At 41.4% G+C, this 72089-nt stretch overlaps 1 long non-coding RNA gene across 1 annotated transcript; it reads right to left on the bottom strand.

Moving 5' to 3' along the window:
- Positions 1-27675: 27675 nt before the first annotated feature.
- LOC137158554 (uncharacterized) lies at positions 27676-69306 on the bottom strand. Its single transcript, XR_010921446.1, has 3 exons — positions 69255-69306; positions 68684-68772; positions 27676-28373 (listed from the first exon to the last, which is right to left on the bottom strand). It is a non-coding gene; the product is annotated as an uncharacterized lncRNA (long non-coding RNA).
- Positions 69307-72089: the final 2783 nt, after the last annotated feature.

The raw sequence follows: 72089 nt of genomic DNA, 5'->3' as shown, positions 1-72089 counted from the left end.
CACAGGACATAGGCACAATCACAGTCCCTGTGTTCACTGAGCACAAGAATGGCTGTTTACCATAATGTTGGGGTGACAACTTGATACATCTAAGGCCTCATTTTTAGAGGTGCTGAACACCTGCAGCTCGCATTGACTTCAATTAGCATTGTGGACTCATCTGAAAATGGAAAATTTAGGCCTAAATAGTTTCCCTTAGCCCATGGAGTAAGTGTGAGGAAAAAGTGGGCCACAACCCAGATCTGACTGCCAGTCCAGTGCCCTGATCTCTCTGTTGGAATCTTCTAATAATTCTCTTCCCTGTTTGGTGTTCGCACCTCTCATTTGGAGATGGTTTTAAAAGCCCATTATTCTGTTTAGATTTTGGTTTTTAATCTTTTGATGCTCCATTCTTTTTCTCATCCTTAGATGAAACACACACACATGCTGAGCCAAATGCATGCATTCTAGCCAAGCCCACATCACACGCAGTGGGATGAATAAGGATTAGAGGATTTGACCCACTGTTTTAGCATTCTTACATTTACACCTCCCTGTAGAAAACCTTTAAAAATTTCTTTTACCTCTCTGCCTGGAATACATGGATCAGTAATTTATACCGCTGCTAAACCTGAGGAGGAGGTGTGCTCACTTTGCTCAATTAATATTGACTTTCTGATATTGGCTTGCAAGTGTAAACAATATTAAAATGCTTATCAATGACAAAAATAGAATCAATCAATAAAAGGTCACTGAGGCTATCAGTATGTTTTGCTCATGACTTCCAGGAATACAAATACTTCCCATGAAAATCGAAGTTCAGCTTTTGCAGCTGTGTGGCTGCAGTGTTCTGTGAAATGTTTGAATCAGGCTTAGTTTTCATTCTCAGGAGTACATTTGGGCAACATGCTCTGTAGCTTCTGCTAACACTATTGGGAATTACGTAGGCAAATGCTTGTATGAGTCACTGAAAGGCAAACTGACCTTTGGACAATCTCTCGTTCTTTCTCTCATGCAACCGGGAGTAAAGATAGGCAAACCTCAGGTAGTCCAGAACCCATTCAGATAGAGATCTGAAATTCTAAGTCAGCACAGGCATGTCTCAAAAAATCCTAAGAAAAGAGTCCAGGACTGGTCCTGTATAAGCAATTGCATTACCACTGCACTTATCATCCAGACTTACAACATAGACTCAGTATGTATTGGGCCTGAGTAATTAGGCTCATGAGATTTTCCCTCTTCACCTCATCATCTCATTCTGGGCTGCTATTTTACTCCATTGTTCTCTGAAGCTTTACTGCTCATTAAGCATAAGGTGCACTAATACAATAGCTGAAAAGAGGACACACACTCTGCCACAGCTGCAAGGTAGCTCTGTGGGGAATCACTGTGGCCAACAATGCATATCTTCCTCGTCCCTGTCCTCTGGATACCATGAAAAAACACAGCTTCCACCATGCTCTTAGCCCCAGCTAATCAGAGTTTCCTGCTTCTTTAGGAACATCAGAAACCCAAATCTCCAGTGCAGTCACTATTTTCTAATGATGACAGATACAGATTCTAATGGCCGTCCTTTTAAAAAAACTTGTTGTTGTGTATTTAGTATTAGTAGCACATTGCTGTAGACAATAGTGATTGCATTAATCAGATTCTGACCATACTTACCCAGAGGATGAAAAAAATACATTTGGGCCTCACTGAACAATCACCACAAGCACAGGTAAAAGAAAACAAATCATAACAAGACATACAAATATGACGAGGGTGGGAATATGGTACACTGATCATTCCAGTTAGCATGATGTAATCAAGCAAAATATAATTCATTTCCCAGAAGGCAGTATACACAGTACATTATACAACTCCCAAAAGTACCTTTTTGTGCTAAGATTCAAATCTATACGAGTAAATTGTATTTCCTCCTTGCTGTCAGCCATTTATGAAAATATATTAAACTTAATATAAGCGGCTAAACCTTGAAAGTGGCTAAAGCATGAACTTTCACAAAAATAGATATTGCAAAATCTGTATCTGAATATACAATGGAAGAATCCAATTCTTTTCATCCTGCCTTTCATTTTTCTGTTGATGAACACTTGGGAATTCACATAAGAAGCTATAAGAAACTAAGCTGTTGGAAATGATGCTTATATTGTGACCTTTAAATATAGCATGTGCCAATAAAATAATTCAGCTGTTCGCTGTAAAAAAAATTGAGTTCCCCTGGGTGCACTAGCAGTGCTTTCCCCGCAAAGATTAATTTATTTGCAATAACACAACCCTTGTTCAAAACCAGGCATGTATGTATTGTCATCCAGCAAGAAAAAGTAGCCTCATTCTTTCTCCAATATGACCTTAATGCCCATAGTGATCAATAGTCCTTGTGAAGAAACAGGAAAGTGCCTTATTGAGCTGATTGAAGACATACATTATTGGATGAAAGGAAACCAATATTTTATCAGAAGTACAAGATTTGCTCTGATTAACTTAGTCGGTGGGGCAATTTCTGCTTTGGTGTATAAGTAGATAATTATATTTCCTATCAGCTGTTCGGTGACTGACATCCTCTATGGCCTGGAAGAAGGGTTCCTGATTTGGGCGTAAAGGAAAAAAGTACAAAATTGGAACCCCAGTTATAACAACAAGCCTTTTGAAAAAATATAAATACAAAATTTGAACCTACAATCAACAGGCAGTTTCAGACCAGCTGCCACCTGCCTTTAGAGCTTCAGACAAACCTTATAATAATAATAGGCCGCCCATGAGTGTATCAAATGTATCTTCTGTAACTCTTCGTTTTTCATTAAGAGCTTGATCCTGAGCATCTCCAACTCCAATTGAAGTCAGTGGGCCAGATCCTATTACATTATTAATTATTTTATAATGGAAGCACCCTGATGCCCAAAGAGCTTGGAATCTAAGAAAATTTAGAGTTAATGGGAACTGAGGCTGCTGAGTACTTGGAAGGAGGTGCACAACACCTCACAGGATTGGGCCTTCACTACCAAACCATGATAGTTCAACACATGGGCTCGTTGTTTGGCTAATAGCATCGTCGTCATCATCAAGGTAAATCCCAAAGGGACGTAGCCTCCATGCACAACCAGTGCCACCTGCCAATCTCAAACTAGGTCCTTAAATCAGTCTGGCTGGATGGTCAATCTATGTCTGGCGTTAGAAATCTTATAGCACCACCAAAGCTTTTGACAACCATGTGATCGCTGATCACGTGGCAGCATTTCTTGGTAAATACGCTTTATAATTCATTCGTCTTTCATCCCAATAATACATCTGTACCAGAAAGCCACCAAAACTGAAGCAGTACTGATGGAAGTGGGTGCTGGATTTAATTATGAATAGTCTCATTTCTGATCTTCTCCTGCCACTTAATGCGCAGAAGCTGACGAAGATGATGAGAACCAAAAATGTCAATCTGGTGCTCTTCAGCTTTCCTCAGCACCCATATTTCATGGCATGCAATAAAGTTGGTATAATTATGGTTCTATAGATCCACAGTTTTGTAGTAAGCTTGATGTCATGACATGTCTTCACAAAGGCTGTTGAAAGGCACAGAACATGGTGGTGGCTGCTATCTGAATGTTCACATCTTTTAAGCACCCTCCAGCACTCTCTGTGATCATTCCCAAGTATCTGATAGTTGCCTCCTGCTGAGTATCCCATCTGAACAGGTTAATACTGAGCTGGTTCTAATTTAGAGTTGGAGGCTATTTGACGATAATGGTCAGGGATTTAGTTTTATCTGGATTAATGACTGGAACAACACACACAGCTTCTTGCCTAACCACATGGGCCATTGTCTGCAGCAATTCACCAAACTGATCCAACAAGAAATGTCATAAGCGAGTTCAAGATCTGGAAGCAGAACAATACTCAGCTCACTACCACTGACATCTGCACTCTCATGCTCATCCATTAACCAATCAATACTGTGTGGCGCAGGCGGCTAGTTTAGCCCTCTCATGGGTACGGTGCCCTCTTCGGACACGACCACGGCGCACCGGGGCAGGGAGCGGGGGGGCCAGTCCCGCCCTCTGCCCCGGGCCCCGACCCAGGGACCCTGTGTGGAGTAGTCTTCAAACATCCGTGACTTACTCCTTCCCTGGGTCGCCTCTCCTTGGCCCCACTGCTCGCCGTCTGCTTCCCGGAACTGGGTGGGGAGGGGTTCTCCCTCAGGCCTGTGTCTTGGGTCCCCGGCCGCAGCCAGACAGGTACCCCCCCGATCGTCTCTGGTACCTTTGGGGCCGTACTATGTGGCAGTGGTTGCTCCAAGTCCTGTAACCGCTCCGCTCCTCTCTGCTCCCTCTCCTAACTCCCTTCCAGCTGCCCCTGTCTGCCTGACAGGGAGGCTTTTAACTACTGGGGGCAAGCTCCTTGATTGGCCTCAGCTGGCTTAATTGGCCTAATTGCCCCAGAGTAGCCCCAGCTGGATCACCCAGGGAATAGGGATTTGCTCATTCTGGGGCTAATATAGACCCCCTCTACTACCCTCCTGTAGCCATCAGATCTAACCCTGTCACAACTGATACTGAATAATAATGGCGACAAGCTGCAATTTTGTTGATTTCCCATAGTAATCAGAAATCAGATTAAAACAACGAGAATTCTGTGGCACTTTAAAGACTAACAAATTTAATATTTGCAGACATTGCTTTCAGGAGACTTAAGCTCTCTTCTTCAGATGCAGTAATACAGAAAATAGGTAACACAGAGGCATCTTATAGATATCCAGGTGCATTGAGAACAATGGGGGAGGTGAAGTCCGGTACTTAAGACCTAATGATGACCATTGAGTAGGAGGTGAGAATGGGTGAGCAAAGTAATTTACCTTCGGTAGTGAGATAGCCACTCCAAGTCTCTGTTTAAACCCAGTTTGAATGTGTCAAGTTTGCAGATCATTTCTAACTCAGCAGTTTCTCTTTGAAGTCTGTTTTTGGAGTTTTTTTTGAGAAGTACAGCAACTTTCAGGTCAGAGATAGAATGCTCTGGGGAATCTTCGTGACACCACTGACTTCCTGAGAAAACTACAACACATCAGTGATCTCTGGATGTGGTACCAAAATTTCTTCCAAGTTGTGAGAAGTAGAATTCTAAAGCAAGAAGGTTAAATCAGAACAGAAAGTCCTACTGTAACATCTCTGGACTCTGATTAGGGTGACCAGATAGCAAGTGGAAAAAATCAGGAGGCACCTATATAAGAAAAAGCCCCAATTATCAGAACTGTCCCTATCAAATCAGGACATCTGATCACCCTAACTCTGGTACTTGTCAGGAGTGCAGCTGGTCCATATGACATTTCCATAAAATACCAATAGAAACTTTTACCACAAAAGAAACAGGTTCCATATACTTTACAAGTTTTCCAAGCACCCATTTCACTCCACAACTGTAGTTGCAGAGTTCACTATAAGTCTCCTACTTGAAAAAAATGACAATTCTCATGACGATCAATTTATATAGCTTGGGATGTGGCTACACGTGAGGCAACATCAGGACATAGCAGGTCCCAACAGGTATGCAATGTATGCAATGATTGCTTCAGGAAATGAGTTGCAAACGATTCCTGGATAGCAGCATGGGGTGTGTTCCTGTAGACAAGCAAGACATTGTTCAATTTCTGTTGATGACTCAAAATAGATGTGTTAGCTCATAAGGAATGCTTAAGTGTCTGTACAAAGCATTCCACTTATTTGTTTGCAGCCAGATGGTAAGGAGTTGAGCGTATGTGCTGAAATTCTATTTGAAACTAGGAACCTCTGAAATTCTTCGTAACAGAATTGAGATCCACTGTCATTCACCAACTGTAATGGTAGACCAAATTGGCTAAACAAGGTATGAAACAAGGTATGAAGATATCCAACGGTTTTGGTGTCTATAGTAGAAGTTATTCTAAAATCTTCTGGTCATTCTGAATGAGCGTTGACTATGATCAAAAACGTATAACCTTCTAAATGTCCAGAAGTGTCCACATGAATATATGTCCAAGAAGTCTGAGGCCACAACCAAGGGTGTAGATGAACTGGACTGAATTTGTTGATATGTAGCACAGCACTTCACCTTTCTCTCAATGTCTTTGTCTTTCCTCAGCCACCAGACTTGACTCCAAGCTATAGTTTTCATCTGTACAATGTCTGTACAATGTCAAAATGTACAATGTCAAAATGACCTGCGAAGAGCTTCCAAAACAGGAGATTGATGTGATTTCAGAATGATCACTCACATTCCCCATAAGATGCAGCCATGATTCACAGATAATTCACATTTATGGGACGTGAATTGTGTAAACTGGAGATTCTTTTGATCCAATGCTACTTTGTAGTACCATTCCCTTTATAAGAGAAAGCACATCATCCTTAAAGATTTCTTTGTTGATGCCTGTACTAGTAATAGATAAGCTATCCTTCAAACTGAGATAGAACACTTTGTCCGAAGATTCAAGGTACACCACCAATGATTCATGATATACATCAAACTCACCAACATTGTCCACAAAAGTTGCCATTTCTCTGCTTTCCTGCTGGAATTCATGCTTTCGGATGTCTTCTCTTCCACAGGAAATCTTTTTTTAAGCTCTGCACTATCTGCACCTGCTTTCCCTCTGCGGGCTGTGTCTACCATGCAGGATGCAGACTACTTCTTTTGGCTGCATTTGGGCTCGCTCAGCTGGCTAAAGACTCTCAGTGCAGGCTAAAGTGGTTTCTTTCTCTGCCTCTTTGCACATGGTCAGCCAAGATGGCTGATTGCTTCCTCCTCATGCTTTGTTTTGAACAGCTCCAGCTGTAATTGCAGAATGCTTCTCCTTTGTTCTATCTTTATTTGCCTACTTCCCCTCTCTTACTAGCTGGATCATGCTGTATCTGATGCAAAATGCAGCAGCAGTTTGCACCTTCTGTTTCTAAGTGAAATTTTTTCCTTTTTTATCATCATCATCTGCTTACAGTTTCTTCTCCTTGTTCAGACAACGGGAGCATGGGACACTTGTGGCATACCAGGTCCATGTTGCCAATATATATATATATATATATATATATATATATATATTTGGGCCCAGCAGAGGAGATAGACAAAGACAGAGAGGAAGTGGATAGAAACATCATAGCTAACTGCTGTGGTAACTTTTGTTGTTCTGGCAGCAAAACTGAACTGACACAAAAATGAGACTTCTCATTGAGGTGGAAGAGGGCTCAAACATTTAAAGGGACAGGACATCACAAATAGCATAACACCTCTATAGTTGCTACACTCAGCCTTATTGCGTTTTTTGGACAGAAGCAAAATAACACTGTTCTTCCCATCACTGGGGATGATATTAGTGCACCACATTGTTCTGAAGATCCTGTGCAGTCATAGCACGACAATAATCTTACCAGTCTTCAGCAACTCAGTGGTAATGATACAAGCCCCTGGTGCCTTTCCAGACTTCAACTTACAGACTGCAATTTGGATCTCTTTGCTGATGAAGAATGGTGGCTCCACTGGAACTTCCTGCCCCATTTCATGTGAAAGAGGGACAGTAGTGGCAGATGACTGAGGAGCATGTTGAAATGATCTTCCCGTTGATACAGCTGATCTTGCAGAACCTGGCTGATGCTGCCATCTTGATTCTTTACTGGACACGGTGGTGCCATCTTCCCCTGCAGACACTGCAAAGTTGAAGAGAGGCTTCAGAGGTGGTCCCTGGTGACAGCCTGCTCTAAACTGGCTGCCTGAGTTGACCGTCAGGATTCCTTCTTTCTTACACAATGACTTGGCAATGTTCCAAAGTTGAACCCATTCGGCCTTTGCTTTTGCTCTCAACAATCATGCTTTTAAAGACTTAAACTGTAGCCTCGCTTTTTTTTTTCTTAACTCCAAATACAGTGAGCGTCTCTTCCCTGGTCCATCACTGACCTTTGCAGGGCTGAGGTCCCGGCCCCAAGCCGGCGGGAGTCAGCACTGATGAATTAAAACAAGGTCATTCAATAGAGTGGTAGTTTGATGGAGCGGTAGAGTGAGAGTATAGACCTTAGTGCGTCAACAGCTTTGAGCATTCAAAACAAAAACCCATTTGATACGTTGGTTCTAATAAGAGCTTTTATTTGTACTGGACTAATTTTGTCCCATTAACTAGTTGACGTTGAAAATGATGGTGCATTTTTGCCAGCAGAAGCCCATGGTCAGTGTCAAGTTCAGCACCTCTGAGAACTTGTTACATTGATAACTGTTGACTGTCAATGATTGTTAACAAGAACACAGTTGCTAACAGACCTAGTGAAACCAACTGAGCAGTGCTAGGTCTCATTATGAATCTGTGGGTGACAGAAGAGCATATCATCAATCACCATTGTCACTGGCAGCTGTAAATTCCAGCAGTTGCTACCGATTCCTGTTCTTCTCCCCAATACCAAACTTCCTGAGTGTACTTGCCAGGGTACCTTTCCTATCTTCACATTATAGTTTCACAGGATCATGACGACATCTATTCTCAGGGTTTTATTATGGACTATCTGCAGTTGCTTGTAAAATAATAATAATAATGCAGCTAATAATGCTGGCCCTGTTGGTGAGACCATACACTGCAATGATACTCCCACGGCTGGTATAGAATTGGATGTTGATAAGTCACTCATTGATCACCTGCCAACCCTGCAATGCCTTTGGGCCTTTGGTGAAGGTAGAATGGCCATCCCTTACTGGAGCAACCTATGAGGGCAGCCTGAAAACAAAAATATATTCTCCTCAACTTTCTTTTTACCTCTTCCTGACCACCACGTTTCTGAAAAGTTGCAAATATTGATGTTTAGCCTTTTCAACTGCTTGACTAGGAGGATGGCTTTAGCTTTTTCAACAATGTTTAGAAGTTCCAGGCACCAGTTTTGCGTTTGCCACTATCACACAGAATATCAGCACAGTCCTTTCACAAGGTTTCAGTGGTCAATTTTGCCTCAGAGGCAGAGACAAACTCTTGGCCATTTCGGCTTCAAGGACAATTGACCAGATTGTCACAGGTGGTATTCAGTAGACCAATAGGCTTCAGCAGAAACACCCTCATGATGTGAACATATTGACCCCAGGGGCTGTTTGGCTAATATGAAGACAACCAACAAACACTAACAATTCCAGTGCCAAAGAAGTGCTTCTTAAACTATAGATCACCTGTTCATTTGTGCATCAAAGTAAAGTTTTGCAGGTTCAGTGGGTGGACATAAGTAGTTTTTGTTTGTTTGTTTTGTTTTCCCTGTATGGGGACAACAAAGGCGAAAACACACCTCATAAAAACATGGAAGATGGAAAGGACCAAGGTCTTGAAAGTTTACTGATACTCACTGCCAGACCCTGCAGTCTTAGGAAACTGGTTGCATGGGATACACCCATTTAATCATAACAGATGGTTGTAACCACTGCTCCAGAGTAAAGCAATAAAATTCCAACGGGACACATTCTGTACTCAATTAAAGTAAATGGAGTTACTTGGGATTTATACTGCTGTCACTGAGAGCAGAACTCTGGCCCAACGTCCTTGTCAATATACCTCAGGAATATTTCTTCCTAAAGCCAAACTCATCCATCAATTTAATTCTGTGCATATCAACAAGAATCATAGGAGTTAAGTATTTAGTCACATTTTTACCCAGAAATATCATTAGTCTCTTTGATTGTCACTTTGTCTGAGATTGTAAGCGCTTTCAAACAAGGAACATTTCTTACTCTAAAATGATGTACACAACCCAGGACTGGATCATGTCTTAAGTTATTAGTAAGTATGGGTGATTAATAGTAGCAGGTTCAGATTTAAAATTTAAGTAGTATCAGTGGATGAGATTTATCTTTCCACGGTGCTCCACGAAGAACAACCCTTCTCTTTAGGTATAACATAGGTATCTTATCACAATGCATGTTTGTTTTTTAAAAGCACTTCAGATCCAACTATCAACTTTTGACTTACCTGACAGATATGTTTACTGTGCCAACTCTGGCATAAAAGTATTTATCAAAGCAAACACTTTACTGTCAACTCAGAGTGACTTTTTGACCAATATTTGTTGCAGCATAAGAGGCAATTTCAGTCAACCAAAACCAAATTTAGATATGCTCAGCTGTTTCATACATGAACAATTGGTATATATTTTGTCATTATGTCATATCCCTAACATACTACACAGTGGGAATAATTCTACCATCAGCTACTTTCATGCAGCCCCACTGAATGAATTCAGCCCAGAATGTACAGGGATGGGAAATCTGGGTTTCTAGTTGAGTTATCTTGTTAATAGTTTTTGATTATTCAGAATGGCAATTCACGTGCTGTTACTTTTGGCAAAATAAGTCACTGTGTCCAGGTGCCCCTTTGCTTGGCCCTACTGTACATCAGTATGTGTAACATTAACTATACCATGTCCATCTGCTCTGTATGCTCAATAATACATTCAAATCCATCTTTTTCCATCTGCTGCACTGCTCTGTGTTATCCATAAGATATTGCATCAAAATTATGAATCATTCTTTCTGGGCTATCTGTATCCTTCTGTAGCAGATGGTCATAGAGTATAGTCCATGGTGCTCATCATGGATACAGAAGGCCATTAACCCTTTAATGAATTAATACACCTAGTTGACACTTTTGCAAGAACACTGGCCTTTCAGACAAAAAGGATGAAATCAAAGGCCGAGCTTTGCTGGCATAAGGTAAACAGAGGATATAGGTGATTTATTGAATTTCCTCTTGTTATGTATGGAAATCAGTTTTTGAGGTTTAATCCAAATCTTGCAGGAGCATGATTGACTGCATCTGAGCAATTGCTATGCAGAGCTCCTTTGAAGAATAACATTCACACATAGGTAAAGCTCTCAATGAATATGACGCTTTGGCCTTACACCAGTAAAAAAATATTTTTTTTAATTAGAAAAGAAGCTTACATGAGCTACAGTTGAAAAATGAGTTGCCCACGTGGAATAAAATGTTTTCTTTGTTTCAAGTTTTGGAAAAACCCAAGTGGACTGGTTACTGGGTCTAAAAAGGGTTGAATTGTCTCTCTGCTAAGATGTGAAGGTGTATGGTCATCTTCCTCCCGAGAGGGAAGATTCAGACTTTCCCAATACAGCCCAGTTATCCTCTCCAATTATCCTAACCACAAACACTGATTTAATATAGCAGAGATGTATTAAGTCTGTTCTGCTAGTACACAAAAGAGGTAGACCCCTCCCAAAAAAAGAAACAAGAACACTCATCTGACCACTACCAGAGAGCATCTTGTCAGATCACTTTCAGCCGAAAGCACTGTCTACAATCCAAATGAGAATGCCTCTAATGCACAGAGAGAAAAATTAACTGGCAGTAACAACCAAGTTCTTCTCCTTTTCCCATCAACACTTCCATCAAATAAGTCACAGAAGGTTAAAATCCACAAGTGTTTCCACTGACTAAAAAACAGCTTATGATCTATGATACCCTAAGCCCCTATTATATATGTACAGATGTCTGCCAATCCTATGTATGGAGGAAGGAATCAATTTTTTAATTGACAACAAACCCCCAGCAACTTCCTAGAACTAGATCATGCCAACAAACACATTTGTGGCTCTTAGGATAATATTATCATTGTACACAATGCCCGAGATCATGAAATATAAACCATTTAAAACAACAGAGATATTAGTGCAAACAGCAAGTCAGTCATATGTGTATGTACACAGTCCTGGAGCCTTGACATTTCATCTACAGTACAGGAAGAAGGGGGGGTTTTTTTATGAAAAGGAAGGAAATCAGGTTAGTTCAATGGTAGGGCAGGTAATACCATACAGAATTGGTGGGTAACTAATAATCCATGACTGTACACTATGGCTGACTCTTATTGCCCCGAATTTAGCTCTTTTTAATGTTGACTCATTAGAACAAATATCGAGCTAGATCCCTATTCGGTCCCAAACAGGAGTTAAACCTGACTCAGGAGCAATGCCGCCAGACTGCTTTCCTTGTAGAATTTCCAAGACACAAAATATATAAATCATGCAGTTTGATGATGCTGGATCAGCAATCTGGGGCCATGTTATCAAGAGCTGATTGGCTGCATGGGAGGGAATGAAACTAATATAAGATGTGCCTACTACATGCAACCCTGGACAGAGAGATTACAGAGAAAACAAAGAGAGCTGATCTCTGAGATTTGCAAGATGTCCTTACCAAAGAGGTTCAGCTAAATTCAGGAAAATTTCAGAAAAGAAGTCAAGGTTTTGAACCTTTTGATGTGCCATTATCTCTAGTCATTAAATTTCTCTTTCTCTCTGTCCTGCACTTTGCAAAATTGTGAAATAACTTCCTTTTATACCTTTTCCTTTTATATAGTATGCTTTAATCTGAGAAGTTTGTACTATTAGATATCTACGGTAGATCATGTTGTTATATTTAATACAATAATATAATGCTGTAGAGGTATAGCAATAGCAATATAAAGGTATTGGTTAAAATCTGAGAAACTGCATAGAGAATTAAAGCTATCTAGGGCATTCTTTAGCAAATCTCTTCAATTTGACGAAATATCACTGTCCAGGTAACCAGACCCCAAAGAATATTGGGATTAGTTTGGATAATACTGTGTATTTAAATTTCTGTATGATGAACTACTAAACAAGTACAGACCTGTCAAGGAGTGTGGAGAGACTGTACAACAGGACTGTATTTTGATTTCAAAATGGAGTTTTCTCAGACAGTTAAATGTGCAGACAAAGAAACTGGGAGTTGGGAAAGAAGGCAGAGCTGGGTAAAGTTGGCCAAAAGACCACACTGCAGAGAAGTGTCGGACTGTTTAGAGCAATGCATTTAGCTGCCTTTCTGATCACAGGCTCACAGCAGTGCTGCAAAATATGCAATCTTGACTGGCTAAGACACACTTTTATTAGACGGAAGGAAGAAGATGGGAAAGAGAAGAAATAAGGTAGGGAAGGAAAAGAACATATTGTGGGAGGGGAGACCAAGTCTCACATCCTTGGTGGTGGTGGCATCATCTGGGTCCTTCTCTCTGGCCTGGTCTGCTTAGGACATCCTCAGGATTAGGATGAAGGAAGACGGGTGTTCCAGGAAATGTAGAGGATAGCAGCCATGGTGGTGAAGTTCACTCCTTCTCCTGTCTTTTGGTCAGCCAGCATCACAGTATCCCTCTGCCCATCCATTTCTGCAAATTTTCACCAAAAACTCTATTCTTTTTAAGAACCCCAAAAGGGAGTGTTGGGGGAAATAGCCCCTGCCCTCATTATTTTGTCCACCGATTAGGCCTAATTTCCAGCACCCCAATTTTGGTTGATTGATTTCCAGTCCCACACGCCTCCTGTTTACCAGGCACCACCATAATGCAGTTCTTGAATTATATCAGGAGGCTTTTTTGTTTTGACTAACCCAGTCTGTCTGATTCTCTTTTCTCACCAACACTTATTGTTATAGGTTATTGCGACACTTTATAAACTTGCTCTCAGTTGAGCTCACAGTTAAGGTAAATTTGTAGGCCCATATATCACTAAAGAGCATGGATCACTTTATGACTGGCCCACATCAACTGTGCCAAGAGGAGGAGCCAGGCTGCACCACACACCAGAAAACGTATAAAACATCCTGTTTGTTCAGCATGTCACTTCCTGAAGTCAAATGAATAAAGTGAATGAAAGACATTGAAAGCAGGACTGTTTGTTAACACTTAAAGTCTTACAACTGACACACATCTTATTAACTGTTTCTTTGAAGTCATATTTAGGAAGATGCCAGTGAAATCCAGAAAGGGTAAGAATATAGCTGGTGTAACATTGAAGGAACTACCTGTATGGTCCACTTTCTGTCTGTCTCAAGAAACTAGCCATTGTAAGAGTGAAGCTGATCTATAGAACCCACCTTTATGCCAGTTCCAATTGATAAGTATCCAAAATCCTTTATACATGTATTTTGTTTCCCAAAGTGCAGACTTTGTTCTTTTAAGCTATATGCTTTCAGACAGTACTTACCAAAGTTAAATAATGCAAATGACTAAAACGTAGGATGCAGTGTTATAGCTATGTTGGTTCTAGGATATACAAGGTGGGTGAGGTAATATCTTTTAGTGAACCAACTTCTGCTGGTGAAAGGGAAGTTTTTGAGCTTCTGACCTGAAGAAGAGCTCTGTGTAGATTGAAAGCTTGTCTCTCTCACCAAGAGAAGTTGGTCTAGTAAAAGGTACCACCTCACCCACCTTGTAGGAGGCATACTTCTGTTTCACTTACATATTTAATCTGAGTTGTCTAAAAATTATGATAAACCAATAAGTAACTGAGTGCTGAGACCAGAAAAACTCATTGCACTAAGTCTCATATAATTTTTAACAGGAAACTGTGATTACCTACAGCAAAAGATAGCTGAGAGCAAACCTGAATGTTCTAAAGAGTTCAGTGTAGAAATATCACAGATTTTTGTGGTCCAGAGGCTTTTTAAGCAAAATAAGAAAGGAACTTTCAATTGGCTTATAAACCAAAGATTTTTACCACTATTTGGACCTGAGATTAAACTGGCATAAAAGTTTACAGAACTGATAAAATACCAGAGAGATTAAAATCATTGCCATATATATTATATTTAGCGTTTAATATATGGCATTTTGGTGGCAAAGTTGGGCTATCACTTGGGTAAGGTAATTTTAGATTGAACTGAGAATCTTGAAAATTAAGTAATTTGTTTAAATTTCAAACTGAGTATGAGAGAGACAAAGTAGATAAGGTATTATTGGGTCAACTTCTGTTGATGGAAGATACAAGCTATCATACTACACAAAGCTCTTCTTCAGGTCTGGAAAAAGGAAATTAGAGTGCCTGAGCTAAATCCACCAACAGAAGTTGATCCAATAAAACATATTACCTTATCTACGTTGTCTCTCTAAGATCATGGAACCATCATAGCTACAACAACACTGGAAAAAACCTTAAAGTAGTTTGTTAAAATGCCATGGGCAGACCCATAATTCCATTGTCATATAAATGTATTGGCACACTGAGAAGAATCTGCATTTAAAGATCTAAAGTTCCATGTTGGTACCAAAATCACCTGCCCAGAATACTGGACAACCAGAATAAAGTTTGCCTTTGTAATAAGACTGTGATAAGACCTTGAATTAATTTATTTGATTATGTCATGACTAATTGTAACATACCATGTTGAATTCATTCTGATAATTTGCTGTCATCTAAACATTTATTTTGCTTGCTGTAATTTCTTTCTTACTTTAAATTCTGCTTCAGCTAATAAAATTTATTAATTTAAATTAATTCTTCAGTCTCTGCTTTAGCTAAGGAATAGAGACCCAAAGGACAGAAAGAAACCTAGTAGAGGTGACAGGTTAATTAAAATGACTAACCCCAATGTGTGTTTTAGAATATATTTTTCTCACACTCTATGAACATGCACTAGACTTTATAAGTCTGGAGCACAGAATAAGCTTGTTAGGCATTTATTTTTATCTATTTATTTAGATTTAAAATAACTAAATAAAAGTCTATCCAAGGCTCTAGGCACCCTAACAACATCAATACTACAATAAAATCCAGCACCATTAAAGTTATCATTTTGACAAAAACTCCGCCAGCTAGCTACCTACAGAAACTTCCACCCCATTCTACTTTGGGAAGCATATCCTCAGTCCACATGCAGTCTATCATTGCATGAGCACACCAAGCTTTGGTGTGATCCTGGTTTATCTGGTTTATTTTGCCGTAGGGGCTTCCTATAATTTTGGCCTTTGTTTATGTTGAAATGGCTTTTGTTGGCACATTGGAACATTGAAACCCATTTTGTGTATAGAACATTCCTTGAGTTATTAACTGTTCTTCAGCACCTTGATAGCAAAAGGATATGAACAAAACTAAAGCTCACCTCTGGCTTTATTTGAAATATTTTACACAAATAGTTCAATTTATAGCACAGCAGAAAACATTAATATGGCTCACGGACTTAGGCAGGAAAAATCTTTCCCACTATGTTTCCATTGCGTGCGATTGCCCTTATTTAAACAAACTACGCAAAGTGGTGGTGCTGGAAGATAATTGATCTTCATTCAGTTTCCAGGTAATAGTATTCATTCTGAAAGTTTCCCTGGAGACAGCACTATCACTGTGATAGATTCATTCACAGAACAATCATGAAACACCCCAGGGTTGATCCACTTCAGTTATAAAATATTCCCTCCCGCTTCTCAGCCGGCCTGCAGTTTTTCATTCCTGTCAGAATGGATACATTGAAATCCACTTTAATATAGTTTAGCTCTTGTATATACACACCTGATCCCCCACCACCAGCGAAACTGACCTGGGCTACAAAGCTGTCCCAAAACTAAAGGGCAAGGTTCAGATTTGGTATACGCAGATGTAAACCTATACATTCCCATGAAACCGCACCTGCTCGCACCTGGTCTGAATAGGGCTCAACGACTTCAGCAATAGTATTAGTTATTTATCAGGTTAATCTGAGGCTATCCCTTTAAAGGGAAAGTGTGTTGTGCAAGAGTGCATCATGAATGTTATATCTGATTTTAATCACTGCAATGTTGTATGTATATTGAATATGCCCATATATCTATATTAGGAATTTAATATTTTTACACTAATCTTACAGATATCTGAAAGGTCGGAGATGCTTTTCATTCAGAAATGGAGATTGAAAACAGCATTAACAGGAAAGCGTAGAATTACAAGCCAAGCTGATGGTAAAGATACCCTAGCAACTGAAGTTTGAAGACAGTTCTCATAGCAACAAATATGAGAATACTGTGAAGGAAGAAGCTTCACTCTAGGAAAATATGTTGCAACCATCTTCATATTTCAGTGTTAACCTGTCTGAATCATTCTATTTAGCTCTTCATATGGGCCTCCATCAATGTAATGTCTGAGTGCCTCACAAAAATGAATGCATCTATCATCAGAGCACGCCCCTGGGAGGTAGGGATTATGAACTCTGTTACGAAGATGAGGACTTGAGTCATAGTGAGACTAAGGCCCAGTCCTCACAGTTATTTAGGCACCTCCCATTGATTTCCTCTCCCATTAATTGAGGGAGTTAGGCACCTCCGTGCCCAATATTACAAAAAGTCTTTGGTAGAGCTGGGAATCGAACCCAGAGCATCTCACTCCCAGCCCAGTGCCTTAATTGCACATTCATCCTTCCTCCCTAAGTATACCTGTGCAATTCCATTAAAGTTAATGGGCCAAATTCTGCTTTTGCACAGATCTGAATCTGAAGAAACTCTATTGACTTTAGTAGAGTTTCTCCAGTTTTACAGTGGTATAATAGAGCAGAATCTGGCTCATGGGTATTGCACTAGTGTAAGAGCAGAATTTCCCTGTATCTAAGAAAAATTTTGACCAGTTTCCTGGAACTGGAATCCTTATTTCCTCTTCTTTGTAAATCAAGGTGGATTATTTTGCAACATCCGCTCTGAAAGAGGTAGTAAAAATAGAAGGTAAAGAACCTCAGGCAAATATCCTAAAAAGAGATATTTATAGCCAGGAATTAACTTCTGAACAATCAGCTATGATACTTGCATTCTGGAGGTTTAATTTTTAATTGAGAATTTCCATTTTTGAGTGTGTAGGGGAATTTGGAAAAATTTGACTAATGATCCAGATTCATGCGAGGGGCCAAATCTGCTAGCTAGACCAAGGCTGGAAAAATGGACATGGCATGGTGTTGATGGGCAAGGGAGTGTCTCTTTCATAACCACAACGGCTCCCCAGATCTCAGGACTCCAATAACCTCCACAGCTGCACTACTGTGTCCCCACACCCTTAAGGAGGTATTTGGTGCTGGCACAGGTGTGGATCTACATTTCATGGCCCATTTTTGTTATACTGTACTGCCAAAGGAAATCAAACCAAACCTTACCACTTCAAACTTGGATTTACATACTTTTCTCTCCCCTTTCGAACTTTTTTTAAAAGCAAACAATTATAATTAAATTGTTATGAAACCACTGCAGCCTCTATAAACCAGACCCAGTGACTCCCTAATCAGTAGCTTGGATAAGGCTGTGTCTTGTAATACAATAGCTATTCCACTGTAACAGAGCATGCATAATGTGAACTCAGAGCAAAGTATCACTCAAACTAACGTCATTAGGAATTCACATGGCTGAGCTATTGCTGAACATACAGGCTTTCATGTGATTCCATGAGTGGAAGTTATTCTGACTAAGTGGTATAAATGGATATACGTATGGAGAGAGCCCTTCCCCCCATACTGGGGAGCTCGGCAGAGGGGTAAAACTAGAAATATAGGGAACACAGTGTTCCTGAACAGCTACTTCCCAATCAGGACCCAGGAAGTCCCAAGCAAGGGCAGAGAACTCATATAAATGAGTTCCTGATCAGCCCAGGTTCTATTCCCACACTACCACTAATCTGCTGTGTGATCTTTGACAAGTCACTTCACCTCCCTTTGCCCTCCTATCCTTTGTTTAGACTGTCAACTCTCCTGGGAAGAGACCGTCTCTTATTGGCTATATCTACACTGCACACAAGTGGCAGTGGCATGTAAGATATGTGTACCTAGGCGTGTCAGTGAAAAGGCCCAGGCAGGGGTGCGGTATTTGGGGTAGCTCCCCACTGTTGGAAACTTTCCCCACTGCCTTCCCCCTCCCAGAACCTTTCCCTGGTGCCAGAGTCTTTCCCTAGGATGGGGGAAGACTCTGCAGCAGGGAAGTGGCAGAGTCTTTCCCCACTGCCAGAGTCTTTTCCTGTGGTAGGAAAAGGCTCCAGCAACACAGAGGCAGTGGGATCCTACTCTGCTATTTTTAGATAGGAGAGACATGGCTTGGACACGTAGAAAGCTGTGAAGGCATATACAGGGGCACATAGCCACAGGGCTCAGGAGTGTCTTTACTAACCTAAGCCGTGCCTCACTGTCTACACTGTTATTTATACCCATGCTAGATGGGCTACCCATGTATGTACTCTACGTGCTGCCATAAGAAGTGTGCAGTGTAGACATATTCTATTATGTGTTTGTATAGTGCCTCAGACAGTGGGGCCCTGATTTTGGAACTGCATGAAACAATACATGCACTAAGTTTAGTTTTGGTGATGATTAAAATCTATTGTCTATTAAGGTAAATATTGATTTGGTAAAGGCAAAGACCTGGTCATAACTTACCTCGAGTTAATTAATTTTGATATTCCCATCAACAGAAAGCACTAACACCACCTAGGAGTTGCTTTGTAGTGCTTTGCTTTATAAACATTAATTAATCTTCTCAACACCTCTGTGAGGCAGGTAGATGAGTATCCTTATTAGAGCTGGTTGAAATATTTTCAGCAAAACTCCTTTCCAACTGAAAAATGTCATTTAATTGAAACCAAAATGTTTGGTGGAAATATATCCATGTCTATGACAATTAAAAACATAAGAATGGCCATTTTAGGTCAGACCAAAGGTCCATCTAGTCCAAAAGTCTGTCTTCTGACAGTGGCCAATGCCAGATGCATCAGAGGAAATGAACAGAACAGGGCAATTATTGAGTCACCCAATCCCAGCTTCATCAGGCAGGTGTCTTGGGTGTGTTTGAGAGGGAGGGAGATTCCAATTATCTGTAGCTCAGTTGCTAGGGCAGTGGGGCTTGGGATGTGGGAGATTCTCCCTAACTTGGAGCAGGGACTTGAACCCACGTCTCTCCCAGGCCAGTGCCCTAATCACCAGGCTATAGTGAGTCAGAGACTCTTTTATTCTCTCTGCAGAAGGAAAGCAAAATTTCAAAACCCTGTGAAATAGAATTGTTGGTTTCCAGCCAGCCCTAGTTATTGTCTCCATTTTACAGAAAGGAGGAAACGTGGACACAGAGGGGTAAGGGACTTATTCAAGGCCACACAGCGAATCATGCATTTGAATAATGTTGTCAGTGCTCAGATGCTCAGTTCTGGACTCCCAGCCCAACACTCAATCTAGTAGATCACACTGCTTTTCAATATACGGCTGTTTTTATTTATGTACTTTGTTTGATCCAAAACAATCATAAGAGAATCTATCCATAACTTTACGAGCCCTTGCCCCTATTAAGTAATACAAGATTAGAATCTACAAATCCACCAATGTCACCACACTCCCTAGCTAACAATAATAAATAAAAAATAGACATTAAACCCTCCCCACGCTGGTACTCACCACCACTAATATCAAAAGATACTTATGAATTGTGACTAAAGCAATCAAGGAGGAGTGAATAGAATCGAGGTAGTTTACTATCAACCCTTCACTATAATGACTTGGAAGATACAGTTGGAGAGTATATGTATACACATTATTCATGAATCAGATTATTTCAGCTTTTCAGGCAGATCATGTTAAAATAAAAGATTGGAGATGCCCTTTAAGACTTCATATATTGCCAGTTACAGTCTAGCATTACTTTCAAATATAATGAAATGCTTTGGTACCATAAGGTTAAAGAGAAAGCCAATTCACAATGAATGAAAGGGCCAGAAATGTCATGCACAGAAATGGAAAGATAGATAGAATGGCTACAAAAGCCAGGCATTCAAAACGTATACGAGATGGTCTCCCTGGTATGATTGTTGGCAATGAATCAAATGAGAGTTTCATTCAATTTCCAGATAATCTATGGAAGAGAGAATTTTAAAGCCTATGTATTCTAAATGTTTTATGTAGACTTATGGGAAGGAGACAAAAAGGTTTATTGTTGCTTTCATGTGAATTTATGTTTCAAATTTGTTGAGAAAAGCCTTTTAGTCCTGCAGTATGTTCCATATTACATTGAGTCCATCTTTCCAAGGATAACAAACAGCCTTTAAGCAATATGGACATTTATTTCATTAAATAGTTAGGAAGTCTACTGAATGAGAGGCCTATTCTGCAGCCCTGACTCAGGCAAAAATTCTCCACTGGGGCAAATTCTGTCTAGTTATTTCATGTTTCCATACACAGAGGAAGAAAATGTGTTTGCAGTCAGAAATGAATTACTTCAGATCAAGGAAAGCAACAAGAAAGACCAAAATGAGCTCTCAATGAAAGAGGCCAGAGTGCATGTCTCGTGTTACAGGCTGAAGCTGAATTTTTGTACAAAATGGCATCTGCCTTCAGCAGAACAAAACTGTCACAAGCACAGAAAACTGGCTATAAAGCTACATACACCACGTAACTTATCCAGGCAACTCCACTGATATAAATTGGGATTTTGTTCAATGAAGGACTGCATAATTTGGCACCAAATGTATAAATAAAACAGTAAATATACAAATAGAAAAAAATTGTAAATCAAAGTAATGTAACAAAACAGTGTGACTTCTGTTCCTCTCCTCACAAATTCAGCTCTTGATAACAAAACTATTGATTATATCTTGTTTCATTTTATCTCCAGCGCTCCAGTGACACACCAGATGCCTCCACTACTTCTGTATGTGTTTGTTTCATTTTCCTCCAAAATGAGATTTATGCTTTTTCCTTCTAGCTAATAGTAGCTAATCTGGATTACTTCTCTTTCTTGGAAGTCCACTTCCTAGTCTGAATGAAGGTACTGCTGTTTTCTCTTTTACCCTGGGCACTTTATTATTAAAACAAACTTCCCCTCCAACAGGAATCTCAGAAAAGCTTGTGCTGTCTGGTATCTAGAACTGGTTTAACAGTGCATCTCTCCTCCAGATCTCTTTGAGTTAATTTACTGTCTTCCGGCTGCCTGAAACAGCTTAAAACGTGCTGCAGCTTCTTGTGACATTCAAACAAGTGAAGCTTTCAATTTCAGTTTTAAAAAAAATTTAAAACTTCCTTTTTACATTAGTCCATTTTATTCATCTAAATAAACACACAAAAATAATCAGAGAACTTTTCTCAGCTCACATTGTACAAAAAAGCCTAATTAAACTAGCTGACAATGTTATACACAACTTGTCCCCATCTACACTTATTAAGCATGACTTGATGGTCATTTTAGTTCTCACAGCACCTTACGGTCATTTACTAATGTGACCTAATTTTCTAGTAAAGACAATCCCTGTGAGTGGGACATGTGCTGTCTCAAGAAGGGGACTCACTGGGAGGCAGCATGACAATTCTGTGGTATGAGAGAGCTTGAGATGGTCTCAGAATTCAAATGTGCTCATCCCGCCTACTCTCAGAGGGCTGGTGTCCCTCAAAATTAAGAAATAGCACTAGGAATACACGTGTGAGTCCTCAAAACAGAGAGTGGTAATTTCAAAAGCCCTGGCAGGGTTTTAGGAACACAAGTCCCATTAACTTATGCTCCTAAATCCCTTAGACACTTTTGAACATATCTTCCAAAGACATTTCTAATTTCCATGGACACAGAATTACCCTGTTTTATTCACAAAAGCCAAGGGCATGTTGTTCATCTTGCACATGCTGAGGGAACAAGAGTCAGTTATCTTCTTGGAGGAATAGATGGAGTGAGACAGCCTGAAATATGAGCAGAATGTTGTGGCTGTTCCCCATAATTTTCCCAGACGGAAGAGCAAAGAGTCATTCAAGTGAAAGTCTCAATTTCTCTTCTTTCATTTGCTGCATTGGCCAGAATTTTTTGCCTTGAAAAGTGGGCTTTTCTGAAGTTGGTGCTAAATATTGTTAATTATTTATGCACTCTGGATATGCTGCCTGGGACTATGAGTTCACTGTAGGATCAAACAGAAAGTGGAGACTATCTGTAAGACACAGACTTGTGAATTGTTGAGAGCTATCTAACGCACCAGTCCCATATCTCTAACCTGAGACTTCAATTCCAGGGCCAGATTCCTCACTGACACCCTGTATAAATGAGTAATTTAACTGAAATTAATGGAACCACATGGGTATAGAGCTAGTGTAAGTGAGAGGAGAATCAGGCTTGCAGTGTTTCAAAGAGCTGTACTGAGGAAGAGCAGCACAGGATTGCAGAAAGTAAGTTGATAAAGTACATAACCTTCAATAACAGCACAGGGGAGAAAGAAAACTACTGACCAAGCAAATTCCTCTCTGTATAAAATGATCCTTTTAAGTCTTGCGCCTACATGAACAAAAATACTCCCTTTAAATGTGAATTTAAAAAAATGTATACATTTGGGAGAAATTGCAGCATTTGCTGCTTTTCTTTTATCAGAAAAAATAAATTTTGCTCTTACTTTAATATTGTTTGAAAGTTTCCTCCAAAAGAAAGAATCTAAAAAGAAACACACACCTCAAAGTGAATCAGGATGCTGAGTGAAATTCAAAGGCAGAAGTAACAGCAGTTTCCCTTACATTCCAAGCAATTAATTAAAGGGAACAGAGGTCTGACTATAAAGAGACAGGCTGATGTATGTTTTCCCCCTGGAAGGTCAATTTTCCAAAGGACAAAAAGTTGTCCTACCTATTAGATCAAACTTTTCCCCCCCATAATGGGCCTTTTCTGTGGTCCTTCACTCTCAAATCCCATTGAAATTAGAGAAGGGATGTTGCAGGGCCTGAGACACAAAAATTCTGACTAGCCATTTGAGTTGTTTATTGTGTGCAGGGGTGGAGGTGAAGTTGGTTGGCAATATTTAAACAGGAGAGGTCATCTTACATGAAAAACGTATTTATTTGGTAATGAGAGGGGAAAGTAAATGCATTCAGGTAGGCAGCTATCAGGTTTGGGGGAATATCATCCACAAATATCTGCCCTCCTTTCTTTCATGTTCATCCTCACCCCCTCCCCAGCATGTTAGAGGGGCAGATGAATAATATGGAAAGCCCTGGATGTACTAATCAAGGCCTTTACAAGCCAGGGGTTGTGTCTGCACAGCATCATAAACCCAGGTCTGTGGGACCCGCACCTGCAGAGCAATCTTTCCAAGCTCACATTTCAGTGTCCATACTGCATTGCTACAGGAGCCTCTTACCTCTGCTGATGCATCCATGCTGCACTATGCAGACATGAATCAGATTCTGTGGTTTCTCAGGGCTGACACCAGAGTTCTTAGCATCCTTGCTAGCTGTATCCATTCTGGGGCTTGGGTATTGTGGGAGAACTTGTCTGTCCATCCCAGGGCTAACTGCTCTTAGCCCACCATCACATCCAGATGAGCCATTTTTGAGTCTGCATGCTCCCTGCAACCACAGCCAGCACCATGGATCCAGCAGCAGTGGAATAACTTCTCCTGCTGGTGCTTTCACTCCTCTTTCGGGAATCAGGCAGCGCATCTGTGAAATGCTGGTGGACCATTTTGGTGGTGGTATTTGCCCTACTGAAGGCACCTCTTGCAGGGGTGAGGGAGTGATTGACATGAAGCCATGACTCAGCTGATCTACTCATACCTGTTGCCATAACCAAAGATGCCCCATATGTAGACCGGCACTTCTGGAGCAGAGCCACAAGCACAGACTGGTGGGACTACATTGTCATTTAGACCCAGGATGACCAGCAGTGAGCCCAGAACTTCCCCATTAAGAAGCAATTGTTCCAGGAGCTGTGTGTGCAGCTTGCCCTGGACCCTTCAGCATCAGGACAACACGTGAAGGAGGCCATGCCAGGCCAGAAGCAGGTTGTGAGCCATCTGGAAACTGGATACCCAGACTGCTCCAGGCACAAGGTTATAACCAATTTGATGTTGGTAAGTCAACTGTGGGGGCTGTGATGGTGACCAATGTAGGATGTACTGGCAGGATGCATGAGGCCAGTGTTTTCCAGAGATCAGGATGTTTGTTACCTTCATGGACAAGCAGGGACAATATTCCCACCAAATGACATTTTTATTAATGGAGTCACTGTCCCCACTGTTATTCTAGGGTTAGAAGGCCCCTTTGCTCCCTCTGCTGTCAGGGCTTATGAAACCAGACTCTGATTTCAGAGAGCTTGGCAAAAGAAGGCTCAGCTACACTCTCAGTAGCTGTAGGATGGTGGTGGACTGTACATTTGGCAGATTGAAATCCAGACGGTGCTGCCTCCAGAACTGTTTGGATGCCAATGCTGTCGATGCCATCTGCTTCGCTGTGGGCTGTTGGGCACTCCGCAATGTCTGCTAGGTCAGAGGTGAGCCATTTTGCCAGGAATGGACCTAACATTGCTGGAATGGAACATGTAACCAGAAAGTGCATCAGTCATTCCTGGGGCAGGAGCCACGTTCTCAACAAAAATCAGGGGTGCTTTGTGCGCCCACAGAATAGCTTTGCCTGGTGTCATGGATGAGAAGAAATGACATAGTATTTGTAATTGAGCCACACATCCCACAATTTCTGGGGCTCGGGCAGCTCGAGATTATTTTTCATGAAATGTTATTATGCATTTTATTTAAAAAAACCATTCATGTATCTCAACACAGATTCTGGATTATGGGGATGACAGTTTATGAATTTTGTTATGCATTTTGTAGAAACTGTTTATGTACCTTAGTGCACAGTTTATGAATTACGGCAATGAAGTTACACTTTAATAAATGTAATAAAACCACACGTGTAAACAGAGCTCTTTATTAATGGAACATGCATGTAAATGACAACAATACAAAAACCTGATGGGCAGATTGTCACAGTGTAGCTGGTGCCTGCAGGCAGAGCCGGTCCAACTGCCGTGTCACAGTAGGTGCATCCAGTTGAACCAATTAAAGAGAACAGGGCTACACGTGGGGCTATAAAGGCCTGTCAGATGGCAAGAGTAATAATTAGCACAAGCTGTTTCTGGGGAGAGGAACCACAGAGGAGTGGTGCTAACTTCTGTAGTGGGCCTCTGGACCAATGGGCCAGGTGTCCAGCAAGGTAACCCTAAAGCTGCTGTTCCAGAAGAGCAACCGAGCTGGCTGATAGCGGAGTTGGCTGCTGGCTGAATGAGGACTGGATGAGAAGGGAGCTGACTGGGAAGCTGCAAGAAGCAGGGTTACCAGAGACTCCTGAGAGGAGAGGCCATGAAACCCTAGGACAAAGGGCAAGGGGACTTTTTGTTTATTTTCCTAGGTTTGGATAATAAACCTACTTAAAGGAAACTGGGAATGGCAGTGTATACTTGTCAAGCTGGGGAGAAACCTTGTCATGTCACACAGACCAGCTGCCATCAAACAAAACCAATTAAAATAATTTATAAATCCCCACATTTTTCCCCCGGGGGAAGGTGTGGGTCATATGATGGACCTTGTTACAATCCTTTCAAGCCAGGCAAGCTCTGGAAGACATCGGAAGTGCCTGGTCTGGATGAAGATGGCCAGCAAAGGACAGCCATCCATCTATGCTACAGAGACAGAGAGGGCTTGTGAGCAGCCCTAATAAGCAGACCCTGCCAGTATGGTATTACAGTCATGGAACTAGACTTACTATTAAGTTAACTGCCTTCCCTCAGATGGAAACGTACTTCATGACTTTCAATTTTAAGAAATTATGGCTACAAGTGACACCACCACCAAGTGGGTCTGACTGTCATTCTTCTGTCCCTGATCCTGCCATTCCTCTCCAACCACAAAGTGACTGTCATCGGTGCTCTCCCTATATTCTGGGGCAATGCAGGGGCCTGCCCAACATCTGCCACAAGAGCACACTGAGGGCTGCTCTAACTTACACTCAACTTCCTCCTGGGAAACCAAGAATAGCTGTAGTACAGTGCAAACTCCAGCCACATGGCTGAAATGTCCCCAATCCACCCCCTATACTGGAGGCTAGGACTGGGGCCAGTGTAATGTCTTTATGCCAGCTCTATACCAGCTCAGGGAGTTCCCTTCTTGTGAGCCATTTACACCGACTTTAAGGCCTCTTTACATTGCCAGAGCAACATAAAAAGGCTTTAGAGTAATGGTGTGTCATGAGTTGACTTCAGCATAGCACATTATCCCCAACAAGAGGGCAGAGTCTTATAACTAGCCAGAGCACATACAACCCAGCCAACTATAGCAAGAGAAATGCCTCCATTTAGCCACAGGACAGGTACAGCATGGGCATCAGTCATAAATTTCCCCACACCACCTCTCACCAACATAACTCAGCCTAGATCTGGAGAGACCACTTATATCAGTCAGATGGAATTCAGTCTCCATGACCTATTCAAATTCCTGACCTCTCTGCTGACACAGCTGACCAAGTCCTGCTCTCAGTCAGACCACCTCTTGGCTTCAGTGGAGTTACTCTGGATTGACACTGACAAGAGTGCGGACATTTCCTTCTGAGTGCTCTAGCAGTGTTTTAAATGTGGATACAATGTAGGATTTAGACTGCAAGCTCCACAGGGCAGGAACCTTATCTTATTTTTGTCTAATAATTAGTCCAATGCACTTCTCAGGCTCTATACAGGTAATACAGAAGAGACCTGCGCTCTGGACAATGTCCCTGCATTTAAATAAAGAAAACGAACAGATAAAATGCATACATATATAATCCAGCAGCGAAATGTCTAACCCTTGTCCATACTCCCTCCCCCACCCTTGTTTATCTTCCCTTGCAGCGTGATGTCTAATTTAGACTGTAAGGTCTTCGACTACCTTCTTTGCCCCCCATACACCTGTAGTGCTATATAAACAGCAACAACAAAACTAAGCTGACCCAGCCATTTCATCTGAGAGGTTGAGAATTTGCTGGGCATGACTTCCTGTCCCTCCTGGCTTGTGCTGGATTTGAATCAGTGACCTAGAAGTGAAAGGCTTTGTTTCTAGGCATTACTAATCCTTTGAACCATCCACCTCCCTCTTTTTATTGGCAATAATTATTCATTGCCATTATAATTCTTTTGATCCATTATCAAGGAAAAATGATACTGACAGATGGTCTGGGACTATCTCGGCACAGATATAGACACCATACATGATAATGAAATTTCCCAAACTACAAACTCCAGGATTATTGAAGGATTATTCAGAACTGTATAATATTCCAATAGGGCTCAGTCAAGCATTAATTGCTACCAGCAAAATAAATTATAGACAGTGGAAAGACCAGACATCTTCTAATTGTGTAGATCTGATTAAAAAACATAAGAAATAGGATCCTTCAGAATCAAAGACCTATAGGCAAACTTTACAGACAAAAAAAGGAAGAGACATCAAGAAAAGAAATGCTTATATAGATCAATGCTTAGTTGAAGAAAAAAATGTATTAGGGTAACAGCAATACATTTTGTCCATATAGTAGCATCTTTAAGAATACTTATTATTAATTATTATTATTATTATTATTATTAAAGGACCAACGAGGCATTGTTTGGGTCCAGATCCAGTTTAGGATGAGGGTAGCAGTTCAGGTTGGAGGCAAAAATTAAGGCCAGGCTCATATTTGATGGTCTTGAAAATCTTTGAGATTTCAATTTCATTTTGGATCAGACTCCTTCACAAGCTTCAAGGGAGATTTGTAGTCAATCCTCTTGCTTTGGCCCATCTCTACTTTTTAGGCATTAAATGCCTGATCTCCAGAAATGCTGCACCCCCAAAACTGAACCCAGCTGGATTCAATGGAAGCTGGCAGCGCTCTGCAGCTGTGAAAACAAATTCCTTAGTATTTATTCCCTGATATCACATTTGTAATTTCTTCATTCTGGATGAGCCCTGCCTTCATGATTAGGAGCTGAAGGTTGTGTCCATACATCATCAAAAATGTAATTTCCCCGAGATTAGGGGAAAAGGGTCTCCAATTTCACCTGTGACCTCCCCGTCATAACATATTAGTGTTGGCTCTGTACAAATAAGTAATTACACAGGGTTGGACTCAGAGCACGCCAGCTGCAGCTGCAACACACTGCAAACCCTGTTCCGAGTTTGTCATCAGTGACATGCCTGATTTTATGTAGACTAACTCTCAGCTTGTTTAACATTTTAGCCTTCTCTGTACCATCTTGCTAAAATCTCCACACTTCATTTACTGTGTTACGAATTGAATAATTATAGAGCAGCAGTGGAACAGACAGAAAATCAGATACTCTGTTAACACATTTCAATGGAAATTCACAGGCTAGTGTTTCAGATCTCAACTATATAATGTCATTGGATGGTAACAATATAGTAGCAGGCTTAACACCAGCAAAACACAGAAATGTCTCTTTAAATGATATTTTTCAATATACTATCACCTGGGAACTGGATAACTCCGGAGGTTGATATTGCACTCGGATATTACAGTGATAAGTGATATAAGAACCTAGACTATAAAATAGAATGGAAAAGTATACCAGGGCCTTTCCTTCCAGATTTCCAGTTCAGTTCCAGCCCAGATTAACAGCGACAGAAGATTGTTACTAGCTGTTTGGTGGCCTATGAGAAGCGAGTTTTGGGAGGGGTCTGGTCTCAGTCCAGAGCCTGGAAGACAGGCATCCACAACACCGAAGCATTGACACTGATGGACTCTCTTAGCACCAATACTTTTAATCTCTTCTGGTATTTCCTCTGCATCATGAGCAGGGCAACAGAAAAACAGCAGCAAATACTGGCAAGTGCTCTTCCTCTATCCAGCAAGTCAGCCGCAGAACCAGAAATAGAACCCAGGTCTCGTGACTGTCAGTCCCACATCCAATTCACAGTGCCCCCTAGGCATGTCACTGGAACCAGAGTTTTCAAAAACTGTAGGTACCCAAATCCATATTTAGACATTCATCCTGAGCATCTACAACGCCCAATGAAATCATTTTAGACAACCAAATGTTACCGTTTTGACCTTAAACTATTAGTCTCCAGTTCTATTAGATAAAGGTAAGGAGACTTCCCTATCCAAGATGGCATATTTTCAAATATCACTGTAGTAAACATGGCTTCTATTTTATACAGGAAGAAAGTAGGGCTAAAAAAGTTGACAACCTCCTTCATGGCACTGTCTGGTAGTTCAGGTATATCACAGTCAGGAGCCATAGTGTCTGATCCTTTTTAAAAGACAAACAAAACATTGACTGACTCTGGGCATGTCCACCTTCTCAAACCTCACTTTTTCTCCCTCTGTAAAATGAGGGCAATTCTCATCCTTCTAGATCCCCTGGCTACTGGGGACTTTTACAAAGGTTTTAAAAAAGGACAGCTCCTCAGTTACTCTAAATCAGTATAGCTCCAATAAAAACAATGGAGCTGCATGATTTACCCCAGCTATTGAATTTTCCAAACAAAAGTGGATGTGAGTTTTTGCTCACAGCCAGGGAGTAAACATTTCTCATGAAAATTCATTTAAAAAAATTAGTAACATCATGAAATTGTGATCATTCACCAGATGTGCTATGTGCTGGAAAATGGAAATTTCATCTAAAATCTACTTTCATGGTAAAGATTTCCCCCAGCTCATGTTTCACAAATACAGTGCATTGTTAAACAGCATCATAAGTGGAGGTAGAAATAGGAAAGTGATTGATTTTATTTCACTTTGAAACGGAAAATAGACTTTACAAATAAAAAAATTGAAACAAGGAAAATTATGCATTCAAACATTCATAGCAAAAATCCTCTCCTATTGTCCATCTATCAAATTAGTTATTTTTACTTATCCCTTATATTTATTTTATCCTCATGTATATTGTAAATAATTCTAGACAACAACACATTCAAATAATATTTACTAGCCCAGTAATATAGTTGACTCTATAAATTTGAATATTCAATCAAATAAATTAAGCTACATATTTATTGAAAGAGGAAGCATCATTTTATCTCTTTTCCCCTTCTCCTACAGTAGCATTTAAGGCCTTTTCCCTTCTGCTTTTCTAAAGTGATATCATTTATTGTAGATAATTGTATTGTATACAATTCCTGAAGGACATGATTCAAAGTCTATTGAAGTCAATGGAAGTCTTTCCACTGACTTCAGTGTACTTTGGATCAGATCTTAAATGTTTTATCATTGCTATTAGCTAAACATTATTTTTTAAGTAATTAAAATCCACACAGCGTTTGCACTGGTAAGAATGGTATCACTTTTTTCAAAAAGCCTCTTGGAAACCTGCAAATCACCTCTTGTACGCCTGAAAAATCATTTATACACACACAAATGATAGTCTGAGTGTTCTGAATGTATGTCCCCAATCCATCACTTCTTATTCAAGAAAACGACACACACATGCTAGTCATGTGTGTACATAATGATTTGCAGGTTTACAAGAGGCTTTACAGACATACAAATCCCCTTGGGTCTTATCCTGCACTCCATAGATCAAACAAGTCTATGAAAATCAATGGGATTTTTTAACCATGCAGGTGGGACAGGATCTGACATGATACAGTGCTAGGTTAGGTGCTGATGTGCTTACTCTTCAATGGCAATCGATGCCTGAACTAACATCCCCACTCCTGGAAAGTGCTCCATGCTTATGGAATTCTTAGGGTGAAATCCGGGCCCCACTACAGTCCATGAGAATTTTGCCATTAACTTGTGTGGGGCCCGGATTTCACCCTTACAGTAAACATGGAGAAGCATGCAGAACTGGGATCTATTACAGCATGGCAAAAATAATTCATATGTAACTGATTTTTGTTCACATTTCACAGAATTCTGTTAGTCTGTGGGGCACAGGACTGTCTGCTCTGTTTGACTAGGCACAAGTTAAATATTTAATATAAATTTTTTTTGATTTAATAAGAATAAAAATTGTTATTTTTAGATCAAGAAAATGAATTTCTAGAATATGGAGCCCAGACAATTGCGTTGGATGATAATTTCCACCAGAGACATAATGCTGACCTAATGCAATGTGACAGCTTATTACAGAAGCAGAGTCTCAGATTCTGAGCTAAGTAACATTCAGAAAGGTCCAGCACCATGAGCTATAGTTCAGCATTCAGTTTTAAAGATTAAACCTTTATAATGAAGAAGTTACCAAATAAAAACCTCTTTTCAGTCTGTTACTAGGACACTAATTATGAACAGCACCCACTTCATCATCCTTTAAACTTTCCTTACATTTGTTCCAGAATAATACATTCAGAATTAAAAGGTTGGAGGACCACAGGAAGGATTTTAAGGGGTTTGAGGGGATGGGGGGGGAGTGGACGGAAATCACACCAAAAGCACATTTCTACTCTTGCTTGCATGGACACCAGTCGATGTTCTCATTGTAGAGCTTTAAAAAACAATAAGATCTCAGCTTTGCCTAACATATTTTTACAATTGACACACTCAGTCACCATGGCAACAATGTTTACTTATTTTAATGCCTTTAGTTTTCAGCAATGGGCCAAGAAAGCTGGTGTTGCCTTCTACCAGTCACTTGATCCTTGTGATAGTCAGTTTCACGTCTAGAGAATCAAGTCTTTGGAGCTAAATTCATGCCTTGGGCAATGCCACTGCAGTCAGTTATTCCACTGATAAAATGAAAACAAAGTGTTAAATTTATCTGTTAAAAAAGGCACCAGGTGCATAGTACCGGGTTTCATCAAGCAAAATGCATCAACCTACCACAAATGCCCTTTCATTTTTAAAAAAATACTTCAGTAATTGCTCAGTACTACGGTTTACAACAATGCTTTGGATCAGTACTGTGAAATGCTTTCATTTGTTTGTCTAGCCCACAGCCATATCACCTTGGGCTGTGATTCTGTCAGAACTCTCATGCTGAGAAAGGTCAGGATCGGTCAGCATTTGATAGATCTCCAGAGAACACCTACACACTGAAGAAAATGGTGATCCAGAAGTCAGCAGCTTTTCCAGTATTCAAGTAACACCCTATCATGGTGTTAGGGTAGGGTATTTTGGATCAGACATAAAACCAAGGTTTTAGGACATTTGTTATTAAAGATCACATAGTGCAAACACACACACACACACGTTAAACCCAGTACTTTGAGCAAATTCCAACTCTGATAATTGTATTGTTCCTACCTAAATTCCCCTTACAGTTTCAATTAGCTGAAATATTCTTCCTCACTTCTTGTCCACTGTTGTAGAGCATTACTGTGCACTGTTAAACTGCTGCAGCATTCTGCCCAGAAGTGGTTGCATTTCAGTGCTGAGTGAAGGGATTTCTATGCACTCCCTCTCTCTTTCATAAGAGCTTTGAGACCCCAACCCACAAAAAGCACCCTGCATACAAACTGCCACATCCTGCATAGCAGAACCATCCAGTTCCTCTTCCATCATGGCCCTCCATTTCCACATAGTGCGAGGTGTCACAGATCCACAGGATCCTGTGGATCTGTGACACACCCCAGTTTTGCAATCTGTTTGCGGACAAATTCATAAAAAGAAAAAAGGTGAGATTTCTCAAAATAATTCAATGTAAATTATTCACTCAGTTCTATTTATCATACAGGGGTATTTCTAGCTGTCATGCAGTTCATTTGGAACAGTAGGTATTTTATTGCTAGTCCCCCTGCAGACCCTTCCCATATACCCATTCACTAATTACTGTGAATAAGCCATCCTCATATCTGCAAGGCAAATATTTCTTCAGTACCAACTATTTTGCTGTGAAAGTGAAGTCAGATTGCTTTAAAGGTCAGGGGGATGAGAGCTAAAGTAGAAGAGATGCACAGAAAAAATAAAAAAGGAGTCAAATGTGTCTAAATATAATTTATGCAAAGTAATGGTTTTTCCCATCCACTTACCCACCCACGCCAAGCAAAGAGATTTAATAAAGAAAGAGTCCTAATAAAAAGCCAATTTAAAGATGAATCACCTACCTGCTGTTTGTGCTTCCATCTGGGTCACTGGGATATTCATAAGAAGATTAATGTGTCTGTTACTGGCTGTTTGTGCTTAAGGTCCATTTGAAATATCCTGCACAAATCATTCATAAAATCAATTGGTTCACATTGACTTTCCTGTGGATCTTTCATTAACTAGGTCCAGGTGCATCTTGCATAAACATAAATGTTCTGTGATGCTTTCAGAGCCATCTGTTTGGAACTGGAGCAGATGCATGGTTTCCTTATTGGTTCTTTTATCTGGACCTTTGTGTTTCCAGCTTCAAGTGTAAACTGCTTCTTTTAGATTCAGACAAATTTCCTTTATTTGTGATCTCAGGAAAAATTCTCACTAGATTTTTGGTTTTGTTTTGCCCTGACCTGCAATATCAAACTCTAAACTTTGGCAGCATGAATTCTTGCAAACATCCACCCATGTGTGGTGGCTCATTGCTGCCTGGAAATGCCAGATTTCCAATGAGAAAACTGTAAAGTCTGTATGGAGCACGCCATGCAGTGTTGCTACCATTGTCTCCATCCATTCTTCCCAGGGCCCTGCTCCTCAATCCTGACTGAGCACTGGACTGGTGAAGGAACTTTTATGGAAGTGGAGGCAGAAGAGAGCAAAACACGTGCCATCAATTGTAGCTGAGAAGATACAGAATCCCGTAGACCTGAATTCAGGTCTGCCCCTATAAGTGAAGGAGGAACTGATTTTGAAATGTGTGTGTTTGTAGGGTTAGGAAGGCCTTAAATATGTCGTCTAACTAGCCAGAGTCTAACAAGTTCTCACATTGCATTCACCACCTTAACACTGCCAGGCTGAATCTTTCCACAAAGATTGCATTTTAAAAAAGGAAACATCAATTAAAATAAGCCTGATTGTGAGGAGGTTTATCCCTGAAGTCATAAAATTGTCATTGTTGCAAATCCCAAACAGATTTCTGAGAGCAATGATTGGGTAGGATGGGAACAGAACAGCTAGAATGAAATGCAATGAATTTTGCAAGTCAGACATATTTGGCAACAGTGCATTTGTGCTTTTAATATTTAATTGGCACACAGTTTAACCTTTCACTATATTGGCTGTTTAAGTACATGGAGTTTCATAACAGCTTTAGTCATGACCCAATTGTTTTACTCCTGCAACATGATTACACTCATCACTCACTCCGTTTTTTCTTTTGACACATGAAGAGTGTGTAGAACCCTGAATAAGATCTTTTGCATCCTCTTGTCTATACAAGTTTAATTGAAAAAAGTTACACCAAAATCAAAACTGTTATGGACAGAGAGCACGGCACCCAAATCTCTTTGAAACTTAGTGCATGTTGGATACCTTACTCTTTTAGGTGCCTTCAAAAAAAAAAAAAAACCCAGCCTTAATCCCCAAAAGTGTTTTTTTCTAAAAAGGTTTTCAGCAGGACTTCTTGGTTCTAGTCTCAGCCCCTTGCAGGAAGCTCCTAACCTGCATGTTTAAATGTCCACATCATCCTGGACACTAAGAGAAACTTTGGAGAAACTGTGGCTCAGGATTTAGAGAATTTAGTGTTATTTAACTAATATGGATAGATGGGGGGGAAATATACTTGGAAATAAGAAAGTAATTATCACATATTTTTTAAAAGCTCTAGAGTGGGAGAGAATATTTACTCACCTAGAAGAGTTGATTCATCTACTTTTGGTAGGGTACTGGATGGACCATGTGATGGGACACAAAACCTTTCACCTCTATCATGTTAGTTCTAATCCACTGAGATTAGTTATGACCAAGAGTCACTACCACCCAATAGCTGTTCACTCTATACAACATAAGATGTTGGTCTCCATCCATTGACTAGCATATAAGCCTTCATCTTAGAAAACCATCACCATTACTTGAATTCTTGCTGTTGGTGGAATCAGAGGATATGTCTACACTGCAATTAAACACCTGTGGCTGGCCCGTGTCAGCTGACTCAGGCTCACAGGGGTTGGGCTGCGGGGCTGTAAAACTGAAGTATAGACATTTGGGGGCTGCAGCCCAAACATCTACACCACAATTTTATAGCTCCGCAGGCCTGAGTCAGCTGACATGGGCCAGCCGTGGGTGTTTAATTGCAATGTAGACATACCCAGAGAGGTCAAAGATTGAATGGGTGATTGAGACTGAACGATCCTTTCACCTACCAAAGATGCTCCTCCTGATGAGTGTTGAAAAATATTGGTAGGGTCAATATGGCTTGCACAATCATTGCAGTACTTTTTCTCAGTGTAAGTAGTGATTTCAGGCCACCGGACACTTTTGCACCAAATCGTGAGGCAAACACATACTCAAACCAGGGCTACTCACTCAGCTACAATTGGGGTGACCTGATGTCCCGATTTTATAGGTACACTCCCAATATTTGGGGCTTTATCTTATATAGGTGCCTATTAACCCCCACCCCCATCCTGATTTTTCACATTTACTATCTGGTCACCCTAGCTACAATGACTCACTCCTCCAGCAGAGCCTGCAGTGACTCATCCTTCAGGCATGCTGCAGCAGCCTATCCCTGGACAGAGCCTGGATCAGATGACCCCCAGGCACAGTTATTTCACTCTTACCACCAGAGCAATAAATTAGTCTGTGCAACAGCAACACTCAGCTTAGAATCACCCTGCTGCCTTGCAGTTACAGGCTCCCCAGGCTTCCCACCTGCCCTTGGCTCCTGTTCCTACTTTTTCCAGCCTACTTCAGCCTTGTCTGTACCTTATTCTGACCTCACTCCACCTCTGTTCTTGACCCACTCCAGACCTGCACCTGCTTCCTGATCCCCAGACCCTTAACCTGACTTCAACCCAGCTTCGACGTTCTTCTGGACTCTGACTATGATCCTGATCTGGCTTGTGCATGGACCCTAATCTGATTCTGACCCACAGCCTGTTCCCAGACCGTGGTTTCAGCACTGACGTCAAACAGGTCCCAACTCTACATGCAGCTTTGACTCTTGGTACTTCTTATCGACCACCACCCCAACCACCAGGGCTGATTGCCTAGAATCAAGAGCCTAACACGAATTCCCTGCTAGAGATAATATGGCAGAAAAAACAATTAGGAATTTATGGTCAGGAATAGTTTTAGCTCACCCATGTAGAACAAGTAAATAGATATGGTTTCACATAGTGGGTAAGACTGAAGTTGTCTTGAAAATTTATCAACCATATTAAGAAAATAAAATGAGCTCTTAATGGACGTGTTGACTTAATCAGCCAATAATTACTATTGAGCCACTCAGGAAAAAAACCAAAAAAAGCAGTAAAACATTTATATTCATTTACACGCTAAGTTATCATTAAATGAAGAATCAAATCAGCACAATCCATAACATAACTAAGCACACTTGGATAACACACAAGTCCACATGCAAAATTATCCAAATGTCTCAGGATGCAAAGTATATTATCAATAGCTTGTAAGGGCAGAGCGTCATTCACAACTAAAGCTAGTCAGCAAAATCTCATTTTGGACCAAACAAGGAAATAAAATGCATCACAAATGTTGCAATTTCCTCCACTCCCCTGTTTTCTGACCACATTCTGCAATATAAAGGGGACTGGTTAGTCTTAATTACTATAAGAGAGACATCCACACTGCAAAAGCCTTGGTTGAAGCCTTAACCATCTCCTGCCATCACAGCTGCAATCTCCTCCTTTCTGGCCATCCTGACACTTACCTCATTCTATTCCAATCTACCCCCAAGTCTGCTGTTGAATTATCTACTATTTCCAACTCTAACAGTCCTGTCCAGCCAATCCTAAAATCCTCTCCTTAGCTCCCTATTCTCTCCCAAAGCAAGTTCAGCCTCATGGATCCATTTCCACCCGCCCCTCAGAAATTTCCTCTCAAAGCCACTCATTCCTCACTTATAAGCAATATATAGTCTAAAATAATTTAGAAATACCTTCTGTCACCACAAAGATACATTAACGCCCAGTATGACCACATGCTTATGCTGATCTCCTGCCTGTTCTCTCTTTTCCTTCCCCATCCCTTCTGTTTGTTCTTGTCAGTTACTGCCAGGCATAATGCCCATTACTCCCATTGATGTCAAGAGAATTACTTGTAATGGAAAGCACTTAGCCCACTTGTAATTGCTTTCAGGATTGGGACCATATATGTTAAGCTCTTTGAGGCAGGGAAACCATCTTCATCTGCACTACTAAGAACTATATGTATTTATGGAGCTATCAGTAATTAATTATTATGCAGTCTTAATTCTATGCATCTTGATAGTTCAGGTTTTGTTTGTAACACTAAAAATAACAATACATTCATTATGCCAAAAATAAATCTGATCTAAACTGGTTACACCAGGATAATTATATTACTGTCTGTTTGCTCTCCCTCTATAGAAACAGCTATAGATCATCGAATTAAGTTTTGAGTTTCTCAATACCATGGACAGCTCCATTCTGAAGCAAATGCAATATCATAACACTCACAGAAAGCTAAACAAGCTATTTCTATATAGCATCTGCCAGCAGCACTGATTTTTCTGACATGCAATTTTTGTGACAATGAGATTTAATGTTATTTTAACAACTTTCTTATATTAGCACAGTCTGTTTACACTCAGGCAGCAGTAAGCAATTGTGAAAAGGAAGTTACTAGTAAGGTATGGGATTTTTGTTAAATTAATGCCAATTCAAACAGATGTTATCAGGCCTATGATACCAATTAACATTTTAAGTGATAGAGATGTCATATTTACGAATATGTGGAGAATATATAATTAAACAGCCGGCTGGAAAAGTGTCAATGAAGAACTGTACATATGTTGAAAGTAAACTGCTAATAAATACATCTGCAAGCATAAAGCAGTGTCTTGACTCATTCACAGGATCCTGAGGGAGCTATGATTTACTGTAATAAGACACCTTTTTCTGTTTTAATTTACCTGGGGCATTATTGCAATCCAATGGCATTGACTGAGAAGCTCAGAATGTGAATTCCTGAAGAATTAAATGATGTTTAATCATGAGTTTAATCACAGTTATTTCAGATCACAATTTGTAGAGCTCCATTACTATAAGCTGTTAAGAGAGAAGCATATTAGATTCCTCAGGGATGCTGATGGAAGACTTTGCATATGATTTAGGGGGATTGCAATGCTATAATTAAATCCTCTGATTTATTATCAACACAGGAATCAAAACAGTTTCTTAAGGTGTCTATTTTGAAAAATAATTTCATGGAAACAGCTGAAGCTTTCAGAAACATTCATAATGCAGTGATTTCCATTAGAAAGTCACCATCCACCCACAGAAACTCTAGTGTGCTTATCCAAGGCCGCTGGCATCAAACATAGCAAGGGTGGAAACATATACAAGAGTGGGCCAGCCTCTCTTATACCTCGTGTAGTTGGAGAGAGTCAATTACAGAGGGGCTCTATTCAGAAAAACATTAAATCACATGCTAAATTGTAAACATCTGCTATTCAGCAATGCGCTTAACTACCACTGACTTCAGATAACTTTCATGTACATCTGGCAGGCTATCCTCACCCAGCTTGAGCATACGAGGGGTGCTGAATGAGCTAGTACACCCAATCAACATCAAGAAATCAGGTGCAGCCTTTGGTTCTGATAGTCAAAAAGGGTCATTTTTGTGATGACAGAAATCAGACACCTCTTCCTCCTATGCACACAGGCTTAAAGAAATATAGGGTAGAGGGTTGATGAGATGAGTGATACCAATTCACAGCCAGTGAAGGCAGAACTGAGCTCTTTTCATATGATTGGCTGTGAGATTCCAGTGAGTTTGCTTTCTCTCTTTATCTCATTTTAGTACCTAGGAAATAGCTGTATTTTTAATACAAATTTCACCTGGATATTTCTTTTGTGACCAATAGAATTTTTTGGCAATGTTTCTAACGTAGGCTGGAGTTTCGCTCTAACTTTTCTTGTCACTAACAACTATCATTCCTGTATAAACATTGGTCACATTTTATATTAAGGTTCCACTTATAAAGAGTTAATAAATGATTAATGGATGCTATAATCATGCTACAAGCATAAGCAATGTGTTTTAGAGTTTGTTATAAGGACAGCAGTAGAAAACATTATAGATGGTTAAGTCATGACAATTAGCAAACTATTGCCCTACTAAATAATCTGTAACCATTTATTGAAATATTTGTTAATCTTTTATTAACTCTTTATAACATATTTATAAATAGAACCTTAATGTAAAGTGTGACCCAAATCTTTTTATTCTCTTTTGCTGCTATTTGTGCAATCCTCACCTCTTTCCTTTTTTGCTGCTAATTGCCACTGAGTGAAATCCTCAAAAACAAGACAACCTGACTTTTAAAGCTATTATTTATAGTAATACCTTATACATTTATGGTGCTTTTATAATTTGGATCCATTTCTCTGTGTGGAAAGGGGAAGAACCCCTGAAGTCAGCACAATGCTGAAAAAATTAAGGATATCAGCAAATCTCTGAATGTGCTCTGATTCCCCACTTTCTCATCCCCTATGTCATCATTTATATCAGTGCAAAATGAATATAAACAATTACTAAATCAGAATTCACCGTCTCAGCATGGGCAACATTCTGCATTCACTTTGCACAATTGCACATGAGGCAATGCAGTGGAGAAGGGAAAAGGGAAAAAAAAAATTGTCCAAAACTTTTTTTTGGCAAAAAAAAAAAAAATGCAGATTTGACAACAATGAAAAATTTTTGCAAATTCATGTCATTTTCACTGAATTGCTTTGGGGAAAAAAGATTTTGAAAACATCAAAGTGTTTCATTGACATTTATTTAAACATTTTGATTTTTCAGTTTGAAATGATTTCTTGTTTCAAAATTTCTTTCAATTTCATTTAACCCAAAACTTTTTATTCCAATTTTTTTGAATTGCTGATGAACCAAATATCTTTCACACAGCTCTAGTGGAGAGTCACACTCTGCAGTAACAGATAAGTGCCTTGGCCAGCTCAATAGCAGCATCTTCACAGGGTCAGAACGAGGACATTTGTGGAAGCTACGAAAGATGGCACCTAGGAGTAATAGTCAAGATGCCTTTGTTAAAAAGTTAACATGAAAGATACATTGCAACTAGAAATGGAACTAAACCAAAAGCCTAGATCCAGCCACTTCCAACAGCTGAGGCTGTTTGAAATCCATGTTGGGCTACAAATATTGTGGCTTGGGTTCATTTCCAAGTGTAACCAAATTTCTCCTACGTTTCCTGTCACCAGTACTATTTTTCCTCTCTCTCCCAGCAGATTGTGTTGATTTGAAGAAACCAGTGAGTAACTTGAAAACAGTGATTGCAGCAGAGGGAAGCTGTCACAGTCATTTTGGTGTTTGTTTCCATCTTAAACTCTTCTCTTTCTTTCTATGGTATGTCACCTTATGTAACTATGAAAAGGAATCAGGAGAAAACTATTGTGGCGGCTTTCATAAGAAGCTATTGATTATAAATATGGAGTCTTTAGTTCAGAATCTAGAAACAATCGAAGCTTCATTGTGTTCCTGTCCTAATATCAGGGTGTTCATTATCAGCTAGTCCATCTGTACTAGCATGACACTCCATTAAAGGACTTCAGAGCAATTACATCATTTTTGAAAGAATAATAATGAAAGAATAAATAGCAAAAGTGTAGAAGAGGAATTCAGACTGAGAAACTGTAAGAACTAAATATCAATCATATACAGGGTATCACATGCCTCTTTTTTTTTTTTACTGGACCTTTGAATTATTTTCATATAAAGCAGGTCAAGTCAAAAGGAGTTATGAAATCAGTAATTTGCATGCTATAATCTGGTTTGTTCCAACTTGTTTTTGACATATTTGTATTAACAGAACTAGCTGCTTGTTTTATCTTAGAACTGCAACTGAAACAGGCTGGTAAAAAAATGTCACTGCAGTGCACAAAGATCAATGGCAACTATGAAACTTCATTTTTCATCTACTAATGACAGTCAGACAAGAGGTATCATAACCTTCCTTCAGATCACAAAGTACCATTAAAAAGTGACTCGAATGCCAGCAGATGTTCAATAATACACAGACATTTATCTTTAAATGCTTACAATCCCTTTTTCCCTTTATATATATATCTTTCACTTGCAGTAAAATCTTCCTTCTCTTCATCTAGAACTCTGGATTGAAAATTACAGATTACCTATTTTTGAGCAAGGTTAAATCAGAATCCATCTCAGAGAAGTATCTATGCTGAAATTGGCATGTGACTCAAATACTTATGTGTACACAGAGAGAGAGAAGGAGCGCTAGCTACTAAATTCTATATTACTGAGGAAGGATAGTCTTGTATTTCCAGAAAGTGAAAGTCAGGATTCTATTTTTGATTCTGTCACTGACCTACTATTATGGCTCATTGAAAATGTTCCATCCAAACTGGTTTTAGAAGGAAAATTGGGTATATGACAAAATAATTTTTCTGATAAGTGTCTGCTTTTAACAGAAAATTCCAACTCAAATTTTCATCTAAAAACAGAACACCAAAAACTCAGTTTCAACTGAAAAAAAAAAAAAGAAAAGAAAAGAAAGATTTTGATTCGGAATGCCATTAAGGTTCTCATGAGAGTTTTAATTCAGGTGCTTTATGTCCCCACTCTCCTCCATGAATTGAGCTCCTCAACCAGACTACATCTCCTATGATGCACAGCAGTCATGGGACTCCAATGATGCAACATGGCGTATCAGCAAGAGATGGGGACCATGATGAGTCATGGGAATATTAGCTGCCCAGTCCATATAGGAGAATGAAGGGAAGAAGCACCCCAACTACAACTCCCATGAAGCACCACACCAATATTTCTAAATCCTTTCTGGGGAATAAGGAGGGGGGTTTCAGATGAAATTTAGATTTTAAATTTTTCCACTAAAAAAATGGTTTTTTGTTTTCAATCAAAATTTTCCACTAAACAAACAAAAAAATCAAACCCCACCATGTTTTCCAACCAGATATACTTACTATATAACCTTGAACAAGTCACTTAACATCTCTACATCAATTTATTCATCTTTAAAATTGATATAATGTCTACCACAAATTAGTCTACAGAGGAGTAATTAATGTTTGTACAACTCTCAGATGAAAGACGGTGTAAGAGTGCAGAGTCTGGTTAACAGTGATACAAGTCATATAGTCTGCTGAGTTCCTTGGAATAAGCAGAAAAAGCCAGTGAAGGATTTTGTTTCTCCCTCTCTAACATTATGTAGCAACTTTCACTCCCAAGGATCTCAGCTATACAGATTCTGTTCATGAATCACTCCATCTACCTGTGAAATGCAGTCACCTCTGAGGTGGAAGTAGGCAACTGTTTAAACAGCACACAACACCACTACACAGGCTGAGACAGGAAGTAAAGAGACTCATATCCAATTAAAACTGCAGGTTACATTTAACTAGGCTGCATGTGAACACCTACATCAGACTTTGACCAGGACCAACACTAGTTCCATTCTTATTAAATATATCCAGGCACTTTTTAGGGTCACAAGTGATGAATGCCTGTCTTTGTGTCTCCTTGAAGAGACTGCATCTTCAAAAGCACCAGCACCCTTCCTACCACACAGGAGTGTTGGATTAGTATTGACTCACAAGGAAGAGAGTACCACCTAATGAATCACCACCACCACTCCATGCAAACCTACATTTCTTCTGAGGAGTTCCCTACTGACCAGGTCTAACATAAAACTGGGCTACTGAAACAATCTCTTCAGTTTTTATTTGCAAAGAAGAAGGAGCCTCCACATTTGTCTACTCAGTTTATTTTTTTTAAATTTTCACCATGTATACTGAAGCATTTCTCATCTGCCTTGAGCTACCTTTTTCCCCCAGCTTAATTAGCACCTTTATATGTTCAAATACATGCAACTAAAACAATTTTAAGGGACCAAAATTTGCACAGCTCACATATTAGAGAGAATGGTTTAAGTCACATCTGAGAGTGCCACCATTCACACAACCTTCACAACTCTCTTCTTTCCCCACTCCAGCCCCACCCCATGACTGCTGTGACTCAGATCTCCATCTCCCACCATGTTTAGTGGCTTGGACAAAAAGTGGCAGGGTCTCAGCATGTTCCAATGAACAATTTTCTCAGGTCTGTCTGCAGACTCTGCTCAGATCTTGTATACTGGTTATTTGGTACAGAGTCCCACTGACAATGTAAGGTTCTGGATCCTATTGTGCATCTAGTTTGATGAGCTTCCGCTGATTGAGCAGATCCCGGTCTTTCACCAGCACTTTTGTTGTAGCTCCATTTGTTTTAAGGTTGGTTCAAGTTGGAGGCTACAATTCATCCCAACTCACAAAAGGCACTGGTATTTCTCATAGACCCATTCAAAGGCCCCTGAATCCTGGTCCTCAGCAGCTCTGGGCTGGAAACTTGGGGTCATGTTTATCGGCAACTGGCCATGCCTGGTAATCCTCAAGGAGTAAGACAAGTACTTAGTGGAGAGGTGTGCCATCTCTCCTGAGTCTCCAATAAAGTCCTCAGCCCCCTACACAGCATTTGGTTGGCTTGAGCACAATGGCATTGCTTTAGGGTGATAGGTTGTTGTCCTTAGCTCGTGGCTGCCATAGAGAGACACAATTCCTTAAAAATCTGCAGCTTGAAAGGCAAGCCTGGTTTGGCGATGATCTTGGTGGGGTAGCCTTATCGCCTTCATCAGAGCGTTTCTGTGAATGGGAGAGTTCCCCACAGCTTCCTGCCTCCCACAGACAAGAGCAAACTATTTCAAGAACTGAGTGAACCTCAGCTCCCTACTTCTAGAAATGAGCTTCAAGAAGGCAAGCAAGCTGATTCCATTGATGAAAGGAAATTTGCCTGAAAAGGCATCTTCATAAACAAAGTAATATGGACTGTGATGGCTGTTTGAAGGGCAAGGACTGTCCTGTAAGATCCTTTAATGAATCTCATCCAAGTAAGTATTTTGAGTCAGACTCCTGGCACACACTGTGTCAAATTCAGAATGGTTGTTGTAGGGGGTGTAAGAGAGACTACGCTCAAGGCTTGTCTACACACAGAACTTGCATCAATCAAACCAATACAACTTGTGTGTGTGGACTTCTTGACATTAAATTAAAACCTGTTATATCAGTTTAGCTTGTGACTGTAAATTTACTAATACAAGCTAAACTGAAATAAGGCAGATTTAAACCCATATCAGAGTGTCCACAAAGTTACACGGGTTTAACTAACTCACTATATCATCATCTTTAGTTTCATCAGTACAACTCTGCGGGTAGACCAGGTGCCATGCTTCCTTAGATCTACTAATACCTACTTACTGATGTGCAAGTCAGTTACAGGAAATGATGGCCAAAGAGCAGGAAGGTCTAAGAAAGCGAGCCTTCTGCAAGTTGGAAAGTCACTAGCAGCACTGGTAGTTTGACAGCATATCACAAAGGGCAGAACAAAAGCATAGTCTCTCTTTTTGCCTTTGTGACAGGGTCATGGATTTTCTCCACTCCGTTTCAGCAGCTGTTTTCCCTGTCTCATGAGAAAAAGATGCTGGATGCCTCGTCTGTGCAGAGTAGGGTGAGCTCCATTGCTGCCTGTTTACACCACAAAAACCAGCTCAGACTCTACTTGTCATGCATCCACCGGGCCACTTATTTGAGTTCCCTCCATCAAACACCTTTATAAGGGCTAGAACCCACAAGTCATAGCCTGGCAGGAAGGCTGCACCCATACACTGTGGGAAGACCTGGTTTTGTTGGACCACCCACTTGCCTCTGAGCAAGACCTTCCTCATCAGAGAGCAGTCATCAGGAACAAAGACACAGACTTCCCACACTAATGGAAGTGTTAGCTTCCTCCAGGAAACTTTGGGTTTCCTTGTAAAGTGTCTCACTTACACGAGTGGGAGCAATTCTTACAGCCTGGGGGAGGGGGAGGGAAGGGTCAATAAAACATACAATTAAACAGGGTTGTGAGGGCGACTCTAACTTACGCCTGACTCCCTATGGTCACAAGGGGCGGTTCCAGCAATGCCCCTTTCCTCCAGCCATGACCACTCCCATGGGGGCTGTAAGCAGGGACCACACCAGGTCTGTGCCACCTGGGGATTCCTGTTACGAAAGGAGAATTCCCAGATCAGCTTCACAGCCTTTTTACACTGACAGACCAATGGAAAGAGGCCATAGCACATAGAGACTTGGCCCCAACATGAACTAGTGTATCTGTTTGCTAAGGGCCTAGGGAAATAGTGGATGCGGGTTTCCTGATACAAAGGAGGAAGGCGAACCTATGATGTGACACAGCCAAGACTGCGGTAAAGAAGGAGGTATCCCAATTCCTCAGGGGGCATGAGCCATTATCCCCCCAGAGACCTCAGTACAAAGCAGCTCAGACTCTACATCACACAGCACAGAAGCAAACAACACCCTATTAGCATCAGTGGGGCCACATGACCAAGAGGTCTCTATGGCTTCAGGTTTAGCCATAATGTCTGAACCAGCCATGCTTAGGCAAAACTACCATTCATTCATTCACTGCACTGGGACTTCTGCCTCAGTGAGGACAGCAGGACTGGATGTATTATGAAGCGGTGGCAGACGCTCGATAGTTAAGGCTGGAGATAGTTTATTTTGGGAATCTGACTTCACCTCCACCCCATATCATCCCCAAATACAAACTAATCATCTTGAAATTACATATGCCCAGTCCTAAACCAAGGCATTTTTCTGGCACATTTTGGGGGATGGTAATATCAGTGACAAAGGAGCTATAGCAATGGTGATTGGCTGAATCCCTTAGCCGTTCACTTTCTAATTTTTTAAATGGTTGAAATTTTGTTTACAAAAGTTCCTCACTTTAAAAAAGACAGTGTAACACAGTTTTGGAGTGGTTCACAGGACGCCACTGAAACAGGTTTGCAACATCAGCTGCCATGTAATTATACCTAAAACACTGAATTAGAAATGCGACCTGCCTCTCTCTCTTCCTAGAGTTGTGGACTGGGCAGCACTATTAAAAGGTGCAGCACTATATAATTGCCTCGTATTATTCTGCAAATAGCCTCGAAACTGATTCTGCAACCGCTACTCATGCAAGTAGCCCTGCTCAAGCTGTACAAGAATTTGGACCAAAAGATCTTAAGGTAATCACGAATGAGCTCATGGAAGGTTTTAAAATAAGGTGGGCAATTTTGAAGTGGATCTCGACTGGAACAGAGATCCAGGGAGTTATTTCCCTTTCCCAGTATTATCATAAGGGCCACTTGTTCCAGCTCTTTCCATACAAACTCCCATGTGTAAAAGGCTGTTTCTTATTTTTTAGGTTAATTACACTTGATCCTACATATACACCCTCAGATCATAAATTGTCAAATCCTAGCCACCACATCACTTTCCTAGCACAGCTCAGTTCTATGCAGTATCCTGTGCATTTATAGTGTGCTTGATATAATCTCCATATCTCCTCATTACACCAACTCATATTTACTAACTGAAGCTAATAATTCCTGGCCTCGGTAAACATTCCCTTCTGGATGAAATAACTTTGCCTTCTAGCTAAACTTTAAGTTATCCACATACAATCATTTTATTAAAATTAGATCTTCCCATGATTAGCAAAAGCTCAAATTTGTCTTCCTAATATATTTTTTTTTAATTTGTGCTTCAGGCAAGAGACAACTCATCTCCACTGATCAATATCCTAAACCACATTATAATGATTAAGAGGTTGTGCTACGAAAGCACAGGAGCAATTCACACACTAGACACTGCACACTTATGCTGCTCCACTGCCTCAGACAGCTGCCATGTACAACATACAGCAGTGCTTTGCTGCTTGGAATTTGTATATTTCATAAACTGAGCTGTTATAGCTTCAGCATAATAAAGATGTGAGGGCTGGATTACTTTCCCTCAGGCACTAAGAATTTTTATTATGTACCCAGACAATCATCCTATCTTCATCCAAATGTCACCTCAATGTTCCTTTCTTCAAAGCCTACCAATAGTAATCTGCCATTGAACGGTATTGCTATGGCTTTCCCCTTGCCTGTTACCTTGACAGTAGATGAGGGTGCTTTAACAGAGCCCAGGAGAATGGAAAGTGAGACCAGGTGTTTTTGGAAATAGCTCTCAAAGGAGGCAGGTACTACAAGAATTGTTAGATTTTTAAGACAATGCATCAATGCTGATACCCCCAATGTTACAATTTTTCATCCACAGACAGGAAAACAAACAAGAAACCCAGGAGGAAAATAGCATTTACATTCTGCTGTGCCTTGGACACTTCACTTCCAGATAGTATATCTTTACTAGGAAAAGAGCAGTGTTCTTCACTAGAATTAAGTAGCATGAGGTAAAATCCTAGTGAAGACCAGGCAGTTTGTAGTTTTCACATGTGTTAGCAGGTTGAGGAAAAGACTATGGGAGAGACTGGGATTTACCTCAGCTGGCTAACTCCCATGAAAACTACAAACTGCCTTAGACAAGAGAACACTAGACTTTTACCTCATGTTAACTTGAGTTAAGAACACACCTTTTTTCCTACTAAAGACAAGGCCAAAGAGCAGTGTCTCTCCTGTTGGTGAGGGAACGGGTGGAGGGAAGGGGAAGGGTGACTAGATGTCCTGATCTTGAGGCTTTTTCTTATATAGGTGCCCATCCCCTGCCCTGATTTTTCACACATGCTATCTGGTCACCTTGGAGGCATGAGAGGGCTGGCAAGTTAGCCCCATCACCTTCCCACTGTTATCTTCTGATGGTAATCTGCTTCTGGCCCAGAAGGCCCAAAGGGCTCCATCAGATCCTACTTCTATCATACTTACCTCACTCTGTGGAGCAGAGATGTCAGAGGCTGCACCATGTCATCGCTGAGAAAGTGTCAGGACCAGGCTATGGGAGACCAATGTGCACCGGTCAGTTACCAAGTAGGGGGGTTGGCGTCAAGCTAGGTCAGGATACCAGGAAGTCAGGGTCAGGCACCAAGTTGCAGGCAGTAGGCAAGTAGCAGCGTCAAGCTGGGTGACCAGGGAGTCTAGCGTCCAAGGCAAGGCAAATTATATAGAAGAATCAAGCAGGTAATCTGCATCATTGCTAAGACAGTTCCCCACCAGGGCTTCTTGGTTTATATAGTAGCATGAGCCAATCAATAGGCTGTGGGGGGCTGCCACTCAGGCCCTACTGGGCAGTATTGTCTAGCTTCACAAGGTCCTCCAGCAGAAACCCAGCCTAAGCGTCCAATGGTGATAAGGAAATGCCAGTGGCCTAGAACTCCCAGTCCTGCAGGGTCTTACAGAAAGCCTTCTGGCCTCAGCCAAATGCAGCCTGCGCTAGCTCAAACTCACCTAGTTTCAGACTTGAGCCCCAACCTCTCCAAGGTTCTTTGGAAAGATTTTTGAATCTCAGTGAACCTTTTGAGGTAAATTTCAGGGTGATTCATTTTAATACAGAAACACAAAAGCAGTCAGCAAGGCAAGGATGTGGATCATCAACATTAAAAACATAGCAAGCCCCAACTCCAATCCATTTCTCTTACCCACCCCGTATCTAAATCTTGTTTCTGTCACCAACAGAAGTTGGGCCAAATAAAGATGTCACCTCACCCATCTTGTCTTCATCATTTCAGGAGGTTTTTGGTCCTTTTGTGTACACGCTGACAGGTGATAATGGCTCTTGCAGCCTCCTCTGAATGATGTTTTGGGGAAGGGTTTGTTTCTTTTCTTTCTGTATCCTGACAAAGGCCTCCAGGGCAAAATCCTCCTCTGTGAAACTTTATTCCTAAAGGTGAACCCTGATCATTATAAATCAGAGAATTCATGTTGCATGCTTGTTTATACATTCCATGCCTGTAGTGCAAGAAGATGCAAACTCTCGCACTGGGGACAACATTTTGGATATACACTCATTCCTCTCCAGTATATAACTTAAAGATACAGCTTGGAGATGGAGCAATCTGGTGCGTGTGAATTTCCTGGGAATTAAATGAAAACTACAAGATCCCTTTAAGAAGATTAACAGCAACCAGAATCCACAGCACTGCTTATCCATCTCTTTCTCAGAGTCTGTCTGGAATGAACTAACTGACTTAGCCCCTCTACTGGTGGACTATAATAAATTCCTTTCTGAGAGGCACTGTCAACCCCTCTGGGGAAATCAGTTAAATGTAGCTAATTCTCTAGATAAAAGATGCTCTTCAAAAATTGACTTAAACCAAACACACATTCACACAAAGTAGATTTTAATTTATATGATCCTCTAAACAATAAGCAAGAGAATATATCTGCCCTCAAATGGATGGACTTCCTCAATAATAGCTTCCTCTCCCAATAAGTCAGCAGTTGATTACATTTCCTCAATCCTGTTATATTTCCAGAGGTTTATAATAAAGCTGAGGCTACTTATGGTGAACTCAGAGACAGCAAAACTCCATTTACAATGAAGCAGAATGAATTTCCTTGAGTTGTTTCAATGCACACATTACAGTTTTATCTATAGGGCCTGATCTAAAACCAACCAACTTAATGTCTGTTTACAATTAAGTTCTGTATTTAAACAAAAAATCATTTATAAAAAAATCATGGATATTTTATTATTAAATGTAAAAAATCTATCATTTGTGAATATTGATTAACATTAATGCGGCACTTAGGTATCACAATACTAGGTGTTACACTCAAAGGTATCCACACCCCAATTTTTTTCCAAATGTTTGTCAGGTTTCACAAAGCTCCTTTAGGCGATCTCCTCTGTTTTGTTTAAATCACCACACACTACTTGACCAGAGCTGCATAATTATCCAGCATGCCAGATACCCATGATTCCTCTCTATTGCCCTACATATACAGGAAGTGTTCAAATCTTGCCACTTTTCCACACCATTTTTAAAAGCTAACATTTTCTCTCTCTCTTTACCCAACACCACACTGGTCTGCCCTGCACCTCATGACCCACACCCAGACTGTACAAAATATCATCCCCTCTTTCAATCCCTCAAGCTCCACCTCCTCTACAGCATGAAGTTCAAATGTCTTGTAATCACCTTCAAGACCCTTATAACTCGGCCCCTCCCTACATACGCACACTTATCTCATCACACCACCCCACCTCCCTCTCCCCCACCAACAATGCTAGCATTGCTGCTCTGTTTGGCTGCTTTTCCCACAGCCATTTATGCTCTTCCACACCACCTGCTAGGTACATAAGGCGGCTGAATACTGTGGCAGGAGAGCTAAAAGGACACTGACATTGAAACTGGGAATCGGTGTGCAGGGAAGATGAAGGAGAATGCAGGGGAATTTAGTGAGTGTTATTCAAACAAGTAAGTACCTACATGATAAGCCATATGCCTAGTTTAACCTCAGTCACATTGCTTGTATGTTATATCCCATTTCCCCACCTTCATCTATCTACCTTAGGTACTTACACGGCTCTCACCGCCATAGTATTTGAGCACTTCGCAACCTTTCCTGCATTTATCCATATAACACCCCTGTGATTGCAGACTGTAGGAAATCTTGAGGACTTGAACCCAGGTCTCCTAGGCTAATATTCTAACCATTCAACAATCCTTCTGCTCTTTCTTTATCTGTTTAGACTGTACACTGTTCAGGGCAGGGACTATATCTTCCTATGAGATTGAAGAGTGCCCAGCACAAACAATAATGTTCATTTTCAATGTGTGTAACAGAGCCAGAATGGCTGAGGGCTAGGATTTTAAGTATATTTTAGCTACAACCTGTGGGTTTTATCCACAAGGCTCTCCATAACTACTTCTTGGCTGCATTCATCCAGCTGGATCTTCATCACAGACAAGACAAACTCTCAGCTGCTCAGAGTCTAGTCATCAGCGACCTTCTTCAAGAGCAGGTTTCTGCTCTCCCCCGGCTGCACTTTATGCACTCCAATTAGCTAGTAATGTTAAGGGATCTATTACCAGAATATACATCACAGGATGATTTGGAAGCCTGAGGTAAACACCTTTCCTCCCTCTCCTTGAGATGGAATAAATTGGTCAGAATGTTGAATCTTTTAGAAGTCATTAAATGAGTAATGTAGAGCCCTAGTATGGCTTCAGAGGCCAAAAAGATAATCTAATCTCTGTCCTGCATGATCATATGATGATCTGGTGATTCCTGCAGGCCTTAAATTCTGTGAATAAGATGGGTAATAAAGAAAAGATTGAGGAAATAAGGAGCATCCAATGGCATCCTTGAAAGAAAATAGTTATTATTAATGAGCTATATAAAACAATTTCAATAGCTTACAGATGAAATGCATTCCCTGATGCCACCTTGACCAACTGGAATGTAGATTCTTCTCTGATAACAGGGCAATGGAATAGCCATATTCAAAGAGAGAGAGAGAAAGCAGGGAAGAGGAATAGGAGGATTTTGTGATTACTGAAATCCATTGCAGCTCTGAACACAACCTATAAATGCTGTACTTGTGTTTTTCTTTGTTGCAATGTTTTTGGTCAGTCCCACCATTGGCATCACTCTTCCCAACATGGAAGCACTTACTTTCTGGGGACTGAAAGAGGAGGTAATATTCTACCTGAGATCACAGTGTAAAGAAGAAACATACCTGGGCAAATGAGGTAGCTGGCAAGGACAATGCTAGGAGCTACTGCTCCAGCTGGCAAAGAGAGGAGCAGAATAAAGACATGGCTGTGCTGGGGCCACCACAGCTGCCACCTGTAGCCATAGAACTGGAGCAGTGGCCAGATCTACTCTCCCCCAGGCAGACAGGCAAAACCTAGGACTTTCCCAGGAACTGTATTTGGGAACACGGTCACAAAAAAGGACCTTCTGGTCACGCTGTCTAGGCTGTGGTTTTCTGCCATCTGTTAGCTGCATTGCTTACTGCATGGTGAAGGTTGAAATGTATTTATAACTTGTAAACAAAAAACTCCAAACCATTAGGAAGCCATATGGTTTTCCAAGGGCCTTCAAATTATCAACATAACTGTAAAATTAAGCAGGAATTATTCAGGCATTCACCTGAGAATCCTCCACCTTAAAAAGCCATTGACCCTTGTTCAGAAATCATTGCATCTGTCTTTGCCCCTCCTTTGGGACAGCTGAGATAAATAAAGGGGCTTGCATTTCTTAAGAGTAAGGGGATCTCATGCTTCAGAATATCAGCTGATCACTACAGGAGGCAGGGAGGAGTTTTTTCCCCATACAGCATATACAGCATTAAATAATTGACTAGGTGCATTGTGGCTTTTTTTCCCTCACTATCGCCCAGGAATAAGCCAAGGCAGTTTTCCTGACATGACAGACAATTGTTTCTATACAGTAGGACAAAACCTAGCTCATATGTAGGAGTTCATATTATCTGCTCTTGCTGCTTTTATTACCCATATCCATAGCAATCTAGAGATGGAGGGTCCCCTGATAGATAATCAGGGGCTGCCCTGACATTTGCTGTGACAGACAGTCCCTTCGGATGAACAGCAACATCCTTTTCTAAAACTGATGCTCAGTAAAAACGCATTAAGAAATCTCAAGGAGGAAGGGGAACTGGAAGGCTTCGGGGACTGGTAGTGGGATAAAGAGCCATTTGCCTCTAAGTCACCAGGCTGAATTTGGCCCAGATTGATTAATCCAAATCCTTTGCCATTTTTACACCCATTGGGTAGCCTATGTAAAACGATTTACTGATCTCAGGCCATCTTCCACTGCCATTGGCAACCTCAGCAGAGAGGCCAAAGAATGAACGTGCATGGAAATTGCACTACGTTCCCGCTTTCCTAAGGCTTGGGCTAGTGTAACAGTGCTCAGAGGGCTAGTGTGATTAACTGCAGCAGGTTGTTGGCAAATGTGACTGCTGCACGTGAGGCCCAAACATGGAGAGAGAAAAAGAAATCGCAATTAATAATTCAGCAGATGTCGTGCATGGGATTGTTCTAGGATCTGGGTGCCCCAGATAGGGCACTATGATCCCTTTCTCTTTCTGCTGAAAGCTCACTGAAGCAAATTAATCTACTCTTCTCCTTGGCTGCGTACGTAACCAGTTTAACTAGATGATCTCATTGAACTAAAATGCAATGAGGATACCTTACTGGTGACATTGGATGGACAGCATTATTTTTATCATTAACAAAGTTCCTCAATAGGAGAGGAACTCCCTAATTCAATCCAGGATTCTGTCCACACCCCAGGCTGTATTCTCATCTTACTTACACTGCTGCATAATATAGTCAATACAGTCACTCTGGAATTACATGACTGTGAGCACAGAATCTGGCCCTCAATCAGTTAAAGGACTTACTTCATGGACCAGGATCATCTTCCTTTATGAACAGAAGAAATTATGTTTCAAGTAGAAATGTATTCAGGACAGAACAGAAACTGTCGGAATGGTTTGTTTTCCCTACTCAGCTTAGCCTAAGGAGGAAATTATTTTAAACTTGATTAAAAAAATCAATATTTAATTTTTCATTTTGAAATATATGTCCCATGATCTTTAACTATATTTTTTCTCTCCTTCTGCTATTTTTAAGTTCTTCAGCAAAATGAATATATCACCTCTAATTTAAAGAATAACAGAAGCTTTGAACTCCAGAAACATATATCCGAGGGGCTCTTTGAAATTCAAATCCTGTTATAGAATAAAAAGTTCTCCTCTTCCGCACCCATTTCTTTTTTCTATTTCCTTCTCCTGTATAGTGCTGTCTCCGGACAGAACTCCATGTGCAAACAAAGCTGCAGTTCCCCATGGACTACCTAATAATACCCACATCTTTGTGTTTCGATTCACTGTTGGTGAGATACTGGATTGGAAGCCTGGGAGACTGAAGATCTGTGTCCAAAACCAGGTACCACATGGGTATCAGCAATACAAGCCTCATCCCCTTTGCCTTGCAAATGTGCACAACTCTTACCCAAATGGGTAACAAAAAAAAAAAAGGGAATTGCAGCAAGGAGAGTTCGGTTTTCAGATACCTTCAATCCTTGATCTCTTAGTAGAGACCATCAGGGTGCTAGTTAGTGCCAACTTTGGGGTTGAGAGCTGTTTGTGACATGGATATTTGACCACTGGGAACTAATACCAAAATTACTTTACTTAGACCAATGAACAGCATTCAGATACTTTAATTCACTAGAGCAAGCACAACGCTGCACTTGAACCAGCAACCTAGAAGTGAAGGGCTCTGTGTTCTATTACAATCATCTGAGCTGTCCCAGTCCTTCACCTTACAGGATCCAGATTTTATCATGGTGTGGCTTCTCTTCGAAGAGTTGTGAATAGCAGTTGCTAGAAGACAAATACCATTTCAGTTCTAATCTCCCCTTTTCAGCAGCTCAGACCTTTTCCAGACAAATCACTGTAAACATCAACCCACAAGGACTGGTCTCAGCCTCTACAAGGTAACTGTTTTGCTTTGATATTTGAGTAGAACCAACTCACCCAACTATGAGTTATGTAAGCACTAAAAATTACTGGCAGAGTTGGTAGCACCACCTGGAATTAAGGTTACCTAACTCTCTAATCAGACAGCTCTTTTTTCAGTTAACCATTTGGGCTGATATTTTCCATGCCAGGGGATCTGTCTGAGGATGGATTGATTGATTTTTTTAGTTTTAGCTAAATTGATTCAGCCATTTCTCAGAACAAGGTTAGGGGGGAAATTGTGCCCAGATGAAAAAAATTCTTACAGCCATTTAAATTAGAAACTGTCACCTCTCAAGTTTCAGAGCAGGGACTTGAAATTTGGCAGGGATTGGTCACGTGCATCCTTGTGAAAATTTGCCCCAGTCAGAAGCCTCTGAAAACCCACAGTTCACATGTGCTCAGCAGAGGCCTCTCGGTTAGGCATCTAAATTCTTCAAAGATTGCATCTGCCCCTAGCATGCTCCATCTGCACATAGCTCCCACATGCTGATAGAGCATGCTCCAACCTAGGACTATAGGGCTGAGCAGGACTTTCCCTGCAATTGCTCCTCCCACCTGTCAAGAGCCACTCTGAGGCCAGGCACCAGAACTGAAAGCAGAGCTACTGTCTCCTGTACTTTTAATGCGTCTAGTGCTTGTACTGACTGGAAGACATAGAGGTGAAGGGATAAAGAAGAGGAGCAGAGCAGAGGAGACGGGACAGAGTTCAAAGAGAAGGTGGGGATAGCAAATGGGAGGGACAGAGACAGGCTGGCAGGCTGACCACAAGACCACAGTCACCTAAAGAACTAGGCCCAAGGTCCCCAAGTTTCAACAAATAACTGGTCAGCAAATAGTTGTGAATGCCACTGGCAAAGTGTGTCATCCCCCTCTAGTGGCGGGTTCACATAGCGTATAACAGCCTATTATTCCTACCAGTTGCTCAGATAGTTCAAGGGGTAGAGGTCTGTGCTGTGGATATAAAAATCTGAACTCTGTTGATGACCCAAGCTAATGGTCAATATGATGGAATTTATGGGGGTTTTTCCCATGTTTGGAGGTTTTTTTAAATCTAGGAAATTATGTTTAAAAATTATCTTATAAGTCTGTTAAGGTTGAAAATTCAAGCTTTCAAAAATTAGGAAATGCTAGTATTTAAGGTTTGTGATATAGCGAGGGCAGAAAGCTGTAAGAAAGTGATTTATGGCAGATATGTAAGCCTCAGAATGCTCAGAGCTCTGTTCCCTGCAGATTAGCTGAGTCGCGTTAGGGGGCAATTAGGAGCAGCTGAGCCAATTAGGGACCAGCCAGGTGCTCCATAAAAGCCCTCCGCCCCAAACAGACAGTGCATGAGCTGGGAGGAGCAGGAGCGGGATGTGCGAGTTGAGTTGCAAGGAGGAAGAGACCAAAGTGCAGAGATCCTGTGGAGGAACAGGCTGGAGAAAGGTACCAGGCTCAAGAAGCCAGAAGGAGGGGGAAAATTAGCCCAGGGGAAGAGAAGTGCAGTTGGGAACACAGTGCCAGCAGCACCTAGCTGCTTCTCATAGGGCCCCTGGGCTGGGACCCGGAGGAGCGGGTGGGCCCGGGTCCCTACCCCCTCCTCGCGGAAGATGGGGTGACCAGAGATGCCCTGACCCACTACAAGCAACCAAAGCGGGAGACCCACTAGGGAGAGGTCGGCTGCCTGCCACAGGTTGTTTATGCAACCTTAACTTGGTCCCCTTGTACATATGCATTGTGAGCCAGTCTTTGATTACATGATCATGTACTATGTTTGCCACATGACCCCTATGTCACTAGTGCACAGTAAAGATGGTTCTTTGGAAATGAGTTAGGGTTGTATAGTTAAGGAAGCTGTTTTCTCTAGGACAAGCCTCCTTTGCTGCAGAAATCAGAAGGTATGTGGTAAATGAGGTAGGGGATTGCAGGAAAAGAAAGTATGATCTTATGGTGAAGGTAGTTGAATACCACCCTAGAGAACAGAATTCTATCCCCACCTCTGCCACAGAATTCCTAAGTGATACTAGTCAAGTCACTTAAATCAAACTTTTCAGAGGTGTCACTAATTGTAAATTCTTGATTTCCTAGGTACTCAGCTTGAGACACCTGGGGTCTGATTTGCAGAAGTGTTGGTGCGCTCCTCTACAATAGAAGTCAATGAGGATTCTGCTCTGATCATCTAACGTTATTTAAATGCTAAGTACTCTGAAAAATCAGAGCCTCAAATTGGGCACCCAAAATTAATGGACACCTCACAGTTTTGGCCTCCGTTCTCTCTGTGTAAAATGTGGGAAATAATGCAAGTTTACTTCGTAAGGATATTGTAAAGATAAAATCATTAATGTTTGTGAAGCGCTTAGATACTCTAGTGATGAATGCCATAGAGAAGTCCACAAGGAAATTCATAATTCTGTCTTCAGAGAAGAATTTGAATGGTGTGAGGTAAATAAGGCTTGGGACCACATGTTGAATGATACAAATAAAAATAAATATCAAATGGCTGCACATTCAGTGAACATCATCCAGCCTGTGCACTGAATGAGGCAGGGTCCTTTGGAAAAAATAGCATGTGATCATATAATTAAAGACCGTCTCATAATGCATACACCTCACAGGACCTAATTAAAGTTGCACAAGCTACCTTGGTTCTGGCATTTGCTAACTTTTGAGTGCTTAACTTTGCAACCTTAATGTTCTTTTAATGTGGAGGGGTTTTTGTTTTGATTTGGATTTTTTGTTGGCATGTTTCATATTCGGGGTGGGGAGGGGGAATGTGAGTGTGGAGGGGGGGGGGGGGAAAGACACCAAAATAAAACAGCTGCAGACCCAGGGTTGGTATCAGAAAACCTCCCATCTCCAGCATTAAGGGTCTTTCAAGCTCCAGGACCTCAACTTGGGTTTATTTCTATGTAAAATAAAAACATCAGCAAAAAGTACTGACTAACCAGTATCTCTTTATAGAATACAGACTTAGTGGAAACTAAATATCTACCTACAGTAAAAAGGAGAGGGATAAGCAGGAGTTCAGGCAGGAGTGAATGTCCTAAGGAAGAGTGAGCAGCTTATTTCTTTTTGTCCAATATGTACACGTCCGGGAACAAACATGTGGCTAGTGATTGCTGACAGAAAGGAAGCCGAGAAGTAAAAAGAAGAAAAGTAAACTTGGAGGCTGAAGCCTACACATCCTGCAGCTGGCACTGGACCAGTCTAGGAAGATTTTGAGCATTATCGAAAGGACAGTACAACAAACAGCAAGAGAGGATTCTTAAGCCACCCACTTTACAAAGAAATAATAATACTGCCTGTGAATCAGTGTAGGGACAGGGAATAACAGCAACAGAATGAATGCCGAGCTACGCAAAACGGGCCACATCACATAACCCAACCACTCTAGCACAATGCTGCAGCAACAAGTCAGTCAGTCTGCTGACTTAGAGGGAACTCTCCACCAACCGAATAACCCATCTCTTCCAGCACCACAGCTCCTTCTTGCACCCTGTTGGGGCAGTAGAAAGTCATATGGAAGAGCATGACCGACAATCTCCAACCACTTCCTGCAGCTTCTAAGCCTACAGATACCCCACAAACTAAGGGTCCGATTCACAGCTTGCCTAGATATATTTGTGCTCACTCTTATTGAGCTAGCATGCTAAAAATGGTTGCCATAGCTACAGTAGCATGGGCAATGGTGAGCGGCAGCATAGGCTAGCCATACTGAGTACAAACTCACCTCAACTCTACGGGTACGTAAACAGTGCTGCCAGCGCTTGCTGCTGCCCATGTTACCATGGCTACACTACTATTTCAGTGTGCTAGCCCCTAGCTCATGGGGTAGACACCCTCAGCTTCACTGCCCCCAACTCTGTGCTGCCAAGGACTTTCACCCTGATTGCATCACTTTTTCATGGTGTTTGCAAAAACTTATCAAACACCGTATTACGTAACAGAACAAATGATCGTACTTGGCAACAATATTTTTTCTCTCTGTTGAGAGGAGGCTGAGAACTTCTGTTAGAGGCTCATATTTCAAGAGCTCCTCTGCTAGCTACTCAGCTACCTTCTCAGTTACTCCGTCTATTGTGCTGGCTCTTGTTAGACACAAAGGGACACTCGCTAAGAACTTAAAAGTCAATGGAGCCCCTGGAGCAGAAGAAAAGTGTAAGCAGTTGGCAGATTTTTACTGGGCAATTATTCCACCCAGAAAAGTGGAGTTCAACTGGCACTTCAAAAATAAAGTCAGATTTTTTCACAGGTGTTCAATGAGTAATGTAAAATCCTCACTAGGCTGCTGATAGCTTGTGGAAAACTTTGAAAAATAATTCTGCCCTGCCCCATGCTCAGATTCCAGGACCCATGAGAAAGCAATCTCGAAAGAGGAGGGAATAGTGTTGCTGAGGGAGTTAATCCACCCCTCCAACATGGCTGGATGGTGATCCATGTACAAAATGTCCTCTTAGGGCCTGATCCCAAGACCACTTGTCCAGGGCCAGGTTTAGGGGACAGGTGATTCATGCTCCCACCTGGGGAGCTCGGCTTGTGGAGCACTGGGCATGTGGGGCACCAGGTTTGGGGTACTATTTTTGTTAATGACAAAAGGGAAAATAGAACGTTTGAAGGAAAATGTTTCAGGCATTCCGTATGTGGATTCTTTTTTCACTAACCTCCTAGAATGTTCTGGACTTTTGTAGAATCTTGTGGAACCTTCCAGACTTTCCAAGAACTACATTTTCCTCAAACCTCTTAGAATGTTGTCAACCAGGCCCTCGTGGGGATATAAGGAGCAGGCCGTCACCCATCAGTCAGTGAGAAATAAGAACAAAGTGAAGTGAAGTGAGAGCCCAGCTGCAATACTGCAGACCTCATTTTATTTTGTAATTGTGAAAGTGTACTTGTGTTTTAAGACTTGAAGAGTGTAAGTCACTCATTGACACTGCTCGAGTGTCCATAAGAGACAGGTTTGGACAAATGCAGCACCATGAAGAGACATGGAGGTTTTTGGAGGACCTTAGCAAGCTACCAGGGGACAGGTAAACAATCTTGAACAATTGTCCAGACCTTCACCGGACGTCAATGATAAAGATCTCTATGTTGAATTGAACATCATCTGTCACATTTTGCCACACAGGAAGCACTCTCCACTCCAAGTTTTCCGATTCATTCATGATGCAGCGCTGAAGGACACTTTTTCTAATGCATGGATAGCTTTGAGGATTTGCTCATGCTGCCAGTCAGTCACGAGTGGTGAGTGCAGCTTTTCAAAGCTCAGGCTCATTAAAACATATCTTCGATCAGCGATGGCTGATGAGAGACTGACATTGCTTGCTATTTTATCACTTGAAAATGCCATTGTCCAGCCTTTGGAGATCTCTGATGCTGTGCTTCAGTTCGCAAGGACAAAAGTGGGAAAAGTGACCTTTTGAACTAGAGCACTAGGGTTCACATTCTAAGGCTGTCACCCACTGTAACACTATCTAATACTGGTTCACTCAATGTTGACGCACAGTTCAATTTCTTGGTGTTAGCACATTTCAGTTATTCTTAAAATTAAAAAGTTTCTATAAGCTTAGAAGAAACTAATTTTTTTTTATTTGCTTACATTTGGCATGAATAAATACAGATTTACAGATCCTAGCATGCAAATTTATCATCAAGCATGCAAACCGTGCATCAAAGTTTTGAACGGGACTACAAATGCAATAAAAAATAAGGTATTCAAAAGTTTAACAAATGGATGCGGGGGGAGGGGGGATAGCACCAAAGACACTACTTGTCTGGGGTGCCATTTGGTCTAGGGCCAGCCCTGCAATCGTCAATGGAAAGTCTACCACTGGCTCCATTGAGTTTTGGCTTAGATCCTAAATGTGGATCTATGGGGCTTTGGCCTTGCATGCATAAAGGTGAAAGTAGTGCACGTGTAATGTAAAATACAGTATAATTAAAATAATCATAAATTACATGGATAACTTTTTGTTAAATAGAACAGTATTTCATTCAGGTTTCCATGAGGTGTCAATGGTCTTTAATATGAATATGCTTCACTTTTACCTCAACCTGCCAATGATAGAGAAGTCTAGTCAGGCCCTAACAGACTGCACATTCACAGCCTGTCACTGAAAGCTCAATTTCCTGAGGGGACTCATTTTCACTATACTACAGCTTTTCAAGCAGTAGAGCATGGTAGTTCTCTTGAGCTGAGTTTGCCATATTTAGCCCTTACAGACGGATTGGTGACTCAGTGCACTAATACCCCTTGCTTTCCAGGTGTTTTCTGCCTGATATCCCTAGTCGGAGTAAGAACATAGTGAATTACTAGCACAAAAGACTGATCTTTTCAGTTCTTGCAGCAAAAGACTGCTGAATGCAGGCAACAGAAAGCTGGACCTATATCTCAGTTCTCTGTCTGTAAATAAATTATGGTAATACAGGAATGTTATAGATTTCCTTCCTCTGCAACAACAAGTCAAAAATCATTTGAAGTCCCCCATTAGAAAACCAGAATTCACACAAACCATTGTGCAGTCTATGGTCTGCTGCCTGGTTTTTAATTAGCTTTCCATATACTTGTCACTTGAAGCTAGTCAAATTGGACTTTGGTGCTAATTACAGTTGCAACAATTGAAATCTGTTTAGATACCTGGAGAATAAGAATTCACCAATCACAAGTGTGTGTATATATGTGAGCAAAGTGATCTGATGTGACTGACTAAGTGTCATGCCAAAGAAAAGCTGATGCATCTCATCCTCATCTCTCAACAGCTCATAAGCGCCAAGTGTTTGTGGTGATCACTTTGCATATTACAGTAAGATAAAAGACATAATATGTCCCTGAATTTAATTTTAAGGGCAAAAGCCAGGTGAACAATGTTCTGGAACATCTGTTCCTGGGGAACTCGCAGAACACATCACACACCTGCTGACAATGTTTAGAAGAACGCACGTCTCTGTTGTGGTAGGAAACCTGGTTAACAATGAGGGGCACACACCCATTTCCTTTACAAATGGTACTGGTGCCTTTAATGACCATAAATGGTTAGGACATGTCATCTGACATGTGGCACCTCCAGAAACACAGTTCCCCACCTAACACAATGCTGGAGTGACTTGGAGGAAAGAATCAACTTAATGAGATGTTAACACAATTCCATGCAGCACTCTGGGTTTTCCAGAGAAATGCCACGTCCAAGTACTAAGCCTGACCCTACTTAGTTAGAGAGGCCTTATGCCCTCATAGCTCATGACAGACAGCTACACATTAAGAGCTAGGGAACTGCCAAAAATTGGGAGCTCTTTATTGGCTCCGCCTGTTATCTTGGCAACAGATTAAGAGTCATAGCTGGTCTTGTTCTGTGGTGCTCTCACTTTACCCTGCTGACTAGGGAATCCAGAGACTGCAACAGCACCTATCTTACAATGCTCATTGAGGTGCTACACCATGCAATGTAGTTAGGAAGGCTGGCTGAAGCACTGCAGCTGCAACCTGCCAGTGGGTAGGCTGTAGCAGTTCAATGAGCCTGAGCTAAGACACTTGCTCCTACTATTGCAGTCAACCACTTAAGACATGCTCAGAGTCTGTCTGATTGCCGTATGTGGGGTCAGGAAAGAATTTTCCCCCAAGTCAGATTGGCTGTGACCTTGTTTTTTGTTTGTTTTTTTTGGCCTTCCTCTGCAGCATGTGGGTGTCTCTTACTTAATCATTTCCCTGCCATTGCGGAGGCCTCGGGCATTGGTGCGCCTCCTATTCTCTGCCTGTGGCCATAATAGTCTCGTCTCCTGTGGGCTGTAATAGTTTGGTCTAAGTTTGGTTGTTTGGTTTAGTGTGCAGGTGCTGAGTGCTGTTGGTGGCCTATGATACTCAGGAAGTCAGACTAGATAATCTGGTGGTCCCTTCTGGCCTTAAACTCTATGACTCTAATACCTGTAAAATCCTGGGATGGCTGTTGCACATAGATGCAAGGTTCTGGACAGGTGTTACAAACTGTGGTTTCTTGCAATATTTGTTCAAGTAGCATACACAGGCGCACTGGAACCCACTGATAGCCTACTTCCTGAATACAGTCTCAGCTGAGTAGATCTGGGATGATCCAATGTACATAATTCTTACATTGCGAGGTTTATGTAGGGAAGAAGGAGAAAAGCTGTGCTTATAGTGCTTATGTATATAGTGCTTATGTTTTTAAATTAAGTTTCTTTAGGAGATTGGAAAGAGACAGAGAAACACAAGATGCAAGGATGCCTGTAGGCATAAACTGCAAAGACAGTTGCCTATGGGTTGGGGATGGAAAATGTGGTGATATGACTGGGGCCAGTTCCATTGCAGGGAAGAACTCGACAGACCCCTAGCATCCCATCCCTGGAGCCTGGACAGAGGAGAAGGGCTAGCAAAACCCAGAAGAGAACCATGCTTCAGGGACTCATATCCAAAGCTTCTAAAAACTGGTCTCCAGGTTCCTGGAGGGGGGAAGTAGGATGCTGGCTAGAGAGAAGTTCCTAAGCCTAGCATGATGAGAAGGAAAGAGATGGGAAATCCATTAATATAGGGATGGGCTGGGACACAATAATTCTTTACCTACAGTCCAGTACTCCTGTTTTTTAGCAACACAACTAGACCCAGTCTAGACAGAAAGAAAAAAAATCATGTTCTGAATGGTAACTACAGCTTGACAATAACAATGCTATCCAGGTAGCTTCAAAAAGGCTATTTTAAGTAGGGCTATGTGAAGGGTTCCTCTCCTTCCTCTAGGTCAGTGTTTCTCAATTGGAGTTCCGCAGAACCCTGGGGTTCCGCGGGAACACTGTTAGGGTTCCATGAGAAAGTGACATTGCGCCGCCGAGAGCAGCTGTTCTCCGCGCCGCCGAAAAAGGGAAGATGTCCTTGATTTTTCGGTGGAAGTTATCGAGTACGAGTGTAATTTCCCCGTGGAGCCTAAAGGGTTCTGCGGGGAAATTTAATTGAGAAACGCTGCTCTAGGTCTACACTGCACACTCCTTCCAGCAGAGTGTTGAGTACAGACACTGCACACCCCCAGCACGGGTATAAACAGCAGTGTAAATGGTGAGGCACTGCTTCAGTGAGTAGAATACGGACAAGCCTGAACCCTTGCCTTACACAGGGTATCATACAAAGCTCTCTACATGCCAGCGCTGTGCCTCCCACATCTACACTGCTATTTTTAGCAGTGTAGTGTCCTGCTGCCTCCCTGCTGCCAGAGCCTTTCCCCGCCTCAGGGAAAGGCTCTGCCACAGGAGCTGCTAAAGCATTTCCCCACCACAGTGTAAGGCTCCGGCAGCAGGGACAGGCTCTTGCAGTGGGGAAGCAGCAAGGAAAGCCTCTGACAGCTGCCCACTGCTGGAGCTGTTCCTAGCTGTCCATCCCTCCCCTGCCCGGCCAGAGCCTTTCACTGTAGGTACACATTGCAGTGTAGACACAGCTTGATTTTCACTGCAGCATGTAGCTACACAGACCATACATGCCACCCACCAGCAGCGGGCAATGTAGATGGTACCCTGTATGTATGCTTTACATTTCCAGTCTTCATGGGGAGGTCAGGCCGTGGGTTACTTTGCGTGTGATCTCCAGGGAGCAGCGATCCTTTCTGAGGGTCAGCAGTTGCACTATCTTGCCTGGATCCAAATGCAAACGAAAGAGACACGCAGGGAATTTATCGTTCGCAGCAGAAATGGTTTGCAGCATCCATCATGATCAGTATTTGTTTAAAGAATTATTGTCAAGCCTAAACAGCAGCAAGAGCCAGCTGAAGACACAATCACCAGGGAAAGGCCCTTTCAGTGCCTTGCAAAGAAAGCTAGAGTTCATAATTAGAGTTAACACTTGCATAACACTTTTCACCACAGTTCTCAAAGTGTTTCACAAAGGGGGGTAAGTATCATTATCCCTGCCACGGTTACAGGGCAAACTGTGCTTTGGATCCCAGCAGTCCCCTTGCAGTGCACCCATTAAGTGGCAGGCCTGGCATCCTGCACCTTGCTCAGGGCAGAACCACGTGATTCAACAACTGGGTCTCTGGACATCAGCCCCCATTTCCAATTGTGTGAATGCAACAGGCCCAACTTCCACTCCAGGGACCTGTGACCAGAAAGCTGATTAAAGCCACTCAAAAAGAGCCTCTTCAAAACGAGGCATTGTTTATCCATTCCCCCACAGGTACAAAGCACACAGAACAAAAGGTGAAAGTGAAAAAAAGGCCTGTGGGCCTGGGTCTTACTTACAAAAGCTGGCAAGGAAATACTAAGGTGTAAGTTCCCCTCAGCCCAGCTAACCCCCATCTCTGGCTGGGAAAAACAAACAGTGTCCTGCTTGCACCCAGCTCTCTCTGTCCCTGCGTGACCCCTTACCAGTCTGTCAGCTCTGGATGACATTCCTTGGCAGCTTCGGCTCCTCCATCCTTTGCTAGGGCTGGGTCCCCTAATGGCTTGGTGTTCCCTTTGCTCTCTCTCTTCTAAGCCTTGGCAAGACAGCTATGGCACCAGGGAGGAGTCGCCTCTTCACGGCTATAAACCGGGCTGCTGTGTTTGATGGAATGCTCCTTACCTAAGCCATTGTGTTGCTTTTCCTGTTTAGTTCCCCTTTTGATCTAACTCCGTAGCAAGTAACCCAAAGGCACAAACCATATTAATAAAAAATAATAGATATTTCCCCGTTCGTCATACTCCCCATTGAACATTTTTTAACAATGAAGCTCAGGGTATATCTACGGCAAGAGAGAGGTGTGACTGCAGAACATATAGGCATATCTGCGCTAGCTCTGATGGAGCTAACTCCCTAAAAATAGCAGCGAACCAGCACAGGCAGTGGCACAGGTTAGCTGCCTGAGTACATACCCAGTGTCCCTGGCAGACTTGTATTTGGCACAGCAGCAGGGGCTAGCTGCTCTTCCTTGCTATTTTTAGTGAGCTAGCTTGATCAAAACTAGCCTGGTATGTCTAGCTGCCAAAAAGCACACCAGGGGTGAGTGCCCGCTATTATAGCCCACTACAGCATACGCCACTCCACAGCATGGAGTTGTATCTAAGGTTTCTGAGTCTTACCATTCCTCTGCTGGCAGCAAATATCTATGAAACCGTCTGGCACAATCTCTCATCCATCTCTAGTGCTGGTCTAAATAGGGGACGACACTCTATTATCATCATTTACTTCTCTAGCTCAACTGGCAGAGTTCTGTGTGGTGGGTCTAAAAGTTCCCACCCTTGCTGACCACCCATGTGGGTGTCAATACGACGCCACATGATAACATTTATTTTTTCAGGTTCCTTTTTTTAAAATGCTAGGAAGTTACACACAAGAAAACTAGATTTAAAGAGCATTATTTAGGTAGCAAAGTTGGCATTTTCTAACTTTTGAGCTATTATTAAGGCTGCCTGTGTGACCTTTCCTCAGCCCCCTCGTGCATGTGCATCATGATACGGCCTTTAAATTACAAGATCACATACTGTTTCTTCCTCAGAACACCTGCCTCTTTCAGCCCATCAGGTGGAGACTGCTCCCTTAATGAGCAGCAATTCAATATTTTGTTTTATCCTCATTGTTCAATGAGTTGCCCCAGGCCTTATTTACTGCACTATTTTGTATCCCTGTTCTGAAAGACAGAATTATTAATTTCCTCCTGGACTTTTCTACGGTGCTCAGCAAGACTAAGTGTTTCACAGACATTAATTAACGTATCTTCTTAACACTCCTATGAGATGAGGGGGTGGTATTATCCCTATTTGTAAGATAGAGAACTGAGGCATGGAGAAATTAAGGTCAAAAGTTTTGGACAATTTTGGGTACCCAACGTGAGATGCCCGGGTCCTGATTTTTCAGAGTATGTGCCATTATATAGCACTGTATATGTTCAAAACACAGCTCCAATTGACTTCAGCTACAATTGTGTTTGCTCAGCACTTCTGCAAATCAGATCCCCTAGGGACTCAGTTAAACATCCAGGAAATGACTATCACACAGCTATAGAAACTGAACTGTACTACCAAAAATTCCATTACAGAAATGTATGTATTAGCTGCGGCAACTTGCTAATCTCTTCCAACTACTAAACCAGAACCACACTATAAAAGACAACCATTGACAATTGAGCAGTTAAATTGTTTTGCCGTTTGCCTGTATTTTCCACACAATTTTCTTTGAAAATGAATTTATGAAAGCATGTTTCACAATTGCCCTATGACCTTGATGTATAATATGAAAAAGATCACAAACTTTTCCCATATCTGTCACCACCGAACTCTCTCAGCCTCCTGATGCCTACGTGATACATGTTAGTCTTCTGCAAAAGCACTCCAGCCTCTTACTCAGTCCTCTGTTTACCCAGCCAATAAGTATTTTCTCACTCATAGTGTCTTGCTGACCTTACACAGTTTTGTACCAAAAGGAAGTCCTTAAAGTCCCAGCCAATTATATCTATTCCTTACCCCAATCCGCTTTCATTTTTACTTCCTTGAAAGAAGAAATTGAGTTGTTTTTAAGCATTGTTCTCTGCTAAATTGATCTCCGTACCTCTCGAGGCTTAACGGAACTACCACCTTCATTTAAATGACCTGGTGAGATTTTGGTCATTGGAATTCTCCCTACCAGAGCACTTTTATTCCTTCTAAATGGACTAGAGGTGTCCAGAAATTAGCTCTGCCAAATTGTGATAGAAACACAGCTATGGGCTTGTCTACACTTACCTCGGAGATTTGGCGGCAGTCGACTGGAGTTACGCAAACTACGCAAAAAACTTGCGTAACTCCTGTCGACTTCTCTGCTTCTGTTCTGCACGCTGACTTCACTGCACTGCACCGACGGGAACCATGTTCCCATCGACACAGCGCTGCAGCACTTGAGAAGGTGGTCTTAATACGTCAATTTCTGGATCGACTGAGCGGGTCTTCACTGACCGCTCAGTCGATCCAGAGAGGTCAATCTGACAGCGGCGACTTTGCCGCCATCAGTGTAGACATAGCCTATCTTGGCCATATAGGCTTTGTCTACACTTACCTCAGAGATTCGGCGGCAGTCAACGGGAGTTACGCAAAGAACTTGTGTAACTCCCGTTGACTACTGTGCTTCTCTTCTGCGTGCCGTCTTCACTGCACTGCACCGACGGGAACCGCGTTTCCGTTGATGCAGCGCTACGCCACTTGCAGGGGTGGATTAATAACGTCGACTTCTGGATCAACTGAGCGGGTCTTCACAGACCACTCAGTCGATCCAGATAAGTCAATCTGATGGCGACAACTTTGTTGCCATCAGTGTAGACATAGCCATAGTTTCATGTATGATCCTCGCCACTTTGGTCTCTGAACAACCAAGTATTTCATATTTTGCTTCTTCCTAGCAACACATTCAAATCTCTACCTGGTCTAGAGACACTGAGGTATCTTAGTACTACACACAAAAGGGAAGCTTCTACATTCAGGATACATTTTATTTGCGGTGTAAATGGAGCCAGGGTGTAAATGCTGTTGCTTGGAATAGATCAAATGGTTCAGACCAAATAAGATTCCACTCTTTTCATTGCCTCAAACTGGAACTGAGCTCAAATTGAATCTATCATTAAATCGGGCGGGGGAGGGGGAGGAGAATTCTCCAGTTATCTTTCATTTTTGCTGCTTGTGCATTTTCAAGTTCCTGCAGGATCAATACTGGAAATGCTGAAATAATGAGAGAAAGATTGATTCTGTGATAGTGCCTGGGCTAAAGCAGGAAAGGCCAGAAATTCAAAGAGATAGATTATACATGCCAGGTTTTCAGCTCACTTTTGTAGTTCCAAGAATCTGATAGTTTGACTATGCAATTTCCAATGCTTTTTGAAAGGGAACCTGAACTCCAAGTCTTCTGAGTTTCACCTACCTCTAATTAGCACACTTAGGTCCAAAATCTCTTTAAGAATCCATGCAGGATTAGTCTAGCTGCCCATTTAATTTCAGAATCCAGTATATCTGTGAAAACAATAAAGGTCTCACTCTTCTAGACACCACACAATACTAGGCATATTAGTTCAACTCCTTAGATTCACTGCTATGAACAGTAGGGATCTTTGGCAGGCCTGATTAGAAAATAAAAGATTCAGTTACCAATTCTCACTACCCAAAATCTCTTCACGCACAACACCAAGTTTCTTCAGAAACTATTAAGGACCAGCGGGCATACCCCTGACCTTATTTTTCCAGCTCTATGGTTGTCAGTGTAAGTGTCTCATAACAACACATGGACTGTGTACAGTCTTTTAGGAGTGCTTTTTAAGCCACAACTAAAGCAAGTATTGTTTCTATTTCAAAATACAGGGCAGTACTTGGATACTATGGAGTACAAAGACAGATAGCTCTGGGGAAAGAGCTATCAAGCTTTTGAGTTGCGCATTTCTTAAAAAGAGGACTCAACAACCAAACAAATTTGACCAGCATCTATTTACATACAGCACCTTGTTTTTCTTTGCCTTTACTGCTCTCCTCATCCAAACAAGCCAGTGTCCTGTGGGCTGAAAGTTACAGCACAGAGAACTTAGACTAAAACTACTGCAGGTGTGCAGTTTGCCAGGGGTGTTAATTGGAAGCAGGTGAACATAAATAGGAAGCACAGTGGGGTTGTATTGATGATGCAAAAGAGAAAATGCCAAGCACAGCCTGAATTTATTTCTCTGTTTCCAAGGGAGCTCATTGTTTGAAAACTGACAATGCCAGTTTCCCTAAATAAGAGATAAGCAGAGTAAGGTCAGAGTATTTCATTTAGCATTTGAAGGCTGGTGTGGACAACTTTTAGAGATTGGTTTGCAGAAAAGGAGTTATATTTAGAGAGAGAAATAAACCACTTTTAGTAAATCAAAACAGACCCATTAAATCAGAAAACATAAGCTCTGATATTCAGAAACAAATAGATGCCTTCTTTAAACCTCCTGCTAAGCAGTGAAAAGTTAAATTGCACCATGTTAAAAAGAATCCATGCTGAGAAGGGTCAGTCAGTGGTGACTAAAACCCTCCTAAAGCCAGCTGATTGCCAAGACAAACCTAGATTTCAGGGAGCCAATCACTTTTTCCTTTCCTTTGCTCAGTGCTTTCCATCAAGCAGTGAATGAACACTGTATTTCATAAATCATTAACCAAAGGCCGCTTTACAGCTGTGCAGCAGGGATTTGGGGGGAAGGGCTTTGATGAGAGCAGCCTACAGTATTTTCCTCAGTTTGACAAGACACATTTAGTTTATCAAATTTAGCTTCACGCATACACAAAAAACGGGGGGGGTGGGAAGTAAAACAATGTAATTGACTCTAAGTCAGCGTCCATCTCCCCTAATGATACCATGTCAACGTGAAGAGTAAATGACAGCACTTCCCTTTTGATTTGGTAACACTACTTGTTTCTGCAGACTTTGCTCATTGTAAATGTCGTGTCTAAGAAAATGCTTTAAGTCACATTTAATGAAATGCACACGCTGCTGAATGAGTCGGTGGCACATGTGCTGAATTCCTTGAAAGTGTGCTGCTGCATTCATACCAGAGGGTAGGGGTAGTTCATGTGGATAGTTTCAGATCTCTGCCTGCATTTCAGCAGGGTCATCATGATTTTAGGAATTCTCTCCTTGCCCACGATAATATCTCAGAGCCCACCTCCATGCTGAAACATGACAGTATAAAAATGGCATGGCGGGGCTCCTCCCTATTTTATGGTCTCTCATTTGCATTTGAAGTGTGCTCAGTTTACAAGTTGTTGTTTTTTTTAACTGCCAGCACTTGCAAGATCAGGTTGGGCTCTGAGTCAAGCTAGGTACTTTCTTCCTCATACATCATCACTAGAATAAAAGTTTGGCAAGCCAAATTCTGCCCTCCATGAAACCAGTGGATTTGCACAGGTGGAACTGATTGAAATTTAGTAATCCAATCTTTTGATGTTGCACAAGAAAGAATGGAATCTGACTCACTTCCTCCTACCTTTGTTGTCTCTGCAGGGATAACGGGAGTAAAAAGTAGTTAAAACTTATTTTTGTGACTCAAATGAGCAGATAGAACTGTACTTGGAGGTGGGGTGTGCAGATGAATTCAGTACCATAGTGATATGACAATTTATGAACAGACTCAATATTTTTGAGACTATTGTAGCAGCTTTATAAATGTTATCTGTATCTCTGAGAGCCAGGCATTGTATGCTGGCTCCATGGGGGCGTGGTACTGAGCTCCATCCAGGAACTAAAATCAATGGGGGTAATTAGTGAGGACTCTGGGACAGGTAAACAACTCCAGAGAAGTGCCATCCCATGGGGGTGTGAATTGCATATACTGACTCAGACCATGTTCAAGAGGCTCAGGAGACAAAGAAAGAATGTGTTGTAGAATGGGCCAACCTGAAATGGTGGAGAATCCTTCATTTTGACCCAACAGATGACATGGGGTTGTAACCAAACAACCAAACAAAACCTGCTGGAAGGTTTTGAAGGACTTTGAAACTAACCAGATTCCCCATGTAGAAGATGTGTGACTTTTCATAAGCCTTAGCATGTGTGTTGATTTCTCTGCTGCTGTTCCTATAACGTATTTTGTTTTTTACATGACAGGATTGTTAGCCCTGTGCCTAACCCCCACCCTGGAGGACCAGGGTGTCTGTTTTTGTCTGGCCTCTCCCCTGCAGACCAATCTGGCATGATTGAACCTACCAGGAACGAAAAAGCCCCCGCTGACACAGACTCTGGGAATCATTAGGGCATCCAAGCTGTCACGCCATGACAAGGCACAGACACCAAGAGACAGGAACAAGGAACCATCTACAAAATTATGCGGCTTATTAGTGGTAAATGGCAGACACCAACAAACGCTTTCATCAGGGACAAACAAGGCCACTTATTGTTAACAGAAAAAGAACAAGAAATGTGTTGGATAGAGCTTTTCAAAGAATTACTGAACAGGAAGCCACCTAAAGAGGAAGCAAATATTTGGCGGCAGAAGAAGATCTGGATATCAACACAGATACCCCAACAAATGAAGAGATCATTCATTTAAAGATCAAATCTTTAAAAAATGGGAAAGCTCCTGGTGGGAATAATTTGAATGCAGAATTGTTCAAGGTTAATCCTGAGTTAGCAGCATCTATTCTGGCCTATTTATGTCTATTACATCTATTTACATCTATCCTGGCCTCTATTTACATCAGTTTGGGGAAAGAAAAAAATGCCAGGTGAGTGGACCAAAGAGATTATAGTGAAGATACTAAATAAAAGCGTTCTCAGTGATTGTAATAACTAGTGTGGTATTACACTTTTATCTGTGTTA

The sequence above is a fragment of the Emydura macquarii genome, unplaced genomic scaffold (assembly GCF_026122565.2).
Source record: "Emydura macquarii macquarii isolate MOO-44397 ecotype Brisbane River unplaced genomic scaffold, CSIRO-AGI_Emac_v2 contig_1713, whole genome shotgun sequence".
Lineage (NCBI taxonomy): Eukaryota > Metazoa > Chordata > Testudines > Chelidae > Emydura > Emydura macquarii.
The sequence above is the reverse complement of the archived record's forward strand: the minus strand, read 5'-3'. Positions and strand labels throughout refer to the sequence as shown.